Source organism: Canis lupus, chromosome 11 (genome assembly GCF_011100685.1).
Source record: "Canis lupus familiaris isolate Mischka breed German Shepherd chromosome 11, alternate assembly UU_Cfam_GSD_1.0, whole genome shotgun sequence".
Lineage (NCBI taxonomy): Eukaryota > Metazoa > Chordata > Mammalia > Carnivora > Canidae > Canis > Canis lupus.
This window is the reverse complement of record NC_049232.1, coordinates 43,267,508-43,339,596: the sequence shown is the minus strand read 5'-3', so window position 1 is coordinate 43,339,596 and position 72,089 is coordinate 43,267,508. Positions and strand designations below refer to the sequence as shown.

The 72,089-nt window shown below is 36.1% G+C and overlaps 1 long non-coding RNA gene across 2 annotated transcripts; it reads right to left on the bottom strand.

Moving 5' to 3' along the window:
- Window positions 1-25,727: 25,727 nt before the first annotated feature.
- Window positions 25,728-68,399, bottom strand: LOC111097944. Of its 2 annotated transcripts, XR_005366844.1 has the most exons (6): window positions 68,333-68,399; window positions 63,431-63,528; window positions 35,085-35,143; window positions 34,702-34,735; window positions 26,645-26,768; window positions 25,728-26,043 (listed from the first exon to the last, which is right to left on the bottom strand). It is a non-coding gene; the product is annotated as an uncharacterized LOC111097944 (long non-coding RNA). The 2 variants fall into 2 exon arrangements; XR_005366845.1 differs by lacking the exon at window positions 63,431-63,528 and having other exon boundaries at window positions 68,333-68,386.
- Between the last annotated feature and the right edge of the window lie 3,690 nt (window positions 68,400-72,089).

The following is a 72,089-nucleotide window of genomic DNA, read 5'->3' as shown; positions in this document are numbered from 1 at the left end:
TATTTTATTTCTTCAAAATAAAATAATTATTCATGCTTTGGATTTTTATTACCTGTCCCCTTCCTAGTCTCCCCTCTGTTTATCTCTTTTACTCCTTTCCTTATGCAAAGCTCTACTAGAGTTTAACTTCTTTCCCTATGTAACTTGTCTGAATTCCTTTTTTTTTTTTTAAGGTTTTATTTATTTATTTATGAGAGACACAGAGAGAGAGGCAGAGACACAGGCAGAGGGAGAAGCAGGCTCCAGGCAGGAGCCCAACATGGGACTCAATCCTGAGTCTCCAGGATCACGCCCTGGGCTGAAGGCAGCGCCAAACCACTGAGCCACCAGGGCTGCACCTGATTTTCTGATCTTAGTTTATATTGCATTCATTCTCTTATAGTTTTTTCTATTCTATTCTTAGCTCTACCAGCATTTTTTTTTAAATCTGAGTTCCATCAGAGTCCATATTCCTATGAAATATCTAAGAGCACAAAAATTTCTTTAAAAATAGTCATGCCAGGGCAGCCCCGGTGGCTCAAGCGGTTTAGCGCCGCCTTCAGCCCAGGGCCTGATCCTGGGGACCTGGGATCGAGTCCCACCTTGGGCTTCTTGCAATGGAGCCTGCTTCTCCCTCTGCCTGTGTCTCTGCTTCTCTCTCTCCTCCTGTGTATTCTCAGAAATAAATAAGTAAAATCTTTAGAAAAAAAAAAAAAGTCATGCCAGTATTTTTTTCCTCAAAACAATAGTCTTCCTCTACCCCAGGCATTACATTCATCCTCTTTTATTTGGAAGATTCCTTTCAGTGTCTTTTTTTTTTTTTTTATTGTTTACACATAACTGAAGAGAAGGCACATTCTAAACAAGTAACTGCAAAGATGTATTTTACTTTGATTATGTTAGTGGGATTTTGGAAGCTATTTAAAACTCTTTTCAGATCTCAGACTAAAAACTGGCTTTATGTTATATTATCTCCTTTGTGATCTAATTCCTGCCTAATTTAGAACCATAATAGTCATGTTGTCATTGGTGAATCTACTGTGAGAAGAGATAACTTACTTTGGGAGGGGGGTCTATTCTCCATTTTCCACATGGTGTGACTACCCTACTTCCTAAGACTGCCATCTCCTACCCCTACTCCTTCCATGTCTGCAAATGCACTGTAATCATTCCGTTGTTTTTAAATATTTGAGAGAGAGAGAGAGAGAGGGAGAGAGAGAGAGAGAGAATATGAGCAGGAGAGGAGCAAAGAGCCCTGCACCAGGCTCCATCCCAATACCCTGAGGTCATGAACAAGAGTCAGCCACTTAACAGACTGAGCCACTCAGGTGCTCTATGTAATCATTCTGTTTAAAACAAGCATTCTTGTTTTACCTGAGTAACCCGATTGTGAATTTGATTGATCTGTATTGGTAAAGAATTTCTTTTTATTTTATTTTATTTATTTATTTATTCATCAGAGACACACACACACAGAGAGAGAGAGAGGCAGAGACACAGGCAGAGAGAGAAGCTGGTTCCATGCAGGGAGCCCGATGTGGGACTCCATCCTGGGATTCCAGGATCAAGCCCTGGGCTGAAGGCAGGTGCTGAACCACTGAGCCACACGGGTGTCCCTAGTAAAGAATTTCTAACAGATTTCTCTCCTATCCCACAGGAGATTCAACTAAAGTCTTAATATGACAGACTAGATAAATATTAGTTTCTTTCATGATCATCTTTAATTCTTGTAATCCCATCTACATTCTCTGGAAAAGTTTATAAGGAATCCCCCATTACCTTCATTTAACATTGTCCCATTTTTGATGTTCCTAACATATGGATGTCATCTTCCCACATTCTCCATTTAAAAAGCTGCATTTTCCTTCTACTTTTATATTCTTTTGTTCATTTGATGGTGATTTGGAAAAGAGTGAAGATTTATATAGTGATGCTCAAGTTGCTTCTCATCCATGATTCCTGTCTACTCCATATTTTAGATGTCACCACGCAGATGTCTCCTTAAGTCTCCATCTGCTTCTCATAAAAAGTCATTTTCGGGTATTTGCTTTTTCTCTCTCTGTCTTCACGGAAATGTTCTTTTTCTCTTTTGTTGCCGTATGGGTTTTTTTTCCCCCTTTTCTAGGCTCTTTCCCCACCCTTCTGAATGGGCAAAATCTGTATCCGTCTATAGTCTGATGACAATGGTGTCGGTGAAGTGTCATTGGTTCATTTTATCTCCACATGGAAGACATTCTGATGGTCCATCTCACTTCTCATCTGAACATCAAGTTGCCTTGCAGAGCATCTAGTGCAATTGGTGATATCTAACAAACATTCATCAATTTTAATTCCACAGGACTAAAATTGGATATTTTCTTACTCAAAGTGGCAGTTTTCTCTAAGCTATAGAGTAAGATGCAGTTGGCTCCATCTCTCAGCAGCATAAAGCATGAAGACCTCTCCTGCCACACATAATCCTAGCCCTCTTCCATCCCATCCCTGCTAGTTTTTTGATATGTGACTAAACACTTAAGTATGCCATAGGCTTTCACTTATCCCCTTCTCTATTGTTTTTGTTCTGAAGGTTAATCTCTAAATGGGTGTACAGAGTGATGAACTGCTAGTAACGAACTAGAAGCCTTGGCTCCTACCAAGTTAGTTTCCACTGAATTAAAAGTTTGTAAACAAACTTTCTTAGGTTATGGATTCTCTGCATTTTGATCTTTTTCAGACCTCAGAACATAGTAATAAAACAACATGGTTTCTCTGTTTTCTTTTAAATGATCATTGTATTTACTTTAAATAGCTGCTAACATTTTTTGCTTACAAATATACTTTATTGAAAGTCAGAGATAATTTTATCACATCTAGTCTGCTCTTTGCAACCCAGAAGAGCTCAACTTATTGTTATGTCAGTTTGCCCAGTTAGTCATTTTTTCCAGTTTCCTGAAAATTTAATTAAATAACTACCACATATCCTCAGTACACTATGTTCTGTACATATTAGGTTAATTAAGCTATTATTTTTTAAGAGATTTAGTCTAGTGGGAGGAAAGGACCTGTATATAAATAAGCTGCAATGTCTTAATGAATATTATGATATAAATCATTATATGCTACATTTTCAGGAAAAAAAAGTGGTTACTTCTTTTAAGAAGCATTCAGGACAGAGAGTCAACTTCAGCTGAGTCTAAAAAGAGAAGTAGGTGCTTAAAGAAAAAATGACACAGTGGGGCAATTATGGTCAGACTCCAAAAGCATAATTCAGAAGTAAGAATAATGTTTGCATAAAACTGGTATATTAGAGGAACTAAGAGGAACATGGCATTACTGAATTATAAAATGTGAGACATACCCAGCCATTGTTAAGGTTGGAAAGGAAGTGGCCCCTTAAAAATATGAAACTATAAAAGTAGTCTAACATAATGTTATTACAATCTTTACCTAACACTGGAGTTTTTTGTACCTCTTCTCTAGAAATTAGTTTGTTATAATAATCTCTACCTCCAATTCAGGAAATATATAAATCATATTTAAAGAAACATTCTAAATATTACTAGCTTGTCATTTTATGAATGACTAAATTTTTTACATTATTCTTCTCTTACCATCCAAAAATCTAGAAATATTAAAATAATTTTGCATTAGATAAAATAGGTCACAAATATTTAACACAAATATACAGTTTTTCTAGATCTTAAATAGCACAGATCACAGTTTCTCCCTGCACTGACAGACAAATGTTTTGCATTGACCAAAGTGGCAAAGCACAAATGTATGGCATATGGCATACAGTTGAGAAAATTAAAAGTGCTCACACTGAAAGGAGGTCATAACCCAGTGGGCATAACCAGAACTTGGAGGGTTCATTCCATTATTGGAATGTCAACCAAGAGAATGGCAAGAGAGTGTATTATACGTCGAAAATATTTACAATGTCAGGTCGATACAATTTGACAATGAAGAGTAAAATGGTTTTTAAAAATTACCTTAAAAATGCAAGGAATAAAACCTAAAAAGGACAATGGATATCTGCAAAAGAGTATAAAAGGTGAATGACAATGAAAAACTATTAAGTCAACACTTTATATACTCTAAATCGCTCTCGTATTCAAAAGGGATTTCCAACTCCTATATTTTTCTGAGGTGAATATAAATAATAGTGACAAACAAGCAATATCAAGGCATTCCTACATATATAGAAGATAACTTTATTACTCATAAAGTAAAATATCCAGAAAAAAGTGTTATACCTCTTATATAGCAGGAAAATAATATTAAAACTAGTATCCACAGGCTGCTATAACAGAGTGGCTTTAATGAAAGTATCATGGTATGCTTTTCTTGAGTGCCTACTATGAGCCAGGCACCATCCTAAATACTTGGTATATATCAATAACCAAAACAGATGAATGCTACCCAAATAGAACTGAATGTTAAGCTAAGATAGGCAGAAAATAAACAAGTGTAATAACCATGTAAATTATATCTTGAATTAATAGTGATAAGTGCTATATAAAAACAATAGAAATGGAGTAGTTGGGACATCTGGGTGGCTCAGTAGTTGAGCATCTGCCTTTGGCTCAGGGTGTGATCCTGGAATCGAGGATCGAGTCCCACATTGGGCTCCTTGCAGGAAGCCTGCTTCTCCCTTGCCTGTGTCTCTGTGCCTCTCTCTCTCTTTCTTCCCTCTCTCCCTCCCCCTACCCCCCGGGTCTCTGATGAGTAAATAAAATCTTAAAAAAAAAAAAAGAAATGGAGTAGTTTGGTGGGGTTGGTAGAGTGTCAGGGTACGGGAAGAGGCAGTTTATACAATTACGTTTGTCAGTGTATGTTTTACTAGTAACATTGGAGTTGAGTAAATATGTGAAGGCTGTGGAGTCAACCAAGAGTATATGGGGGTCCAGACAAAGATTATCCGTGGCATCAAAGGTCACAAAGATATCATGATTGAGATACAGCACAGAGGCAAATGTTGTTGAAGCACAGAACAGGAAGAGAACATGAGGACAAGAGAATGGTGAGTGAGCCCCAGTGTCTTGTGGGCCACTTTTCAGTTTAAGATGAAAATGGAGAGCAACTAAAGAATTTTGAGAAAGGAAATGAATGATATAGACTTTTAAAGGATCAAGTGGCTCAAGTGGCTGTTATATTTATAATAGGTAGATAAGTTTGAAAGCAAAGAGAATCCTCAGAGGGCTATTATGGTAGCTTTAGGTGAATGGATGATGGCTCAGCCAGAAAGTAGCTATGGAGTTTGTGTTTGGATTCTAGATATATTTTGAAGGTGGAGTTAACACAATTTTCTTGTCTTTGGGGATGTGAAGGACAGAGATTAACATTTTTGGACAGAATGACAGGACGGATGGAGCTGCCATCACATAAAATGAAAAAGGCTGCAGAAACCTGAATTTAGGCCAAAGAAGTTACAAATACAAGGTTGTGATATACTGATTTTAAGAAAATTATTAGCTATTCCAGTAGAAATCTTGCACATTCAGTTAAATACAATAGTCTGGACTTTGAGATATGCTGGGTTGAATATATCATTTGGGCATATCCATAAGTAGGCAGCAATGACACAAGATTAGATCATTGAAAGAGTGTCCATAAAGAAGAAAAGAGGACCAGGGACTGAGCTCTAAGATACTCAAATATTAAGGGAATATAAAGAAGAAACCAGAAAAGGAGACCAAGGGGTAGCAATCAGTAAGACAAGGAAAAAAACAAAAAGTCTGTCATCCCAGAAGTGAAGAAATGTGCCAAGCAGGAAAAAGCTACTGATAGTTCAAGTAACACAGGACTGAAAATTGGCCATTTGATTTAAAAATGTAAGTATCACTTTTTACCTTGACTCAGTTATTTCCATGGAATGATAGAGATGAAAGTTTGGTTAAAGTGAGTTAAGAAAGAATATACAATTTGAAGAAACCAAATATAGACAACTCTTTCAAGGAATTTTGATCCAAAGAAAAGCAATGAAATGTGGTGGGGTTGCTGACAAATGGGATTTTTCTCCACCTTAATATTAGAGCAAAATAGTTATATGTTGCATTAATCAAAATTCGACTAGGGAGCCAAAACCACTAAGAGTATTATACAATAAGTGATTATAGGAATATGATTTTTTTGTGATAATTTTGTCACCTTGACACACACACCAATTTCTATACACACACACACTCACACACCTACATTTACACCCATGCCCACCCCTATACACACTTACATAGCACATGTCAGGATTCTCCAGAGAAATGGAATAATGCAATTGTATATATATTATATGTTGAGTATATGTATATTATATATATTCTATTGGTTCTATTTCTCTGGAGAACTCTGATACAACTGCACACATTTATGGGAGAAGCTTAGAAAGTAAGTGTCCAAAAATCCAAACAGAGGTGGAGTTAAACACTAATCAGCCTTCCCAAAGCACCAAAATAATCAAAGCTTGAGAAGAAATCTGGAAAGCCAAGGACAGCCAGGTGTCAGAGTAAGACCATAATGAAGAGCTAATGGAGAGACTATTAAACCTACCCTCTCCATCCAATATTGGGTCTGGAGGTCAACAGAGCTGACAGGAAGAAGCAAGAAAGGAAGACAAAAAAAAGCTGGAATCTATCAGAACTTATGCATCTATTTCACACCACAAGGGAAAACAAAGAAAATCTAGAACCTACCAGAACCTATATACCTGTCTCACACCACAACTGTTCCCGATAACCTCCAAAGAATGACATCTGCTGATCTATTTCAACTTTCCAAATCTCATACAAAATTCTCTAACCTGGAGCCATAAAAAGAAGAGATTTCTGGGAAACATAGCTACAGCCCAAATTGATCCAGTGCAAAACCACGCATATGCTGATCCAGTAAAAAGGGGAAAAAATGATGACACAGACAACAGACAGGAGACCTACAGCAATTTTCTTGAGTAGGGCAAAGGACATCATAGTTAATATACAAGTGAAGGATTTATCTTTACAACAAAGTAAAGATGTTTGGGTTTATGAAAACTTATTTCTAAAAAATAGCAATCATCTCTGCTGAATACGCTGATAACAAGTATTAAAGTCAAACACTGAAATTATCAGGTTAGAAAAATGTTGGTATATTTAGGGGATAATTACCACTTAGCTGCATACAAATCTTCGTAAGCGATCAGTCACTAATATCAAGAAATGTTATAATTGTTAGTGTAGCTCAATAATTTTACAGTGTATGAAATGAAAATGAAGGTGTAAATTTTTAAAATAACGTTTATTCCTAAAGATTAAAAAAACCTGATTTGGACCTGAATTTAACTGCCATCTATAGTCTCATGAATTCAATTTTGTTTTCATTTCTTTTCCCCTACAGTAGATCACTCTTATAGTCACTATATTCAATTGTCTATTTGACAGCTCTACCCCTAAATCCTCAAAAGCAGCTCTGATTCAACCTGGCCAAAACTTAATCCATAGTTTTCTGGATATCATAACCCCTCCCAATACTAATTCTTCTCTAATTGCAACAACCACTTTTTTTAAGCCAGAAATATAGTGCCATTCCTACTTTTATCTCTCTGCCTTTATTCAACCCTCCAAATAATCACCCAATGTTTCCTTTAACTCTTAACACATCTCTAGAATCTGTCCACTTATCTCAATTTACATAGCATTGTCATCCTAGTCAATGCAACCTAAAACTCCCAGATTATTAAAACAGCCTTATTGTAGATCCCCTTCATCCTATTTTTTCACTCTTATCCAGTCCATTCTCCTCACTGCATCTAATAAATTTGCTTGGTGTTTTGTTTTAATAATTGAATCATGCCCTTGTTGATAAATGACATTCTTTAATGTATGTTTTTATTGCTCTCAAAATAATTACTACACTCTTTAACAAGAACTACCAATCTATGTGTGATCCAACTTGTTTACCTCTCTAAACAGGAACAGTGGTAGAAAAATGAGGTTGCTCTATTTTGAACTCTTTAGTAAAAGATACAATCAAGTTGTGAAAATCTATTTTTATATTAACAGAAAGGAGAAAACATTATGTTTTAAAGTTTATATAAAATCACCAGGGATCCCTGGGTGGCGCAGCAGTTTAGCACCTGCCTTTAGCCCAGGGCTCGATCCTGGAGACCCGGGATTGAATCCCACGTCAGGCTCCCGGTGCATGGGGCCTGCTTCTCCCTCTGCCTATGTCTCTGCCTCTCTCTCTCTCTGTGTGACTATCATAAATAAATAAAAATTTAAAAAAAATCACCAATTTGGTGACTGAGAAAACACTTTTGTTTTAAGATTTTTATTTATTTATTTATTTATTTATTTATTTATTTATTTATTTATTTATTTATGATAGACACACACACAGAGAGAGAGAGAGAGAGAGAGAGAGAGGGCAGAGACATAGGCAGAGGGAGAAGCAGGCTCCATGCAGGGAACCCGACATGGGACTCAATCCCAGGTCTCCAGGAACAGGTCCTGGTCTGAAGGCAGCGCTAAGCCGCTGAGCCACCTGCGCTGCCCTAGAGAAAACATTTCTTCACAGAATTCAAAAGTAGTAGATTCTAGAGTTTCAGAAGATACTATCATATGCCTTGAAAAGAGATCAGAAGATTAGAAAAACATTAAACCAAAGGCTTACAAAGTTAATGGGTTTGTTACAGGATATCTCTAATTTCATAACATACTAATATTTAAGTGTCATAGAGACATATAAAGTATGTAGTGCTTGACAAACCTTCTTAGCTTTGAACCTTTTTGTTACCAGAAGACAACACAGAATAGTTGTTCTATAGAACACTTTTGGGAATACCACCCTAAGCATTTGAGGAGGAAATGGTCTGAAGAAGTTGTTGAAATAGTCAAGAGGGTATCAAATAGAGCCTGAACTGCTCTAGGATATTAAGGGGGGTGGAGTAATCCCATATGAATTATGTAAAGAATGGTAGTTTGTTGAACAGGATAGTGTAGGGCAGCCCGGGTGGCTCAGCTGTTTAATGCCGCTTTCAGCCGAGGACATGATCCCGGAGAGCAGGGATAGAGTCCGACATCAGGCTCCCTCCATGGAGCCTGCTTCTCCCTCTGTGTCTCTGCCTCTCTTTCTCTTTCTCTCTTTCATGAATAAATAAAAGTCTTTTTAAAAAAGGATAGGGTAAAGGGGAGTAGAATCAGGTTACAGGGAGGAGTTGTAAGATGCTCAACATAAATATCCTAGTCGTGAAAGGAGGAAAGAGCTAAAGGATAACACCAAGTAACCCATAGGTACTCAGTACTTATGAAAACAAAGTGGGGACGCCTGGATGGTTCAGCAATTGGGTGTCTGCCTTCGGCTCAGGGTGTGGTCCTGGGATCCCAGGAGGGAGTCCCACACCGGGCTCCTTGCATGGAGCCTGCTTCTCCCTCTGTCTGTCTCTGTCTGTCTTTGTCTCTGTCTCTCTCTCATAAACAAATAAATAAAATCTTAAAAAAAAAAAAAGAAAAAGAAGTGAAAAGTTTTGTTTCTTGGCTATTTAAGTTTGACACTTGGTTTATGGCTTACTCATCTATGTTCTACCCCTTATGTCCATTACTTTATAGCTAGGTTGACCAAACTCAAATTATGACAAATTAACTGAAACACCAACACACATTTTCTAAAGAGGAGTAGCAATGGAATACATTCTTCAAGAGGAGAAAGGACTGCAAATAGTAAGATATAATACAGAATTAAAAATAGAAAAAGGAATGTGGGCTTTTGAGGACCTTGTTTCAATACATTTGAAAGGAAAAAATGAGAGCAAAACCCCTTTATTTAAGCAGTACAATTCCAAAAACATTGCTTAAAAAATAATCTGAGAACTTTAGTCTTAATTCCAGATACTTAAGACAATAAAAATATATGTGGCACCCTAAGAAGTATAGACTATGTAAAATTCTAGTAGTCATCTAGAGAAAGGAGTTGAATAGCCTTCTAGAAGATTCTTTGATCATATTCCTAACTTTTTCAGTAAGAATATAATGCCATATTGTGTAATTATGAAAAAAAAAAGACAATTCAAAGAACATCTTCACAACAAAGCAGTCAATTCTGTGATTCAGGATCTAAACAACATTTAAAAACTTGTGCCCCATGTTTGTTTCCCATGTGACTTACATAGAAAATATGATAGGCACTGTTCTTGGAAGTACTTCACCATAAATTATCCCAATCAGTGTTCAATTCCCATTTTCACTATATATAGAAAGTTTCCACCTCACTGATCATTTACATCAGAATGAGAAGAGATACAGGAAGTCCCTCCCCACCATCAGAACACAGAAATAAAGGTACATGGATTCTTTTTATATTATTTTTGTATACACATAAAAAGTATGCTCCATCAACCAAAATATAGTATATTCATATTAATTGCCATAGGACATTAAGATGAAGTTATAATAGGAACTTACACATGATCAAACAAAGTTCCTTGAAGCAAAAGACAGATCTTCAGATGAAAATTTCAAACAATTCTATTTGGCTCATCATGCCCTCTGAAAAATGAGAGTAATCCTGCCACAAAAACATAGTATTTTTTAACTTATCAAATAGCATGAACTCAGTTGTACCTAATATTAAAGAAGGTACATTTATATGTGTTTACATTATTTTTATGAGAGAAAAATAGAAGATTTTGTCTCCTTGAACAACTTTCTTTGTGAGAAAACTCAAAAATTTCCAAGATAACTGATGATAGATGGAATTATAATTAGCAAAACCCACATATAGAGAGCATAGTCCAGACAATATCACACTAGTTTTCACTAATCACATCTCCCCCGAAATCTTTTATCAGGACTACTAACAAGTACCAAATGGCCAACCTGAGCTTCACCTTCATTGCCTTCTCAAAGTAGTTTTTTTTCTTTCCTCCAGACACTCTAATGAGCAGTGAAATGGTGCAAAGGTAGACATCAAGAAGTACGAAGGGAAGAGGTAATGGCCTGTATAACTTGAAAACTGTAGAATCAGTTCCTGGGTAATTGAGTATTGGTGGGACTTGGCAAAAACAAAGCCAGTAGCTATAATTCATGTAGACTTAAAAGAAACTCTCCTTCCAATATCAAAGTATAATGAAGAACTGAGTGCAAAATTCATTGCCAACTTATGATTATAGCATTCAGTGATCCATCCAAGGACTAATGTTGTCCCATCATGAAAATGAGAGAAGGGCATATAATGGGCACAAATAACTGTCCTAAAGGCAAGTTTACAGGAGACAAGCAATTACAACCTGAATTTATAGATTGGCACCAAAAACACTTTTGTCTTTTTCTTTATGACAATAATCAATTCAATAGCGTCTTTCCTATTAATGAAGGCACTGTGCTTTGAGGGTACAAAGATGTACTTCTGCCCTTGAGATTTTAAAAAAAAGTATAGTGGGGGATGTAACCATGCACTTAAATAACTTCAGTAAAGAGAACATTGTGTAAGTTCAGAAGAGTAAGCAATTATTTCAGAAGAAAACCCTACTATGTACTTGCACAATTGCTTGAAGGTCCAAATATCTAGCATAACATAAGCTTTCATATAAAGCAGGAAAGGACTATATGGAGAAAAGTTATGAATCCATTCTATTTAAAAATATTTTTAGTTATAAACCCACTATGTACCAAGCATTCTGCTTCATATGATACAAAAGTAATAAGAGATCACTACTGATATCAATGCAGTTATTGTGTAATGGAAGATGAGATCGGCAGATATATAGGCCACTATATAAATAAAATGATTACAAATCCTAAATCATATCTTTTCTGCTTTTGAAATTTTTCTACATAGATAGGGATATGCTTCTCTCTTCTGCAGGCTAATAGAAGAGTAAATTTACAGTAATTCTTATGTTGTACAAGTAATTTGTGCTACAAAGTCTTGGAAATTTCTCCTGGCACCCAGACTTAGTTTGTAGTAAGCAGGAAAGAGACTTTATGGTCAGTGGGGCCCAAATGTGATTGCAAATCAGAGCTGTTTAGGGAACTTTTAAAAATTGTAGATTCCTGACACCTGCCACATCACTCTGTGGACCATTTTGTAAACCACTGATATAGACCACGTGGAGCATCTAAATTTTTAACAAAAGCAAAGGGCTGCTACTAGAAGAACTGCTTTGTGGATTAGAGAGGGTCAGGAACCACAAGAAAATAAAGGATATCATCACACATCATCTAAATTTTCTCACTTGACTCTTTCCCCACTACTTCTGGTCCACTTTCTGTACATTCCCTTCTCTTCTCTTCTTGTGGGAGATATGAGATATGCTTCATCTAGAATTAAAGAAGATGGCAGTCAGATTAAAATTCTATCTATACACTAAGAAATATCCCCCAGGGGAAACACCAACTACAGGAATTTATTGAGGGGTAAAAAATGAGCAGAAGAAGTTATTTCATACCTTCCACTAGCTACACTTGGAAAATCATGGACTTACTAAGCATGAACAAGAAAGAAACTGATTGATTGATTACTTAAGGGGGGGGGGGAGGAATCATCAATGTGATCCATGAGTTCCAGATTTTAAAATTCAATAAGTCAACAAAGATTTTGAACATCTCTCTATGCTGAATTAAATAATATTGAACCTTTAAAAAAATGGGAAGATCAACATTTCAATGCTAGCATGATATTAATCACTCCATATTTGATTTAATATTTGATTTAATTTTCATTCTTTCATTAAACAAGTAATGAATAAGCATTGATCTTGTGCCACGTTTTGTACAGGGGATAAAGTATTGAATAACACAGGCCTACTCCTTGCTCTTTTGGATAATACTTTCCAATAAGGGATAAAGACAAGTATGGCAACTACAACACAGTGTGACAAAAGTAGAAAACACTATGGAGGATCACTGCAAGGATACATAAAGCTAACTTCATGCAAGCAAACTAATACTCCAGGAAAAATACCTGCAAAATTTTGAATGCAAGGTAACATACATTCAAGAAACTGCCAAATAATTCAAAATTTAATTATTGAAAAAATTCAAACTAGAAGGGTCAGATTTTAAGTTGTGAGGTCATACTAAGAAATTGGATTTTACCTTAGTAAATAGCACCAGAAAGTCTTATCCATGAAGAGAATCAGTTTGTCTTTCAGTACATTCATTCAGCCTTCCAAGTTGAAACAGGTTAGAGAAAGTCAAGACTATGAGATACACCAGTTAGAAGACTAATCAGATGAGAGATGATGAAGGGGATTGCTTTGAGGAATAAACAGGAAAATGGAACAAAGTGGCTGAAACTGAGCAAGTTAAAGAGAAAAGAAGGTACTTGGTGATATTTTGGATATGTGTGTAATAGTTTAGATACAAGCATAATAGGAAGAAGAGATTTAAAGAAAATATTTTGGACATGCTGTTGTTTCAGTGAGCAAGCAGCCATCTAAATCAGGTACTAAACAAGTAGTGGGATGTGTGGGTCTTAACTAAAGTTCAGGAGGGATAACAAGCTGCAAATATACAGTTGGGAAACCCTGATCCACTAATTGGAGTCATGGGAGCAAACAATATTGCCCAATTTTAGTTTTTTTTTTTAATTTTTATTTATTTATGATGGTCACACAGAGAGAGAGAGAGAGAGAGAGAGGCAGAGACATAGGCAGAGGGAGAAGCAGGCTCCATGCACCGGGAGCCCGACGTGGGATTCGATCCCGGGTCTCCACGATTGCGCCCTGGGCCAAAGGCAGGCGCTAAACTGCTGCGCCACCCAGGGATCCCCAATTTTAGTTTTTAAAGGATGTTAGCTAGAAAAACCACCAACAAAGGAATAGGATCCTCCAAAGGACTTAGGAGGAGTAGCCAGAGATAGATGGTAAGATAGATAAAAAATTCAAAGATATGGTATAAGAGAAGCTTATATTCTTCTATATTGTGCTATATTCTACTGAAAGCCCAAATGAAAAGACTAAAGAGTATCCATTCGATTAGCATAGCACTCATTCCCCTTTTCTGATACCTTGTAATGCATACCTATGCATCCTCAGGTCAGAATTTTTTTTTCTAAACTTCAAGTATGTTTTTTGCACAGTAGTAGAAGCTTTACTTTCTACCATTTTGAAATTGAGCTTTTAGTAATGTATATTCTGCAAGTAACTGAAAAGACATGGTCATGGACATAGGTGCTAAATAATTAATTATTTGTCCTCCAAAAAATTATATTTGTAATCACTTATACATGCCAAATCCTGGTGAAATCCTGATATGAATTTATAACATTACATTACAGATTCTATGAAGGCATGAAATGAATTTAGTTTCTCCACTATTTTATGTCAGCACTAAACATTATGACTGACACAAATTAGATGCTCCAAATATATTTTTGAATGAATGAATGAATGAATGAATGAATGAAGCACCAGAAGCAAGAACTAAAATTATCTGATATTTCCATTATATGGCCTGCAAAGTAGAAATGGATTCTGGAGAAAGAATCAATTAAAATGCTAAAATAAATATTAACTGATCATCTGAGAAAAACCAAAGGCAAGTTTTTATACTAATTAGCAAAAATAAAAACCCTCTGTCCAACCCTTAGATGCATTCATGCATATATTATCCAACAAAAGTATTTAGCTGACTAAACTCTATTAAGGATTTAGAAAATACAAGAGAGCCAAAAATAACTGAACAAGTGACTAAGATGACAACAAACAAAATCAGCACCACCAAGGGTAAGATATTGCAATGTGGAAGCAACAATTTAAATGATTCATCCATAGTATTTTGTAAATTAATGGTAAGTCCTCAGTAAATCATCTTTAGTCACTTTATTTAAAGCACTGGTTACTAACCCCCACAGTGAATGTTACCTACTCACTTTTTCTTTGCTATAAAATATTTGAGATAACTCTATTGCTATGATTGTAATCATTACACTTCCTTAGTTTGTTTCTTTTATAGCATATTCAGTTAGGTGTTTAGAGTATATGCATATTCCAAGTGGACAGAACTACTGCCACAAAATATAACAGGAAGCAAAAATTGGAACTAAAAGTGTGCTTGTGTGCATGCACACACACACACACACACCAACCACCCAGGTCCCTGGAGACACAACAACCCCACAGAAGCACCTACAAGTTTGTTGGAGGGAGCTTTAGGATTAAATGATGCCAAAGGGGAGCTGGTAGCTAGAGATGGAGGAATCTGCTGCAATAAAAAAAAATAGTCAACTAGATGAGTTTAAATGATAATTAAAATTATTTCCTTCAAAGCAAACCCAAAGGCAGGTAGTTCAGATATTGGTTCAGTGGCCTAGGAACATAGACATTTTATTTTTCTGCTCTGCCATCCCATTGAAGTGTTGCCTTTATCCTTTGTCTTGTCTACTTATGTTATAAGACGGCTATCACAATTTCAGAGATCTCATGTAGTTCAAATATAGCCTAAGGGATTTTTCTTTCTTTCTGTCTCTCCCTCCTTTTCTCCTTCTTTCTCTCTTCAGGAGATCAATTATTTCATAAAAGCCCTCCCAAAAAAAGAATTTTCCTCAGTGCATTATCCAGGAGTAGGTCACATATCCATGACCTAGGTGCATCCTCAACTCAAGTTCTGCTAACGAGGACAGAGGGAGATGAGAAGTAGTAGCAAACAACATCACCAGTCTCTTATTTTGGATAGACTACTCACAAGCTAACATACTTGCTATTTTCTTTCCCTATCCAATTTCTCCCAAACAACTTTTCTAAGCTGGCTTCATTGCTTTTTGTGTAAGTCAAAATAAAGGTAATGCTTTGTCTCATATCAAGTTCATATATACATGGTATTGCAATTTTCCCTTTGTAAAGTACCTTGCCCCTTGAATTTTAGAGTTTATAACCGATTACATTTACAAATAACATGAAAGTAAGAAGGTTCAACTGAACAAGCATAAATTAGAGTTGGATAAAAGCTATTATTGTACTTATAAACCTGATTTCTTTAACTGTTTGTTAAATGGACCATGAAAAATCGGTGATTTTAATAATATTTATAAAGTATTTAATTTCTGGTAGCATAAAGTAAAGTTTAATATGTTTGGAGTGTAGAAGATGAAAAATCTTACCTAGAGTACTGCTATTTTAAATTAATGACAAGAATTAGTCTATAGTTCTGGTACGTTAGCATTGCTCTATCTACTAAAAACTGAAAACTTCCTCTCATCTATTCTTTAAAAAGATACAGTCTATATAAAGCAGAGAGATTTTATAACATAAAGAATAGGATGTTGAAAGTGCTCTAAAGTCATGATTTTGTAATCTGGAAGTGACTACTAGTCTAACCCCCTTGTTTAATAGATATGAAGGGACTTGCCCAGAATTCCTGAATAATAAAACAGGAGTGCCAAGGTGATGGCAGAGCAGGAGGACCCTAAGCTCACCTCATCCCAAAAATTCAATTAGTTAACTATCAAATCATCCTAAATACCCCAGGAATTGTCCTGAAGACTTGCAGAACAAACTCTGCAAATAAAGGTAGAGAAGAGGCCATAGGGAAGATGGTAGGAAGTGCAGACTTGGTTTGGGAGAGAAAGAGATATAGCTGCTGAGCTACAGTCATAGAGAAGGGCAAAAGACCAACTAATGAGTAGGAAAAAATGAATTCCCATAGCAACTGGCTTTGAAAGGAGAGGGGCTGAATTTCCTGGGTTCTTCTGACCAGTGGGGCTTAAAACCTAGAGTTTTAAAGGTCAGTCAGCTTGGCTCTGAGAGAGCTCAGAGGACATTGGGGATGCTCTTGGAGAAAAACAAATAAACAAAAAAAACAGGGCAAACAGCCTGCAGACATACAGTGTATAAATAGCAATCTGAAGAGTGCCTATGGCACATAGTGGGAAGCTTATTTCCTTATCTGTGAACATATTCCAGAAAGACAAGATTCGTGGACTCTTCAGGAAGAAAGGAACTGGTGGGTGCCATTTCCCTCTCCTACCCTTCACCATTAACACAGAGCCACCTATGGGAACCAGTGGAGCCCCAACACTCACTACCTAACTTTCTCTCACCAAGCCCCCAAACTCCCCACTAGCTGCACTCTGGTAGAACCATTCCCAGGCATGCTTTCCTCAGTTCCAACATGGTAGGCTGCCTCTCCCAGAAGACCAACCGAAAACCCTGACAAAACCATGTTTCCCCACCCAGGGAGTTCTTCAGAGGTTTGGTTCTAGTGGCAAGATGTATCATTTCACAGACAAGAGCACACCTAGTTAAAACATGGCATGTCAGACCAGGGACCGAACATTGCCTACAACCTGCAAAGAGATCCTCTACAGATGACTGACCTGAAGGATAAAGTGGCCAGCACACAACAGCAGACATACACAGCATATGTTAGAAACACTTTCAGAAGAGCCAGGCCCTGAGGAACAGGGACACTACACTGCAGGGCACTATAGACTGTCTTCTTCATAAAGCATTACCCTCAAAAACAGGAGAGGTAGCAAACTTTCCTAACACACAGAAACAGGCAAAATGAGACTTAGGCAAAACAAGAAGACAGAATAATTTATCCCAAATGAAAGATAAAACAAGGCAATGGCTGGAGAGCTAAGCAAAATAGATGTTAAGTAACATGCCTTGTAGAGAATTTAAAGTAATGGCCATAAGGATACTCACTGGTCTTGAGAAAAGAATGGAAGACTTGAGACCCTTAACACAGAGATAAGAAATAACATAGCAAAGATAAAAGGCTCAGTACATGAAATGAACACACTTCTTGACAGGACAAACAGCAGGCTGGAAGAAATAGAGGCATGAATTCATGACCTCCAAGGCAGAGTAATAGAAAGTAATCAAGATGAACCAAAGAGAAATAAAAGAATTATGCAAAATGAGAATAGTCTTAGAGAACTCAGTGACTTACTTCATCAAGCATATTAACATTCATATTAGAAGAGTCCCAGAAAAAGAACAGACAAAAAGCAGGCAAAAAAATCTGTTTTAAGAAATCGCTGAAAATTTTCCTAATTTAGGGAAAGAAATAGATTTCCTGCTCCAGGAGGCATAGAAAACTCCCGTGAAAATTAACAAAAGAAGACCCATGAAGGTATATTATAATTTAATTGGAAAAATATAATGATTATAGAAAAAATTTTTAAGTAATGAGAAAAAAGACTTACAGGGGAAAGTAATTTACAAGGGAAAACCCATAGGCTCTGAGGAGATTTTTCAGCAGAAACTTTCCAGGCCCAAAGGGAATGTCACAATATATTCAATGTGCTGAATGGGAAAAATCTACAGCCAAGGATACTCTATCCAGCAGGGCTAGCATTCAGAATAGAAGAAGAGACAAAAAGTTTCTCAGATAAAAACTAATGGAGTTCATGACTAATAAACTAGCCTGCAAGATATATTAAAGGGAACTTTGAGAGGAAAGAAGAGACCAAAAGTGATAGTATGAAGATAAAAAACAAGTAAGGGGATGGAGAAACATGTATTATGCAAATAGATGTCAAAACAAAGCCAGAGTAGCAAAACTTCTATCAGACAAACTAGACTTTAAACCAAAGACTGTAAGAAGAGATGACACAAAACAGTTAATAACAAACATGAAGGAACTAATGGATAATAATACAATTATTATTATGGAACTTTAACATTCCACTTACATCAAAAGACAAATTATCTAAGCAGGAAATCAACAAGGACACAATAGTTTCGAATGACACACTTGAACAGATGTATTTAACAGATATATTCAGAACACTCCATCCCAAAACAGAATATATATTCTTCTCAAGAACACATGGAATAATCTCCAAAATAGGTCACATCTTAGCCCACAAAACAAGCCTCAACAAATTCAAGAAGATCAAAATCATGTCATGCATAATTTCTGACCACAATAATAGTGGAAATCAACCATAAGAACAGAATCTGGAAAGAACACAAATACATGGAGGTTAAACAAAATGCTACTGAATGATGAATTAGCCAAGAAGGAAATCAAAGAAGAAAAATTTTTTTAAAGGAACAGAAACAAGTGAAAATGAGAATAACAGTCTAAAATCTATGTAATACAGCAAAAGTGGTTCTAAGAGGAAAGTTTATAGCAATACAGTCCTAACTTAAGAAGAAAAATTCCAAATATGCTAAAATCAGGAACAAGAAAAGGATGTCCACTCTTGCCATCTTTATTGAAAAGAGTACTGGAAGTCCTTGCCACACAAATCAGACAACAAGATTTATAAAATAAATCTTAAAAAAAAGAAGAAGAAATGGAATGATAGTCCACGCTCATGAATTAGAAGAATATTATTAAAATATTTACACCAACTAAAGCAAACTACAGATTTAATATAAGCACAATCAAAATACCAACAGCATTTTTCACAGAGCTAGAACAATTCTAAAATTTATATGGAACCACAAAAGACTCCAAATAGCCAAAGCAGTCTTGAAAAAGAAAAAGCCAGAGGCATCACAAATCCAGACTTCAAGTTATATTACAAAGCTTTAGTGATCAAGATGGTATGGTACTGTCATAAACACACACACACACACACACACACACACAAAAAAAAAAAAAAAAAAAAAAAAAAAAAAAAAAAAAAAAAAAAAAAAAAAAAAACCACACACAGATCAACAGTACAGAGTAGAAAATCACGAAATAATCCCACAACTATATGGTCAAATGATCTTCAATGAAGTAGAAAAGAAAATCTAACAGGGAAAAGTCTCTTTGACAAATGATGATGGGAAAACTGGACAGCCACATGCAAAACAAACTGGACAATTTTTTAATATCATACACAAAAACAAATTCAAAATGGAATAAAGATCTAAACATGAGACCTGAAACTGTAAAAATCCTAGAAGAGTACATAGGCAGTAACCTCTGACATCAGCCATAGTAACTTTTTTCTAGATAGGTCTCCTGAAACAAGGGACACAAAAGCAAAAATAAACTATTAGACTACATCAAAATAAAAATCTACACAGCAAAAGAAACAATCAATAAAACTAAAAGGTGACCTATGAAAGATATTTGCAAATGATATATCTGATAAAACATACAAAACAGTGCAGCCCAGGTGGCTCAGCAGTTTAGAGCTGCCTTCAGCCCAAGGCCTGATCCTGGAGACCTGGGATCGACTCCTGTCTGGCTCCCTGCATAGAACCTGCTTCTCCCTCTGCCTGTGTCTCTGCCGTGCTCTCTCTCTCTCTCTCTCTCATATTAATAAATAAAATCTTAAACATACAGAACATATAAATAACTTCTACAATACTAAAAAACAAATACAACAATTTAAAAAATGAACAGAAGACATGAACACACATTTCTCCAAAGACATACAGATGGCCAACAAATGTATGAAAAGATATTCATCATCACTTACCATGAGGGAAATGCAAATAAAAACTACAATGAGATATCACTTCACACCTGTCATAGATGCTAAAATCAACAATACAATAAACAACAGGTGTTGGTGAGGATGTGGAGAAAGGGGAATTCCGTGCACTATTGGTAAGAATGCAAACTGGTGCTGCCCCTTTGCAAAACAGTATGGAGGTTGCTCAAAAAGTTAAAAACAGAACTACCCTATGTTCCAGCAATTGTACTACTGTGTATTTACCCAAAGAATACAAAAATTCAAAGTCAAAGGGATACATGCACCCCTATGCTTATAGCAGCATTATTTACAATAGTCAAGATACAGAAGCAGCCCAAGCATCCATCAACTGATGAATAGATAAAGTAGTGATACACACACACACACACACACACACACACACCATGGGATATTATTCAACTATATAAAAAGTTGTAAACTTGTCATTTGCAAAGACATGGACAGAGCTAGAAAGTATAATGCTGGGATCCCTGGGTGGCGCAGCGGTTTAGCGCCTGCCTTTGGCCCAGGGCACGATCCTGGAGACCCGGGATCGAATCCCATGTCGGGCTCCTGGTGCATGGAGCCTGCTTCTCCCTCTGCCTGTGTCTCTGCCTCTCTCTCTCTCTCTCTCTCTCTCTCTCTCTGTGACTATCATTAAAAAAAAAAGTATAATGCTAAGTCAAATAAACGAGGCAGAGAAAGACAAATATCCTATTATTTCATTCAAATGTGGAATTTAAGAAACAAACAAGCAAAGAGAAAGAGTGAGAAAGAGAGAGGTAGAAGAAATCAACAGACTCTTAATTATAAAGAATAAACTGATGGTCACCAGAGGTGGGGATGGGTTAACTAGGTGATGGGGATTAAGGAATGCACTGGTCTTGATGGGCACAAGAAGATATATGGAATTACTGAATCACTATCTAAAGAAATATATTTAAAACAAGGTTGACATTTAAGTGGCTATAGGAAATTCCTACTTTTCCTACTATAGAACTGCCCTTTACTCTCGTACTTTCAATCTAAAAACTGAAATGCTCATGGATTAAAGCAATCTCGTTGACTGAAAATTAACCTATTTGTTTTAATTTTGACTACCAAATCTTTCCAAAATATATTTGTTTCCTTCCTTGACTTATTGCAAGGTTTAGACTGAATATTACTCCCTGCATTCTGGATTATTTCTGATCTGGAAGCATCTTGGTATTATCCTAATGAACACCAATTTTTATGGTTCTGTCACCAGATTTGAATTTATAAGAAAAAAAAAAGGTGAATTTTTGCATTACTGGCCCTAGGTCATTTCTTGGGTAATATTGATTTGATCAGTTTTATGTTCATGTAGTTATTTGGTTTCTAAAAGAAAGATATGAGCTTTTCTTTAGATCTTCATCTTTATGTTAAACAAGATTTCAAGCACCAAAAAAATTCTGACTGGGGTTTTTTATATATTTTTATTTTGGTTTTTCCATAGTTCTAATATTGCCCAGGGTTTGTTTGTTTGTTTAAGAGGAAATGGCAGATTAATGATAAATGATTTGAGGCTACAAAAGATTTAGTCAATGTTCTAATCCTCTGATCTGATGATCCAAGACCAGCATTAAATAGGGATGTTGGGATGTCTTCTAAAGGTTTGTTGAGAGTAGGAAGAGAAGTTTTCTCTTCTTTTGCACAGGGAAACCAAGAGCATATTGAGTCCTTCAGCTCTGACTCCCTTAAAATTATGCCTGTTAGGTGAACTTTTGAGCATCCTTCTAAAAGTGAGTTATTCCTTGCACTCAATCTCCATCACTTTCTGTGCTTTTTGCTGAACCAGTCATGGAAACATCTAGGCTAGTAGCTTCAAGGGTTGCAGATTCAGAATTAATTTCTCTTTGCTACATCAATTCAGGGTGGTGTAGAGTCAGGATGGTTGGGACAGAACAAGACAGGGTAAGAGAGAATATAGGAAGACTTTCTAAATTGGGAAGTATTCCAATATTATGTTCTCAAAGCGTATAATTTACTCAAATAGTAAAAGCGTGATTGCGCTTATTTTAAATACCAATTCCTTGTTAAAATTTTGCTATGCATGTTTTTGCTGTGGGATTTACATACGGATAAGATTGACTTAAAATGAGGTCCTCTTGTTATTTGGGTTACAAAATATAAATAAAGTATGAGGTACATGTGTTTTTGATTAATTACAGCAGAAGATGAATACTGTTTTAGTAATAATTCAGCATATCCCAGCAAAGTGAGAAGGAGGATAATGGTATCATCATTTCCATACTATAGGTGATGTGACTAAACACCAATTGGCTGAATCATCATCATCAACTTAGATGACTGAATACCTACTGAGCCCTTGATATTATTCAAAATATCATAAGTTCTACAAACTATGTCTTTTCTACTAAGATACTGCCTTAAATGAACCGAGTTGCATTCATTGATGTAGAACTTCCATTAGCTTTAACTGTTTTGGAAGTTTTGTTCTACTTCATAAAAGTTCAAATTTCCCATTTCTAAAAGCAGGTGTTAACTCAGTAGTTTGTTCTGTACATACTAGTGCATTAAATATATTTTATATCTTTATAGCTATATCTTTATTTCTGTATGTTTGTATTTATGTCCCATATTTGAACATTTCCTAAGATACCATTTTTAAGAGATGTACATCAATAACAGCACAGGTAAAATACATACATACATGAATAAATGAATATTAGACCCAGTTTTAAAATATGTTCCTTTTAGCATCCTTTAAAATGCACTTTTTAAATGTACATCTTAGGAAAATGGTATATGATACAACATTATACTTCCCCATCCCATCTCCGGAACAATTGATTTCTGAAACAGTGGTAGAAGCAACTAGAAATCTATTAAAAAAAAAAAAAAAAAAAGAGAGTCTGAGGTCAAGTGACTTGATCTTTACAAAGGAACAATTTCTTCTCTCATCAGTTATTGATAACTCAAGACTGACAATAACCTTTTATCAACAATTTGAGGAAATGATATTAACAAGATGGTGGAACAAGAGGTTTCAGCCCTCATCACCACAAAGAAACACCGATTTTCGCAACCTCCTACAGACAAGAATACCTTCTCCAATAAACAGAATTGTAAAAACTGGATATCCATGGGCAAAACAATAAAATTGGACCTTTATATATAAAACCAACTCAAATTTGGGGCACCTGGGTGATTCAAGTCATTTTAAGCATATGCCTCCAGCTCAGGTCATGATCCCTGGGTCCTGGGACTGAGCTCTCTGCTCAGCAGAGATTCTGCTTCTCCATCTCCCTCCACTCCTCCCTGCACTTGTGCTTCTGCTCTTTATCAAATGAGGATAAAATATTTAAAAAAAACTCAACCTAAAGTCTTAAGTATAGGAACCAAAATTATAAAACCCGTAGAATAAAAGAGAGGGGAAAAGCTCCTTGGCATTGGTCTTGGTGATATTTTGGATAAGAGACTAAAAATATAGGCAACAAAAGCATAGATTACAAACAAGTGGGATTACATCAAACTAAAAAGCTTCTGCACAAAGGAATTCATGAACAAAATGGAAAAGCAACCTACACATGGTAGAAAATGTTTATACGTTCAACCAATTTACTTATATGGCAAACCATTTATTAAATAAGGGATTAATATATAAATAATATAAAGAACTCAAATCAAGAGCAAAACAAACAAAAAACCCTCACACACACGAATAACCTGACTGAAAAAAAGCAAAGAACTTGGACATTTTTCCAAAGAGCCAACATGTATATGAAAAGGTTTTCAACATCAGTAACCATGAAAAATGCAAATCAAAACCACAATGAGATCTTTCACTCACATTAGGATGTCTATTATTAAAATTTTTTAAAAATCTCAAAGAGAAGAAGAAAACCCTGACATACATTAACAGGAATATCAATTGCTACAGCCATTACAGAAAACTATATGAAAGTTCCAAAAGCATTAAAAATAAAACCACCCTATGGTCTAGCAATTCCACTTCTGAGTACTCATCCAAAAGAACTAAGTACCTCAAAGAGATATCTACACTCTCATGTTCATCACAGCATTATTCACAATAGCCTGTATATGCAAACAATCTAAATGTCCATCATTGGATGAATGGATAAAGAAAATGTGGTATACACCTGCAATGGAATATTATTCGGCCTTTAAAAACAAGAAAATCTTGCCATTTGTAGCAACATGGAAGGGCCTGGAGATCATTATGCTAAGTGAAATAAACTAGACACAGGTAGACAAATACTCCATAATCTCACTTACGTATGGAATCTAAATAGTTAAACTCACAAAAGCAGAAAGTAGAATAGTGGTTGCCATGGTCCAGGGAGAGGAAAAGAGTACCTAGATTCAGTCATCTAAAATAAAGAAGTTCTGGTGATAGATTATATAGCATCATGTCTATAGTTAACAATACCGCATCACATATTTAAAATTTGCTAAGAGGGTAGATGTTAAGTGTTCTTACATACAAAAATAATAGTAATAAAAGAGGCAGGAGGAAACTTTGGGAGGTGATAGACAGACTTGCAGCCTTGATAATGATGATGGTTTCACAGGTTTATACTTACCCCAAACTCATCGAATTTATACATTAAATATGTAACACTTTTTATATGGTCATCTACCTCAATAAAATCGTTTAAAACAAAAAATGAAAACAGGTTAGCATGGCTATATCTATCTATCTATCTATCTATCTATCTATCTATCTATCTATCTATACACACACACACACACACACACTTCAATTTGATAGAATTATAAGGTTTGGAGACCAATATTATGTGCAGCTCAGGGTTGATTTCCTGACTTTGCTTTTGCACAGAATTGACAACTAATGAGTAGTTGTCCTCACTACTATTTTACAGATTAAGTTAGAGGCTGGAGGGAAAAAAAAATAATCTCAGGAGCAAAGTTTTACTTGATGCTACCAATAATATTTTCTGATGCTTCTTTTCAGGGGAAAAGGGAGAAGTTATACATATTCTCCATTTATCTGATGTGGCTGTGCTTTCACTATGTTTCAAGCTATTTCCTCCAACATATTTCCTTGGTGCTGTCTTGATCTAACAAGATAACACAGAGGGTATTTTAACCATTGATATGGACCTAGTAGGGTGCCTCCTTTATATAATTACTTTTAGGTTGCTCAGAGGGCTTCCATCTTTGACACTTTATTTTATCCCGGCAACGTTTTTGTGGTATTCCAGCTAGAATGAAATTCCAAAACCAAGAAGCCCAAACATTTCCATTTTTAGAAGAAGCATCTACGACCAGCTCAGTGACTTTCACAGGGCTAAATCCAACAAATTCCTGGGACCAGAGTGCTCTCACCAACTCAAGGTCTATTTTTGTGACACCATATCATTAGAGAATTTAACTGCAGGCAACAAAAACCAATTCTGGCTACCTTCAACAAACAAAAGGAATTTATTGGAGGAATATGGCATAGCTGAGAAAAACAAAGGAAAAGCCAAAGAACAAGGTCAATAAAGGGAAGGAACAAAAGTAGTGCCAGTGATTGGGAAACAGGAACTAGTAACAGTATCTCTCAGCTACTTTCCTGGTGATGGAAGCACCAGTATCAGTTCTGGTCATTGTGTCTATCTAAAGTATGTATTTCCAGGGATTTATTTCTTGAAATTGCTTAAAAGAGGGAAAAAAAGGTGGGGCACATTTTTCTGACAACTGGCATCAAAACTGCATCTCACAGTAAAGATGTTAGACCTAAAAGGGAAAACAAAACAAAAATTAAAAAAATAAACCAGGTGCTGATACAAGAAGGAAAAAATGTATGCTGATTAAGTTAAAATAACACTTGCCCAAAGCAAAATTAACAGGTAATCCTACACTATCCCCATAGAGTATTCAAAGTTAACAAGGTTAAGAGGGAAAAGAGTTAGGAAATTAGAAAAATCACTGGGAATAAAACAGTAATGACAATTGTCATTATGATGCACTTTCCAGCATACGATCAGTTTCAATATATACTAATAATGCTTGGCACAAGCTGTGAGTACAATTCAGATTCTTAGCATCAGAACTAGAATAATGGGGGGGGAATATCATTAATCCAGGGAAGTCTACATTAGTGAATTGTCTATTTTAGAATATTTATGTTATTGTTAAATACACACATTTGATTCAGATCATAATTAATAAAAGTCTAAATTTTTCCTGTGATATTTAAACAAGGCCCAGAAATGTTTTATAGTATTAACAAGTAATACACTGCTAAAAAAAAACAATCTTTCAAAACCAGTTAAAACATTGAAACATCCCAAGTACGACTTAAACACTTTATGTGTCTTAACCCACTACTACTTACAATTCTATGACGTAGGCTTCATTAGTATCACCATTTAATGGATGGAGTTACAACATCCAGAAGTAGGTATCATCATCATCATCATCATTGTTTCAGACAAGAAAATTAAGATCACAACCAATAACTGGAAAAGTACAAATAATGATCTGGTAATGATTTTCAATTTAACAAATGTTTAAAATGCCTGTGTTTTTTCCGTCTCAAAATACTTTAGAAATCTTATTAACACTGTTATTCAGCTTAGCAATCTATTTCTTTGGGTGACAAGAGTAAGTAAACATCAGACAATCTCTTTGGAAATTGTCCCAAATCAAGAATCAGCAAGGTCAGAGGTAATGTATTGCTGCATTTGCAACCACCACCTAAACCACAGCACCAGAACAGATATAAAAAACAGTTCACATTTATTATAAAAAAATAAAATACAATAAAATAAAATGGGCAAAAACAGTTCACAGAGAGAAATACTGTCATCTAATGTCATAAAACAGTGCAAAGAAGGAATATTCTAGTCAAAGTTTTGTGGGGGGTTTTCCAGTTAATATAACAGTATATCTTTAAATACCACTGAGTCATCTCTTTAGAAGGGGGTTTCATCTGAGTCATCATAGCTAACAAATCACAAATCCTTAAAATTTAGAACCAAGTCTAAGGGCAATTGTGTGCCCTCCTGAAAACTTGGGTGCAAGCGAGGCTAAGAAAGCAGCTGTGAACTGTCATTTATTGGAGCTGATAGTGTTTGAATTAGGAGAAAAATCATATTCTTTGGCAAAAGTTCAGGAAATAAATTGTACAGAATGCCTTTGCATAATATCTAGTTTTTGAAGTGACAGTGAAAGTTGTAGAACTTAATGACCCTCAAGTTAGGTTTCTTAGAATAGTGCCCTCTTTGTAGGATCTTCATGGCTAATAGTTGTGGGCTTCAATCTGTTAGCCAGTGAATAAAGCACTGAATACCAATTATTTACCACGATACTGGTGCTACTAGCAATGCAAAGGACATGATTGTTTTCTACAGATGGATCATGTCTCCCATCAAAAGTTTTCAAGTATATAATTGGGTATGCTGGATTTCATTTAATGTAACTCTTAAATGTCCAGCCTTTCCTTGAGAAATACCCATACCCGATCTCACACACAGTATTAAGGGACAGATAGAGGACACTAATAAATAATACAGAATATTTGTTTGGAAAGTTATTTTTTACCTCCAACAATCAGTCCCTGCTTTATCATTAAAGCAATGAGGATCATTAATTCAATAACATTGTAACATAGGATGTTCTTCTGGCAATTTTAGCCAACTTGAAAATAAAGAATGATTTTACTGCCAATGGGTACTTTTCCTTTTAATTGTAAATATTTCAAAATAAGTCATGTAGTTTGTCTGAGTGCCAAAAGCCTACAGACCTTGTGTTTTCTTTTCTTCTGTTATTTCATTTTTGCCTTTAAACCCTCACTGTGCTCCTGACATATAGTGCATTTCAAAAAGTGTTGATAAATGAAGATAGGAATATGAGGACACAAGAATGCATAGGTAAACACTCCAAACTTGTTATGCTCACACAAGGATCCAGTTCAGAGACAGGATGGTTGTTTTTCAACTCTCACTCCCATTTCAGGTAAATCTATTCCTCAGTAAGAGACTATTGAATAGTTAGAAGCTGCCCAATTTACTGGAATGCTCTATTATAGTGGCTGAATATTCTTATCTTATCCTTTTACCATCAAAATGTATAATAGGAAATATCACATTAACTTAGACATAAGTAAGCTCATGTAATAATCAGTGGAGACCACATCAATCTTTCCTTTTTTGCCTATACTTAACAATTAGAGAATTCAGATATATAAATTAGTGGTTCCCAAAAGGTGTTCCCTGGGCCCCAAGGAGACTGCCTCAGCAAGTCAGGAAAAAACTGAATATATGGTATCTGAGCTTCTCACAATTACCATCCCTCTCCACCAAATTTCAGCCAAAAAAAAGTAACTGTCTTTCATATCTTATATATAACAATCTAAATAATGTTTGGAACAAAAAAAGGGATACTAAAAATTGGCAATAACTTATCTAAAGGAGTTCTATTTCCTTAGTAGCAAAGTTGAACAGTCATTTATTACAGTGTTGTGGCCACTTAAAAAATTTTGGACACCTTTCTGGAAAATGCCTTTAGATAAGATGGTCCAAACTTTTTAGTCTCCTCTGATGGAAAATATTCAACTCTTGAAAGTGGACAGTCTTATAAAACAATTTATTCAGACTCATTATGATGTTCAAGGCAGGAGGTTAAGCTGAATAATTAATATGTTTTATCAAATGTGACAATAAAACAATGTGATGTTCTATTTTTATATGGATGATGCCAAGGAAATGTTGGAAGATGGAAAGGATATATCATTTGATGTTGCTTGTATATTTATGCAGATACAAATCTTGAACAGGAGTGTTTAATTATGTTTATATACCAAAATATTCTAAGTCTTTGTTTTTTAACATAGGTGAGAGAGAGAGAGAGTTGGGAGGTGGGAAGAGGGGGAAGAGGGACATTCCTATTTCCTTCTCAAGAACTAGAAAGAATTTAGCATATGTTCATTAGTGAAATACACAGTGAGGAAAACTAATTCTATTTTTCCTTGAATGGTCCTAAAAACCCACTGTATCTTGCCAGCGGAATCTTAATTTCACTGTACATGGTCAAGACCATAACTAATGACCCTCAGATATAAAAACAAAGTGAATAAGAAGATTTGCTATGTGCATTTGCTGCCAATCCCACAGGAATTTAACAAATGAAAAGCAATTTTTAATAACAGAAAAGTTAGATATGCTAAGGCAGTATTTTAATTATTAATCTGGGCTTTTTAATAATGTGTATTATTGGTAGCTCCCATTTTTTGAACCCCTACTCAATGCCATGCAGTGAGCTTCACATACATTGTCCCACTCAATCCCTACCACAAACCTTCCCTACAATTACATGGATTCTAACTAATAGAGACTCTTTAAGTGAACCTACTTTGATTCTTCCTTCATTCAGGTCTTTGTTCTAATCTCACCTTCCTAGCCTGACATTCTCTTTCCTGTAAATGTTTTCATTCACAGTACTCATCCTTCCCGAAAAGATTATACATAGGTTTCTTGGTTTCTCCATTCACAGACGATAAGCATTGCATTTTTTTCTCTATTTTGTTTACTACTGAATTTCTAGTGTAGTTAATATAACAGTTTAACAGTTTGGAGCCCATAATAACTCTTTGACAAATATTTGTTAAGTTGATAAGTGGAGGGGCATCCCTGGGTGGCTCAGCGGTTTGGCGCCTGCCTTTGGCCCACGGCGCAATCCTGGAGTCCCAGGATCGAGTCCCACGTCGGGCTCCTGGCATGGAGCCTGCTTCTCTCTCCTCCTGTGTCTCTGCCTCTCTCTCTCTCTCTCTCTTTCTATGTCTATCATAAGTAAATAAATATTTTAAAAATTGTTTTAAAAAAAATTGGTAAGTGGACATAGATTCCTTTCCCCTTCAAAATCTTAGATGTTTTTACTGTATCATACTTCTTCACAATTTCACAGATATTATTTCTAAAAACGGCAAATTCATTTCTGCATATTACCCTGAAATTCTTATTCCCCAATCATTGCCCACCCTGTTAATACTACAAGGTAGGAAAGCTAGCTCTCCACCTGGAGGGCAAGATCACCACCAGGCAGCAGAAATGCCCTGCTGGTGTAGAGAACCAGAACAAGGATTGCAGAAGCCAGCTGCTCCCTGAGTTCTCCTCAGGGTTCATAGGACTGAGAAACTACCAAGGGAAGTTGCCACATGATAAGAGCAGCACCTGACTACAAAGTTTGGAAAGCACACTCCTAATAGGTGAAAAAGGGGAATGGTAAGCACCAGTCTCAAGCTCACCAGTATCATAATTCTAACCCACCCAACAGATGGCAGACCAGGCCATCTGTTGTTTCCTTTCTAAGAAATAATTTTTCTCTGTAAGCAAATCTTTGAGAGACATTAAAGACATGAAAACTACTTTAGAAGACTACAGAGAAAAACTTTTAAAGGAGGAAAATGAATTCAAAGGAAGAGACAGTACAGAAATTTAAAACAAATTGAAAAAATAAGTAAAATATACTTAAAACAGAAAAGGGAACATATTTGCAACATGTAGCAAGATAATTAGACATTTCCAAAATGGAAATGTTGGAAAAGCAAGATATGATTTTTGAAATAAATAATCCAATGGAGTAGCAAAATGAATATATTCAAAATTACATTACTTAACTGGAATATTGGGTCAGGGAACTCTCCCCGAAGACATGAGAAAAAGGGGGGGCAGGCAAGAATGTTGGAGAACAGAAATAGCTGTGTCAAAATCCATTTAGTTGGAAAGCCAAAAGAGAAAATAAATAGTGCAGGCAGGGGATAAAATATCTGATAAAATTATAACCAAAACTTATTCCAAAACTAAAAAAGTCTTTATATTAGGCTTCAATTTGATAGTGTCCTGTGGCAGAGAGGATTTTGTTTGTACCAAACTGTTTTGCTGACCTCCTGGGCACAAAGAAGAGTATACTTTCTTAAACTTCCCCTTGTATAATTTATTGATAAATTTTCAGTATAAAAATTCTCAGAGTTGTACCATTCAAGTATCATCTTTGAAAGATATCTTAAAAGACAGATTCCTGCAAGAAGAAAAATGAATGGAAAATATTATATTGAAAATAAGAACTTACAGTGTAACTAAATAAGGAATGACATTACAACCCTTATCATATCAACACAGGACCAAAGAGTTCCTTTGGATCAGACAATACTGATCGAGAAAAATATGTAGTATGGGTCTTAAATATAATACATAACTTTTGGGCCAAGAGAAATTTGTATAGGTAATGGTAGGAAACTCTAAAAACAAGAAACACGATAAATCAAAATCATCAAAAAATCATAGAAATAAGTCCTAACATAAGTGAGATTACAGTAAATAAAACAGGCTAAATACATTTAACAGAAGATGGGGATTCTCAGTGGGAGTTTTTAAAAATATACATAAATCAAGCCATGAAAAGACATAGAGGAAAGTTAAATGAATATTACTAAGCAAAGGAAGTCAATCGGAAAAGGCTACATACCGTATGAGTCCAACTATTGGCATTCTAGAAAAGGCAAAACTATGGGGAGACTAAGAGGCCAGTAATTCACAGGGGCTATATTAGCAAGGGGAATGAACAGGCAAAGCAGAGGATTTTCAGGGCAGCAAAAATACTCTGTATGATACTATAATAGTGGATATAGGTCATTATACATATATCCAAACCTGTAGAATACACAAAACCAAGATCAAACCCTAAAGTAAACAATGAGGGATCATGATGTGTACCCTTATGTTGAGTATACGGATGATGGGGAAGGCTATGAATGTGGAGGGGCAATGAGGTGTACAGGAAACCTCTGTATCTTCTCTCAATTTTACTGTGAAACTAAAACTACTCTTAAAATACATACGCATACATGATGCTGTCCAAAAGTGGCACATTTCTAAAAGGGCAGGGGCTTGGAACTATTGGGGGGGGGAAGGCTTAAAAGAATGTATACATATATTGTAGTGTGCATTAGAATTTATATATGAAAGAGAGGGATATACATTCTTTTAAGCCAAATATGAACTAAAAGTTGAATATTCATTTTAACTTAGCCAAAATATAAATTTTAGCTGAAAGCAAAATCTTCCCTTTATTCCACTAGTATTTATTTAATGCTAGTATTATTTTTAATTTTAATTCCAGTATAGTTAACATACAAGGTTGTATTAGTTTCAAATATACAATATAGCAATTCAACAATCCTATACAGTATCCAGGGCTCTTCATAAGGCCAGATGTTGGTTGGTTGGTTATTTTGAGAGAGAGAAAGAAGGAGGAGGGACAAAAAGAAAGAGGGAGAGAGAGACTCATAAGTAGGCTCAGGCCCAGTGCAGAGCCTGATGTGGCCTTGATCTCACAACCCTGACATCATGACCTGAGCCCAAATCAAGGGTCAGATGCCAGGAATGCCTGGGTGGCTCAGTGGTTGAGCATCTTCATTCGGCTCAGGTCATGATCCCGGGGTACTGGGATCGAGTTCTGCATCAGGCTCCCTGCAGGAAAGCCTGCTTCTCCCTCCACCCCTCTGCCTCCACACCTCATGAATAAATAAAATCTTTACAAAAGAGTCAGATGCCTAACAGACTGAGCCACCCAGGCACTCCAGACACTGTTTAAACAATGGGCATATAGCAATGATCAAAACTGACCTACGCCCTCCTACAGTTATATTCTAAAAGGATACAAAGAAAAGCATGCCCTATAAAAGAAAACATGTAAGATATCATATGGTAAGGAGTACTTTTACAAAAAGTAAACCAGAATTCCAGGAATTAAAAAGCAAAGTGGCAGGACCCAGAAGAAGAGAGGTAAATAAACATGAAGCTATCCAAGACAACATGATTCCAGACAGGAAATAGTAATTACAAAGATCCTGAGATGGAAAAATGACTAGCATTTAATAACATAAAAAGGCCAGTGTGTCTGTAATGCAACTGGCAAGTACAGATGGGTAGATAAGATTAAAACAATCATACTTTATTGCAAGGATTTTTGTTTTAACTGTGAATGAGATGAAAAAACACACAAATTTTAAGCCAGATATTTTGAAAGGTTACTCTGTCAAAGAAGATGGCGAATTAAGAAGCTATTGCAATGACAAGCAAAGACGGTGGCAGATTGGAACAGAGGGATAGTGGTTGAATGTAAGGAAGGTATCTGGATTCTGGATATATGCTGATTATAAAGGAAAAAAAAATGATGGATAGGTGGTAAGGTATGAGAGAATGCTGTAGGTCAGTAAAATTTTCAAGATTTTTTGCATGTTTAGTGATATGTGGAAAAACTGGTAGAGGAATAGGTCTTTTTGGAGGGAGAGCATAGTGATCCAAAGTTCACTCTTGGACAATCAAGATACTCATTGGAACCCTGCCTGTATACTTGGAAGGCATCAGAACATAGTGTCTCATCCAAATTGAGGATTTTAAAAATCAAGAGAGCGATTGTAGACTAAAAAGAGAAGATATTCAAATATTGAGCCTTTTGACACACCAATCTTTACAATTGAGGGAGATGCTAAGGAGGTAGTTAAGAAAACAGAAGAACTGGCTGGTGAAGAAGTGATTTATGGCTAACAACAATTATATAAAGCAATATTCAATCTCACTAAAAAGACATGTAAATTAAGGTAATGTGGTATTTTACAACCTTAAATAAGTAAAATAAGAGTATATCAAATAGTATGTTAGTGAATACTTGTGAAATCTTATCAGTGGGATTCAAATATGTGCAGTTATTTTGGAGTATAACCTATTCATACTCAGTAAAAATAGAGTATTACTATGCTATCAAAGTATATATACTTTGATATAATATTTAATATATATATATATATATATATGTCTACCTGCCACCCTCCAGGCTGAGGGCATCTTGTGCCCCACAGGAAGGGGGCCACCTGGCAGCCCAGCCACAACCTCGCCCCACCCTTGGCCTCCTGGACCCCACTTGGAGGATTTGCGAGACTGGGTGTTCCTTGAGCCTCCACCCCAACTCCAGGGAGTGGTTGTGGGGAGGCAGGGAGGGACTAGCAGCATAGGCTCTGCGAACTCTGCCCCGAAGTGAGGCAGTCTGGTCCCTGCCAAGGTCTGGAGAGCAGCACAGGGAGCCGGCTCTTTTGCTTTGCCTTTAGTATTTCCTTGTTGGAAGAGTCAGATTGGCAATAAAACGCACTTGGACTGTTAAAAAAAAGGGGGGGGGGGGACGCCTGCGTGGCCCAGCAGTTTAGCACCTGCCTTCTGCCCAGGACGTGATCCTGGAGTCCCGGGATCAAGCCCCACATCCGGCTCCCTGCCTGGAGCCTGCTTCTCCCCCTGCCTGTGTCTCTACCTGTCTCTGTGTCTCTCGTGATTAAATATATACAATCTTTTAAAAATATATATAATATAATATAATATAATATAATATAATATAATATACCTGTTATATAGCAATCCAGGATTTGGGTTACATACTGGAGAAACAGAGATGCACAAGGAGGAAGGAAATAACATAAGGATATTAATAAATAATATATGCTATATTCATAAAAGAGGAAAAAGAATGAACTAGATCTACATAATGGTAACTAAAGTTTTAGGAACATCTTTTTTCAGAGAATTAGGTTCAGAGGACATCATTATTATGAAGATTAAATACAACAGTTTCATCCATATTTTCCAGATATACATATATGGAATAGAAAAGAAAAGAACACACATTAGATAAATGAGGGATAAGATATATAGAAGGAAGGCAAGGGAAATGGCTTGGTGAAAAATTCTGAGAGGAAATAATGATAAAATTGTATAAAGTGTTCTTACCTAAACTCATTATGATTTTGTCCCTTGAAATAATCATCCTAAATTTCTTGATCCATTTCCTGAGTAAAAGAAATAAAATTTTTAGTAGTATGCAACATTTACTGTGGTTTAAATATAAAGTTTTTCGTTGAAGGAATTTTTTTTTAAAGATTTTATTTATTTATTCATGAGAGACACAGAGAGGCAGAGACACAGGCAGAGAGAGAAGCAGGCTCCATGCAGGGAGCCCGATGTAGGACTTGATCCTGGGACTCCGGAATCACGCCAAGTCAAAGGCAGACACTCAACCACTGAGCCACCCAGACGTCCCTGAAAGAATTTTTTTAAATAGAAAGTGAAATTCTCTCTCAGTATCCTAATCATTTCATAATTAAATGGTAATAAATAGAAAATACACAATATCTTGAAGTGTGATACTTAAAATTTCCCAATCTTTTCTATGTCAAAAACCTTAAATAATTGGGATATCCAAAGAGCAAAATCACTGAAATCACTGAAAAGAGTGTTTTTTTGTGATACACATTTCCAGATATCTGAAAGATAACTTTTTATATAAAAGTTTTCTATTTTAACAATAACAGTCATTGAAAAATGCCTAATACCTACTATATTATTCTCTGCTTTCTTAAACAGAGGTCAGTGTATGGAACTTAAAATCCATTATCAATTCGTGTACTGATAACCAGTAAGTTAGTTAATAGGTCTATTTGCTACTACTCAGTAGGATTATTCCTCTGTTACAGATTTGATTATTATCTTCTATGATGATCACTATGGCCATGATCATTCTTATTATCATTTTTATTAGTGACCAGACACTTATCTTCTACTTTTCTTCTTTCTTCAGTTCTCTTTGAACTCTAGGCCCTGTCTTTTGTTTCAAGTAAATCTGATTTCCATTTGGCCAGTAAACCAAACGATCAGATTCTCCTCGGAGTGGCCACCAGGTTTGAGTCTTCTCAGGAGAAGTGACTATTCAGAGCACCAGAATCGGAAATGGAAAAGAAATGGATGTTGCCATTCTGCAACTTAATAGCTGGGTAAGTTCAATCAAAATTATCTTCTTTAAATCTCCAGTTCTATTTCATCTTTAAAAAAGAAAAAGGCTAATAACAACACTAATCTCATAAGGCTATTTTGAAGATTAAATGAGACAAATACATCTAAAGCACTTACCTCAGTACCTAGTTCCTAAAACAGTTTATGTCCCCAATAATTTTGATACTTATTTTCAAATGTAAGTTATCAACTATGCTATTTTTTTCTGGATTCTATAACATCCTAAGTTTCTAAAACAGCCAGAAATCTGTCCAACCAATAAACGGAGATGTTCTAGGTAATTGAAATGTTGGTATTTTAGCCCTAAACTTCGAAATTTTTATGTTTTTTGACAAAATTTAAAAATGTACAGTTATCGTAAGCTACCTTTCAAGTCCTCTAAAATGTATTCACCAACATGAATAGGATATTGTAATTATGAGTAAATAAAATGTTATACTACCCAGATTTCACAAGGATGATACTATATCTTCATGAAACTATATAATTTTGAAATACTTTAGCCTAGGATCCTAAAAAGCTTTATTGCAGTGAACTCTATGTACATTTCTTCTAGTTATATACTCAAAATTATTTTTAATTTTAAAATGATACCTTCTACATAACACTTGAGAAAAACTGAAATCACAAGACAAAGATCTAATCTCAACACATAAAGGTTGGGTCTGAGAAGGAATTAGTGATGATTTGCAAAGCTGGCAACTGGGCCATCTCCAGTTGAAACTCCATCTCAATTAAGGTTTATTTCCTCTCCACATAATCCTTAGGATTTCACAGAGGAGAAAACATGGTATGATTTTTATCAGACTTGATGCCATTCTATTGTTTGGGATGAAACTAAATTAAAATTTTTATGAAAATTTCCAGACATCTGAAATTCAAAATATCTTCCTCCAGCATTTAACTTCATAAGCAGTGTTTGTCCAAAAGTTCTTGTCGAAGTGCCAACAGAACAAAGGTCAGAGATATACAAACAGAAAACCGAAACAAGATAAAAACGGATGATACAGCGTGCTGAACAGTCTATCTTGGGATATTTCTGGTTTCAATTTTGAGGAAACATGCCCTAATTAAATTCCAATACATTACTGATAATTTAAAAGAAGAAACAAGTTTGAAAGGGCCCATTTTAGTTCTGGTTTCCCCCAAAAAAAGCAGATCTAAGGCACAAAAGTTTATGTGTGAACAATTTCTTTGGGAATATAATCACAGATAATAGGAGTAAAACAAGGAAGTAAAGAGTGCTAATATCAGGATATAGTCATTTGCTACTAGGGGGAAACTAGTTACTCCATCCCTCAGTAATCTAAGAAGCATAAGAAATGTGTCTAGGAGCCCTCTACCCACAGGAAGAGAGAGGAAGGCATTTACCCATCTGCTTTGCTCCCTTGCACTCTAGGTTGTACGTGCACAGGTACAAAGGAATTACCATAGGTGTCCCACGATATCCCAGAGAGAAGGTCAGGACGGAAGCCAAAGGCACTTGATTCAGGCCTGAGGCTCTGAGGTGAAGTGACAATCTGCCATCAGGTTTATCCGTACAATGATGCTGGAGGCAGGTAAAGAACTGGTTGCTATAGCAGTGGTTGGAATGGACAGCATCGCCAGATGATTTAAATGGATATGCAAAAGGTGTCCACAGTATTTCCCATAGAGGAAATCTATGACTTTCCCATAAGAGATCATTACTTTTCCAATCTGTCAAGTCACCAACAGAATAGTTGCCAGGAACAATGTTCTGGGGATTTTTCTACCTGAGGAGGTTGGTAAGGGGGCAGTTAGGACCTAACCCTTTCTCTTGGAATTTTTGTTTTGTTATCATGGGAGATTATCAGTAGAATGAGTTTAGGTCCCTAGTCTTTGCTCAACAAAACAAAACTATGAGCACCTTTGTTAAACCAACCTTTAGCATTAGTTTGTCCCACATGTTAATTTATTAAATGACATTGCATTTTCACTGAAACTCTTTTGTGCTGTTAATTTAAATCAACATATTTGATATTGAATAGTTTATGTCATTTCTGAGTCACTCAGCAGCTTGGAGCAAAGTAATAACCAACCCCTACCAAGAAGAAAAATTAAATAAATAAAAAAGAAAAACAAAACCAAATAGTAATCCCAAGTGCCTCAGTTTCATAATTAATATAAACATGTTTAATCTGTTCTCAAGTGTAAATAACATCAACAGCATAGTCACAGCTCACAAATGCAATTTATGAAACAATTTAATAAAGGAGGAAAACAAGTTTATCACAGCATGCTTCATATTTCAAAAATAATAAGTTGCTATAACTTTAAGAAAGGCAATTCAGAAAAGTTACAATAGGAGAAATGAAATCAGCCTAGCTTTCCAGGAAAAATTGTAACAGTGATCCTATTTATTATGTTTTATGATACCTTTTTAAAATCTAAAGAAATTATAATTAAATATTTCTCCTCTTACTGCTTTTCTGTTAAAGACAAAAACTGTTTCAATGGAAAGAATGTATATATTCATATTAATTTGAAAGAATGACAAATTGAATTCATTAATGAAATAGTTACTATCACTATTACTGGTGATTGATAACATTTATTGGCATACTTTCAGTAAGAATTCAGCAAATATTACCTACTCCCAATCCATAAGTAGCTTATAGACTCAAATTCTTTTCCATCCTATTCCAGTAGACCACTCTAATTAGAAAACAGTTTCAAATAAAACTCTGCTTAGGGTAAGATTATCTTTAATGAATCTCCCTCTTTTTGTATGTTCTTAATCATTTTATACTTCTTTCTCTAATAAAGGACAAGCCAGACGTCCCTTTTCCTAGCTATACCCTACCTAATCAGTTTCATGCAGCTTTCAGACATCAGAATTGCCCTTCTCAAATACCCTCTCTTTAGGATTTAAAGAGATAGTTTACAATAAATTAAGAGATCTTTGTGTCAGATTAAAGATGGACACAAACTCTTTAACTCTTCTCTCATTGGGAGATGCAGTTTAATTTCCCTCCCTCAAATCTGGGCTGGCTTGTGACTGCTTTAACTAAAAGATAACAGAAGAAGTGATATTTGCCAGATTCAGGATAGTGCCAGACTGCCAGTTTCTGCCTCACAAGAGAGCTCAAGCACCACATGATGTTGAGCCACCACATATGACATTCAACTGCCTTGCTGGAAAGACTACACGAGGTCCTGAAACTATATGGAGAAAAAAAAAAAAAGTTTCAGCTGTCCCTGTGGAGATGCCGGCATATGAGTGAAGCCATCCTATATACTCCTGATGAAACTAGCTTCTAGGTAATTATCACCAACTGGCCCTAATTAATTCGAGATGGTGTCGAATTGCCCAGTAGAAACCACTTGAATTCCTGACCCACAAAGTCATGAGATATAATAAAAACAGAGAGACACTAAGTGCTGGCAGTTTATTTTTCAACAACAGATAGCCCATATAATATGGTCCCTTTTTGCCATATCTGACTGATCTATAGCCCAACGACTTCAGTATAACATGCAGGAGGGAGTCATACATGTTATTGCTATTTATAGTGTTTATAACAACTCCATTTTTAGAATATTTAATGGGTCTACAGCAGAGCCCGGAAATATATGCACATCTTATATTCTAACATAAAAGCTTTCATGGAAATCTCTACAACAAACTTGACAGGTACCCATTCTCTGAACATTCAAACAATAGAGATATATCCATCTTACAAAGTAAACCCAGCCTTAATTATGGAAATGCTTTTGCTGAGGGTAGAAGAGAATGATTCATAGGTCAAATGTCTCTGAAAAACTCCATGGCAGGAATTCATGAGCCACTAATGCTGTGCTATTAATCGATTCAACTGCATCACATGCTTCTTTTGGTCCAGCTTTGAACTGAGACTCTTGGTTCAAAATCATAAAAGAATGAATCCATTTGGCTAAGTTCATCTATCTTTGGGCAGAGTACTTTATGCCAAACCTTGTCATAGGCAAATTGATCAGCCTAAAATTGGCTAAGTGCCCACCCTGGGTTTATCAGCTATGACCACAGAACTAGGTTATGTGCTCTATCTAGAACAGGATTGTTTACAGTGCTAGAGTATAGGGGCAGATAATCTCCCAGAAGGAAATGTAAAGAAACCAACTATGTGAGGTACATTTCATATATTTTCTTTCACATGCAAGCCTTTAATATTTGAAAAGATTAATTACCCATACTCCATAATCTACTCAAACCTGGCTATAATCATCAGGGCATAGTCAAAAGATAAAAACTACACAAGTTTGGGCACTGGGGTGGCTCAGTGGTTGAGCATCTGCCTTCAACTCAGGATGTGATCCTGGAGTTCCGGGATCGAGTCCCACATCGGGCTCCCCCGGGGAGCCTGCTTCTCCCTCTGCCTAGGTCTCTGCCTCTCTGTCTCTCTGTCTCTCATGAATAATAAAATCTTTTAAAAAAAACTACACAAGTTATTTTCACAGAATTTAATTAAAAGAAATGTCACCCAGGTATTAGAAAATTTCAAAGGCAAAAGGGAACACTAAGGTATCACAGAGTAACTGTAGCTTCTACCCTATGACTGGGAGAATAAAAGGACAGAATTATTAGATGCTGTGGGAGGGTTCTACAAAGCTAGGACTCAGATCTCTGAAGAAAAGAGGACAGCTTTGCTGGTATTAATGTCCCAGGAGCTTGAAAATGGGAACTTCTGGGACTTGGGCACACACCTCTAACAAGGAGGTGCTCTGAGCATTGCTACATTAGTGCAGCAAAAACTAAAATACAAATCTCAATAAAACTAAGACAATGGAACTACTACTCCATTTGTTCAGGCTACTGTATTCCTATCATAGACCAGGAAATAACCATACCACACTGTAAATTTTTATTAACCTTTCAGTGAACTAAGGAATCTGTTTTTTAATATGAATTCATACTATATTAGGTTTTATCCAGACTTCGTTTAGGTAGTTGACCCTAACTCTGGTGATAGATTATAATTTATGCACACAAATATTCATGTTTCATTCAGGGCATTCTACTTCCATTTGTTTTTCTTTTTTCATTCATCTCTGTCATCAAAAATACATACTATCTCCCTCATTTTATTTAGAACTTTGTGCTCGTTTACAGGGTCCTCACCTACCCTACATCTTGACTTCTGTTTGATGATGACCAACAAAGTAGAAAGCCAGATGTTAGAGAATTCAAAAAGTTTTCAGAAACTTTTTCCATGATGTGGGCCTATCTTTTTCTTGTTCTCCCTCACTTCTCGGCAAAGCTTTAAAATATATTTGCGAGATCCTTACCATCTATCTCCAAGTCTACACCCCTTCTTGTTTATGGAATTCAGTGGTTTGTGCTCCTCTTTAGCCCTCATCTTTGACTAGACATCCTTAAATTCACATATCATAGTTATTAAAATCTGAATTTTTTTTCTTAATATCATCTAGAAAGTGAACAGGGAGAATTATAACCATGAAGGTAAGAACACACTAAACTCAGTAAAGCTAGCAGTAAGTCACGGTCAAGTGTTTGAATTCATGCAAGACTCATTTAAGCAGAGGTATTTAACATAAATGGCATAAAGGATTTCTATAACTATTTGTGTACTATACAGATACCTGAGACCACCACCAAAGATCCTAGTTTAACTGGTTTGTGCTAAGGTCCTGCAATATGTGTTTGGGGGTTAAAAAACTTGTAGAGTCTGCTACGCACCCACCCCCAATTAAAAAACAGAATTTGAGTATCTCAAATCACCATTTTCAGAAAATCACGTTTTTCATATCTAATCTCAAAAACTCCCTATCCTAATAACCTAAGAAAAACACAAATTCTACCTTGTCAGCTAGTTTTTTTTTTTTAAGCTAGTCAACTGATTTTAAGTAAGCCTTTCTATCTTGGATAATCAATGAAATTTGTCCCAAAGTGGTTCCCTATTTGACAAAGTATTAAATGGAATCATTTTTATTATTAAAGTGACTGTGTATTCTTGCTTGGTTGTTTCGTTTAATAGTTCATAAATTAATGAGTATCTGTACTAGACACTAGATATGCAAGTGATTGGAATCTGTTATTCTGTTAAAAAAAGAATAAAAACTTCTGTAGGTTAGGTACTAAACGAGAATTATGAGAAAGATACTTAACAAATAGTAACTCCTTGCCTTCTAAATACATATGGTGGGATGCCTGGGTGGCTCAGCAGTTGAGAGCCTGCCTTCGGCCCAGGGTGTGATCCCAGAGTCTCAGGATCGAGTCCTGCATCGGGCTCCCTGCATGGAGTCTGCTTCTCCCGCTGTCCCCCTCTCTCTCCCTCTTTCTCTGTCTCATGAATAAATAAATTTTTAAAAAATCCTTAAAAAATAAAAATAAAATAAATACATATGGCTAAACAGAGTTGAAATAGAAGTCTCTAACAGATGCGATATTTCCTATTTTAATACTAATGACCATATATTAAGTAAGAAGTACTCCAGAAGCACTGCAGAAATAGAAATGGCTATGATGGGATTTTTGTCCCCAAAGAACACAGTCTCATATGGAATGAAGAGCAATGAAAGACTAATCCCTTCTCAGTTATGTTTTCATGAACTCCTTGGAATTCCTTAATTTTGGAATTGTAGTTAATGTTATCTGTAAAAAAAAAAAAAAAAAAATGTTATCTGTAAAATATTACTAATCACACTTTATCACTGGAACAACCATAATTTATTTTCCCAGTCATTTTGGGGGTCAGAATGACCACAATTGCTGTCTGACCCACACCTCTATGAAATCATTTTCATGTTCCTGAGAGAGCCTGTCCACAGTTAGGATGGTAGTTCAGGTTACAACATAATAATTAGATAACTGCATATATTTCAAAATGATCACCACAATACACACTGCCAACTGCATGCCCAGGAAGGAGGAGGACCTGTACCTGAAGACAATCCAGAGAACAATCCTTAAGACAGGCTCTCATGTGGAGCCTATAGAGGACTTGCCTGGTAGAAACATCACACAGAGGTGACACTGCACAAAAAGAATAAGGAAGGCATGCACTTCCCCATCCGTGATGTGCACAGGACACCATCCAGGTCATCCCCACAGCCCAGCACTGCCTGTCCACCCATATGCTGATACCCCAGTCCTGGCCATGGAACCTGGCTACCTTATGGCGATCCAGTGTTGAGTACAAGTGGTTGATGGCACATACTGTGTTCCTCATAGGAACATATCCTGCATGGGGCCATGTATTGGAGGAGTCCCAAGTGGCCAGCACCCCCATCTTTGTTGTGAGGGCCTACCTACCAATCAACAATTCTTTTAGCTCGCTACCAACCTTGAGGTCCGACATGAACAGCAATGCCTTTTGCTAGTACATGTTGGACCACTGGCACATCCTGCCTGGAGACCCCTTCCACAGCACCAGCCAGGCAGTAGAAGAGGTCCAGAAGTGCAAAGGCCTTGAAAAGGCATTGCAGCCCCTAGCAACTTCAAGAACAAATTAGAAGTAGGCTTCCCAGCAGCTTCCACCACCTCAATGGGAGGTGTGCCCACCAACCCAAACATCCAGCACAGCAACAAGCCCTCACATTCTCTTCACAACACCTGGAGACTGTCCAGACACAAGGTGCTCTACCTGATAGGCCCATGGCCCAGTCCATGCCATTATTCAACATTAACACTTGATACTGTTTATTTTGCTATTTACTGCAAGATTTCAGGGGCAACATAAATGCCTTCACAGCAGGGACTTAGTGGGCTGGGGGGTGGTGTAGAGAATGGGACACCCAATACTTTTTTCCTTATTTCTTCAGAGGTAAGTTCAAATGTCCACCCCAAAATTTGAAATAAACACAATAAGAGGTTTAAAAATGGAGTTTCAGGGGTACCTGGGTGGCTCAGTCAGTTAAGTGTCTGCCTTTGGCTCAGGTCATGATCTCATGGTCCTGGGATCCAGCAGAGAGGCTCTGTGCTTAATGGGGAGTCTGCTGCTTCTGCTCCCTCTTCCCTTCCACCACCACCCCACTCTTACCCCCACCTGTGTGCTCTATCAAATCTTTAAAAAGTTTCATAAAAAATGATGTCCATTTACAATGAAACTAAACCTATAAAAAATAAACTTTTCTGCATTCTATTTTGTTTTAATGTATTCTTTAGCAGGTTTATGACTTTTACTTTTCAGGTCTTAAAGTCTTCTTTTGCTCACTTCAACAATTTAAGAGATTAATAAGGTGTCATCTTCCTAAAAGCTATTTTGGTATCTACTTTAAAAAAAAAAAAAAAAAAGCTCTCAACTTTGTGGTTTCTAATGATTCAAATAAATTGTGAGCTCTGCCACTCACCATTCATCTTCTAAAAACTTTAATAAAATGTAATAATAATGGGAAAAGCAACAAAATAGCTAATTAAATAGTTGACTTAAATATACCAGACCCACTTCCATTCTTGGCCTCACTGGAGCCTTACTAGCAAAATGTGCGCTCAAAGTCAAACATTAAGTCAAGGAAATGTCTAAAGAAACCCACAGGGTGATCTGGAGATTTTTTTTTAAATGCATGCTAAATATTTCTTTACTGTGTACTCTCTGGGAGGAGTTAGACACAACAGGATAATAAAAGAGTCCATGGGTAGTACTTTAGCATTTACTTATTCCTCTATCCCTCTGACTCAATCTTTTAGTCATCATCAAAACCTTGTTGGTGGCAATTTAAAATAGTACAGCCACTTTGGAAAACAGTCTGGCAGTTTCTCAAAATGCTAAGCAGAGTTACCATATGAATGCAAAATTTCCATAAGAAACAATTCTACTCCTAGGATTCTACTCAAGAGAAATGAAAACATATGTCCATATAAAAACTTGTACACAAATGTTCATAGCAGAATTATTCATAATAGTCAAAAAGTGGAAACAATCCAGATGTCCATCAACTGAAAAATGGATAAACAAAACACAGTGTGGCCATACAATGGAATACTGGCCTATAAAAATGAAGTATTGATACTATGTTACAACATGGATGAAACCTGAGAACCTTAGACTAAGTAAAAAAAAAATGATATGAAGTTTATACAATAGGCAAATATATATTGAAATATAGCAGATTAGTTTTTACTTCCGTTGGAGAAAGGGAAGAAGAGAGTAAGGGGTAGTGACTGCTAATGCCTATGGTGATTCTTTAGGGTAAAGAAAATATTCCTGAATTAAATTATGGTGATTCTTGCTAAACACTATAAATATATTAAAAACTACTGAATTGTCTACTCTAAATCCATAAACTTTATAGTATGTCAACTATAGATCACGGAAATTGTTTTAAAAAATTTATTGTTAAGGTACCATTTTTGTGTACAAATATTCAGAAGTAGGTTTTGGTGTTTTTTTTTTTTTTTCCCCAAATTTCAAATTCTAGAACTTGCTGCAACAGAACCTATCCTCTGTCTTCAAGTCTAATGCAGTTTCCACCTTATGAGCACTTTCTTCATAAACTGGAAGGAAAACTTATTCACAGAGATTACTTGGACATTGAAAGGATTTGCAAAACATTACCTATGTTTTAAATTTAAAGTACTTAAAGAATTACAGCAATATTAAATTACTTGTAGTGGTGTTCTTATGTAAGAAAAAGTAGAATTATTTTGTTTTACTGCAAAAAAACAACAACTAGAGTCATATAGCTTAAAGCATGGAACTGGACAGGGGAGCTAACACTATAGGGTTAGAAATGGATTTTGTAATAATCAAAAGTGAACTTGAAACACATACCCACCTAACACCAGGAAATTATATACTTAACATCTTTACTCTTCAATGGATTTGTCAAAAAATTTTTAACCTAATTCTGAGTAGAAATGTTCCTGAGTGGTCCTTTAGCAAGCTATAAAGAATGCTAAGTTCCAAGTACAAGACATGCCCTCCCAGGATTTTAAATAAAGAATCTGTATTGAAGATACTGCTGATCCCAAATATTGAAGGTCATTTTTGTCACTAATATGTTCCCACAGCACACAGGTGACCTTGGCCAAAATAATGGCACAGTGGTTGGCCCTTACAGAGATCTATGCTGCCCCTCAATAAAATGAAGAGATGGAAGAGGCATAGCATCAAAACAGTGGAAACTATCTTACTGTGAACCCTTCAATTGATAAAGCTTCATTAGAAAAGAAGCACACACAAGTCTAGGAAATACCAGGAAACCCACAGGACCTGGAGACTCTTTAAAATACATACTATTTCTTTTACTACTTGGTTTCTAGGATGAGTTAGATTAAATAAAGTAATTGTAAGGGGGAAAAAAGAGAGAGTAAACTTTGGCTACTCATGAAGATGATCTCACCTTCTACTTTACAAATAGAAACCATCAGATATGATCCCTCCAAACTCCTACCCCAGATTCAAATAAACACTTCCCAAGCACTTCATTCTTGCCCCCCATATATATGAACAGGATTCCTTCCTCTGATTGAAAATAATCTTTTCATGTTCTGATTCCAAAGCCATTTTTATCTCAAAGGAATTATTTCCTCTGTTTCTTTTCTCTCTCTGGTGACTCTTTCCTCATAGCATACATAAATTCTCAAGTCAATTTCCTGAAAGGGGAAAACATGCATTTCTATGTGCCTTCCCAGCAAAACTATTTGACAATAATCTTGTCTTCACTTACTCCCCTTCATTTCATTACATTCCTCATACCCTTAGAATATATTCACTACTATCACCAATAGCTTCCTAATTTTGTTAACAAATCTTTTCTTAACATTTATTTCTTTCTGCCCTTCAAACCTATTCCTTATCTCTATTGATAGCAAATGTCAACCATCCAATTACCCAAAAAAATTAAGCATCATTCTAGATTCCTTTCTTCCTCTATTTCTCCCTTCCAGGCAAATGATCCTGTAGCATTGTCAATACAGTATCTTAAATACATCTTGAATAGGTCTCCTTTTTTCCATTTCCACAGCCATAGCCTTAAGGACCTAATCAGCTCTCTTATGACCAATTACAGAAGGCTTTTAGCTTCAGATCTTAGCTTCCTCCAACAAGCATTCTAATCTATCCCCTTCAGTGATGCAAAAGGAGCATTTCTAAAATATAAATCTGATCACATTAGCTCCCTTTTGAAAACCCTCTCATGGGCTTCCAATGCCAATGATTAAGTCCTAAATTCTTAATATATCATGCAGGGCTCTTTGTGACCCTACTCTTTACCCTAACTCTACTCCCCATTACATACATGGCCCCATCCACAGTTTGCTGAGTGGGGCATACTTTCTCAAGACTTCCTGCTTTTTTAAATGCTATTTCTGCTGCCTAGGGTATGATGATTTTCCTTATATGTCTAGTGAAATATTATAACTTCAAGATTTTCAAGTCTTATCTCTCCTAGGAAAGCTTCCTTGGCAGCTCATGAAGGAATTTGGTACTCTTCTCTTGAACACATTTCTGCTTTATATTTATTGTAGAGTATTATAATATCTAGTTGTTTGTGGCTCATGTGATAATAGTAATGTCATTAATAATACTCAAAAATTTTTGAGGTGTAGGTTCCTGGCACCACTCTAAATGCCTTATGTGTACTAACTTATTTAATTCTTACATAAGCATTGAAATAACATTTATCATTATCCCTACTTTACAGATGAGATCATTGAGACATAGTAAAATAATTTGTCTGACATCTAACAGGTGGTAAGAACATATAAACTAGGCAGACTGATGACAAAATGCACACTATTAACCACCATTTCAAGCCTTAAGCTTGTGAGCTCTAGAAAAGCAGGGTCCATGTCTTACTCATTTTTGTAACCTGTGCCTAGCATAATGCCTGCCACATAGCTAGTGCCCTATTATTGACATTGAGTTAAAGGCCAAGCCCAAAAGAAGTTATATTAAATTTCAAATAGATTTTTCTACTGAATTTGATTTATGTATATCACCTATGAAACGAAGGAAAATGTTTTATATAAATAAATTTAAGCACCTATAGAAATATTTTTAAAATAATTTATAGTTTCAGGAGACAAAAATATATACATGTACGTATTAGTCATTGCACATCAACATAGTAAAAATGTATCACAAGATAAATGGCAACTCCAAAAAGTCATAGAATTATTGATCAGATAGGCACTGAAACAGAAACTCTGTTACTCCATTGGCCTTCAAGGACATGAAATAGGAGGATTGTGCCATGAAGCATTTCTGCAAATACACTATGAAATATGGTGTTCCTCTAAGTAGCAAGATGCTTCAATCCAGAATCATCATCTTAAATCACCACAGGGTCTTTCCTCCCCTCTTTTTTCCATCTTATAAGGCATTAAAATTTCAGAAATGAGAAACTGCTTCAATGGATACAATAGGAAAGGGGTGTTGTTCCTTATAGCAAAGAGCAAATAATGTTAAAGAAAATAGTGTTAGTGCCATCAAAGACCACCCAGTGAGAACTAAAACAATTGCTAGCCCTGGAAATCCTTTAATGAATAATATAAAGTTTTATTTCATTTCCAAAAAACTGTATCAGAAGAATGCATCAGTTGTGTAAATTTCAACTTGTAAAATTTCAAGTCACTGGAGGGTGGGAGTACATGTTTGGAGCAAAAGATCCTGCAACAATGGTTTGCAAGCACTGCAAAAAGAATCTGGAGATAGATAGATAGATAGATAGATAGATAGATAGGGATGTTCTGTCTCCTATTCTCTCTCTCTCTCTCACACACACACGCTCACACACACACATACTTATAAACATATTTAGTGTACAATGACAGCATATGATAATAGAGAGGGCACGGGCAATTCAGACATATTATTGTTACACAAAAAACACCACTGAGCTCATTCTAACCTGCAAAACTATCATATACAACTCTAGGAACATAAAAACTTTACCAGATATTCCTAAGGAAATAATGCCCTAAGCATCAAGACCCACCGGAGACATTACATACAGTGATTTGAATTTTAGACACAGCCTGAACACATTTTTGGAAGAAAATAATATAGTTATTAAACTACTCAGGTAAAGAACAGATAAATTCACCTGCCCAGATTATGTGGGGGGAAAAGAAAAACAAAAAGCCAAGGTTGTCAAGGTAGGTCAAAGAAAAAAGGAATTACAAAAAATAAAAGCAAAGTATGGTAAGCTTAAATCTTATACTGCAAATAAATTAATAATTGTGCATAATCAAAAATGCCCTTCATAATGCTGTAGAAATACTATTTTGGAAAGAAACATGACATGTCTCCATAAGCCTACCAAAGTCAGGGTTTTTTTTTCTCCAGCATTGGGACAAATCAACATTTAGTTAAATTAGCCTTAATGTGGGGCCATACAGCATTTTTTTTTAAAAAATGTGTTTTTAAACAATAGGAGCAAATGTAGTATGGGGAGATTCATCTGATCCCCAGATGAATCAGGATAGAAGAACTCCTTGAGTGGAAAGGTATATGTAATCAACTATGCTATTTAAACTCCTTAAACTCATTCATTCTTTCTCTCTTCCCATCATATACTTGTAGTTGAATTTATGTAAATTAAAAACTCCCATGATGGAACCATTATATCAAAGACAAAAATTGAAAAGGGAAGAAAAATCAGACAGTCTACAATTTACATATCCTTCATGAAATCCCAGAACATTTTGCTGTACCTACATTAATAGGACATTTATTGTAGCCTTTATTAAACTTTTTACTCATTTGCATATATACTGGATTATAGATCCTAGGAAAGCCACTGAGCATGATCACTTGTTGAGGGAGCCCTAGGTGTTGACTCTGGTAACTCAACAACATGGTAAGACAAGTATTCTCCTTTTACATATAAGGAAGCTCTCAGAATGAGGAGTGCTCCAGATTAGAGCTTGCCAGTGTCAAAGCAAGAATCAGAATCCATATCTGCATACACATTCTTCCCATTCCCTGAGTAAAGCAAGAAGCGCCCAAGCCATGCTCATAGCAGACACACATAATGGAGATCATTCTTTCCCCTCATCACAAATGTGGCCTTAAGAAATCTCCAAGCCTCCTTTAATGGTACATCTAAAGAAAAGCAGAAAAAAAATGAAACCTGTGGGTCATGCTATCATGCTGGAATGGTATTCATTTTAGTGCCTCGTCATGCCTAGGGATGCTACAAATATTTGTTGAAAGAATGAACTACTAATACTGAAAGAGATAGAAACAAGTTTGGGAATAAAAATGGAATAGAAAACTAACAATGCATACAAATAGAAAGGAAGTCTTTTGTTCATTTCATGCACATTGGGATTTGCATGAAATGAATAAGCTGAATAGACCAGCAAACTGAATTTTAGCACTGGTTTGGCTATTCAGAACAGAAACATGATGAATATTTCAAACTAAGGCTCACCACATTTACTTGGAAGATGGCTCCTCTTAGATCACCTCACTTTCATGCTAAAAAATGGAAAGGTCAGAGTATTTCTGGAAACATTTTCCTCTAGGGAGACAACATTTCTTAAAATGACAGCCCAGCTAGGCTGCATAGAATCCCAGAAGTTTGGCGGCACCTGTTAAGTCCCCTTTCAGCTGGGTTATTATGATTTGCTTCCAAAGATCTCTATAAATTTGCTCATTGAGTCAGGATAAATACCTCTGAAAACTATACAGTTCTTTTATTCTTTCTAACCATTTGGATTGATGCTAGATATCCCAAGGGCTTGGGGAAAAAATGGAGATATAGGATTGAAATAGGTTGGCTAGTTTTTGTGCACAACTAAAATGAAAGAGCAATAGTTACCAGTGCAACCAGTAATTACCTACCGTATAGCTGCTATGGAATACACTAACATCAATGGGTTTGGGGCTTAATGTGAGAATAAGTGTACATTTCCAAAAATGGAGTGTAGACTTCATTTTACTGTAGAGTAAAATTTCTTCTTCCTTTCATAAATAGATCTCTATTAAACAATTCCAGGGGAAAAGATGTGCACTTCAGTCTTTGCCTTAGATAGGTTGTCATCAAACACAATCATTAGCTGTTATAATGATCAAGGAAGCTTAATACAAAATAAAGGGTTTACTTTTCTCCAGGTCATGGACAGGTATGGAATACAAAACGCATACATGACACATGAAATTGTAGTGTTTTTGAAGCTATAGTAAATATATTGCTAACTGTAATGAAATAAAATACCCTTCTCTGTGCTTAATATCCTAGAGAATAGAGTGGAGGAAAAAGAAACCGTAAGTTACAGTTTGCTGGCTCCTTCCCACTGATGGTAGTCCTCTTATTCCCTACCCACTCATTCTGTGCAATAAGCCACAGTATCACCTGTATCACCATTGTGCTTACTTGCTAATGTGTCTTTCTTCCTCTATTGTAAACATTACCAAGGTGAGACCCTGTCTTAGTCATCATTTTATTCGCAGTCACAAGTTCATAATTTATTCTCAGAAAATGTCAGTGGAACATTGTTTGTGGAATGGCTGCCACACTGAGGTCCCTAAAGCCAGCTGTGAATGTAAAGTACTGAATAAAGAATCTCAGTATTCTCTGTCCTTGAGTGTGACTATTGCACCAAGATCCCTAGGTCCTACCTTATTCCAATCTACAATAATTTCCCCAAAACTTCTGCTTTAGATCCTCATAAGAGGAAGAGTGTAACAGTAAAGAAAGCATATTCCTCTGGTGTGCTGGTTGGAGAAGGAAAGGATGGGTACGGGGACAATCTTAGGGCTGCCCTAGAAGGTGCCTCTTTTCCAAGACTCACTCTATCAGAAATCATCTCTGCTAAATCATCTGTCAGCTATGACAGAGACTACACACAAATCACTGAAGTCCACTATAACTATCCACATGTTGAACAGTGCCTTCTACTTTCTTTCTAAATGCCCATCCCATAAACACAGCACAAATTCCAAAAATCTCATAAATTACTGTCCTATCACTGCAGAGTATTTTTAACAAGAAATAAAAATCTGACTTATTCTATTTACTTTAAAAAAGGAATATTCTTTTATTAAATTTCCTTAAATCCAAAGCATACTATTTCCAGAGATCTTTCCCCATTCATCAATATTCTATATATTCACTATCTTACCAATATTATATTTATATTTCAATATACAGGGAAATATCTCTTCTTAGGGTAGAAGGGAAATATTTTTATCTTTATGGTTTTATTGTTTTTTTACTAGATGATCAGAAAACCAAAGTATGAGCTTTATAGATGTCGGAGGCAATCCTGTTCTGTCATTTTTTTATGCACATGCTGACTCAATGTCATAGAATAACTGTGTTGCTTTCTGCCTTCCCTGACAGTCCAAAGAAAGAGTAATGCATACAAATCATTTTACTGTTTAAAAGTTTTGAATAAAACATGCTAACCTTGTCATACTAAGTGACAGACAGAAATGTCACCATTGTTTGCCAGGGACAAATAATCCATATACTTCATGTATAATTCATCTGATCTTTAAGAATGTTTAACAATATTGAATTTAGATAAATTTCAATGTTATGATGCATCAAACTTCCTTTATCAATTTACACATGTGCCTCATCAATTTAAGTCTTCATTTGTATTACTCTGTTTTTATATTAACTATGACAGATCTAGAGATTACACTTATTTCCAGGAAAAATTTATAGATGTATTGTCTATATTACTGCTGCCTCTCTATGTCCCTCTCTCCATAAGGTCTTAACTTGGAAACCTCAAATAACCCAAGGGTTGTAAATCTGCCTTAGAAGACCCAATTGCAAGTACAGGTATCTACAAGTCGTTTGACATAGAGCCTTTGGTCTCCAAATAGATTGAAGAACTCAGAGAAATAAGATTTCAATCCTTCCTAAAATAAGATTGCAATGGCTTCCAAAGCCTTTCTGCCAATCAAAGCTAACCAAGGGCAGGTCTGAAAATCAGATGGACAAGAATATTTTTAAGAGGCTTCAAAGTAAGCTGGAATTCCCTATGCGTGAATCAAGAGAAATGATGTAGCAGTCTACTGCTAAGTATGATTTCCCCAGCAGCTGTCTGTGCAATCTTGTGGTTCTTCTAAGTCTGAAAGGACTACTCTCCAACCTCTCCATGTAAAACCACTACCTTAGAAACCATTTGGTCGACAGTGCCCTCAATATGGTTAGAAAATAAAATATTACAGAATCATTTAAGAAATGATTCACAAAGCTTAGGAATAAATTGAGCAACTAAATGTAAACCAGATTGTTCCCAGAAGCATCTACTGAAAGCCTATTTCCTGTTTTAGAAAGAATAATCATTTCTATACAACCTAATTTTGCCAAGGACCACATTGTCCTCTTTTCCCTCACCTCATGATACTTCCTCCTTTGTGAGGCTTGGCAAATTGTTTCTGCCCTTGGAGATCATGTTACTTCAATTAAGAATGTTTGACAAGATAGAAAATTTCATGAAACAGAAGAGGTTTTTTTTTCCCCCAGAAGGATGTGGGGGCAAGGAGCTAGCATACACATACATATTACATTTAATAAATTAAAAAATTCATATATTCTCTTCAGTTTCTTACCTATACTTATGTGTGTGCCAATCCACCTTCTCTAAATTATACATCGGTGTGCACATGGGCACATACAAACATTTAATTATATTTTTTTCTTTTCCTGGTACATTGGAAAAGGCAAGCCATTTTTCACTAAACTGCCTCCTTGGTAGTTCATTCATAAAGTAGTAGAAAATTATGAGAAATTCATTTAAATCTTCAAAGGGGAAGAAGCCAGTAAAATAAATAGAGTTGGTAGATAAACCTATGGGAAATTATTTAAATTTGTATGTTGGACTCTAGAAAGATCTTCCTTTTCAGAAATGCTAAATTCATTAAAGGACTCTGTAGAATCCCTCTTTCAAAAAACCATTTGGAATCATTTTTGTTTCTGTTTTGATTTGTTTTAAACTGCACAAGTTGCTTCTAATGTTTTGCATAGCATCTCTTTTCTGGGTTGAATGTGTATAGCTTTCATTTGATGTTCTAAAGGGTCATGATACTCACCAAAAATATTTAAGAACCACTTTTTGTCAGCATGGGGGCTCTTATTTCTTTAAAAGCATTTTAATTACTTCTACCTGGAGATAGGAAATTATATCAGCTATAATAGAAACTCAGGTTTTACTGGTCTAGAAGTTAACATTGGTCTTTAAATAAGTAATTTACACCAGTTATCACTGACAAATTTTCCCATTTCAGTCACAGTATACATATGCCCATAGATTTCCATTATTTTCCAACAGTTCTAATTTCATTGTGGAACATTTACCAGATGGAAAGGGTCCATTTTATGGGCTTTTGGCAGGTAAAGTTCACTCTGCTAAATGAAAATCCCATGTATGAGGAGTCCATGAAATTGGCAATAATTGACTTTTGAACACAGAATTTTAAACCTGGTTTTATTTGCAACAAGAGAATCCTTTGAAGAGATTTTTGTTAACCCTTTAAGCTTTTTGTTATTGTTATATCTGGGTCTTAAACTGGCACCAATGTGGACAGAGGATTTCATAAATGAGTTCCAGTACCAATTCTCATCATTAATGCCACCACTGCAATCATTACTTTGCTTATATTATTAAACAAATACTTAAAGGATGAAAACTACAATTCGTTGAATGATACTTTGGAAAATCCCTATTTAGAATACTTTAGAGAAGTGGCAGGATGGAGTGCACTTATTTTATATTGTATGTCATATACATGTAATGAATACTTACTAAAGTTATTTAATCCTACTTAACACGTAGAGACATTGCTTCTTACTAACCACAATTTACTTTCCTTTCTCCAGGTTTTGAGGTTTTTTAAAAAAAATCCTGTAATTTTAAACGTACCTCTTCTCCTACAGTCATTTTATTTTGAGGGTTCAGTAAAATATTTATCATTTAAGACAGTTGGATTTAGGATTTAGATTGGTATATTGGCCTAATGGAAACTTCCATTATTTTCTACTTAACACACTTTTGCTTAGCCTAATTTTTTCCACTTAGAACTAGCTGGTAGAAAAAAAAAAAGTGAGTGGGGGGAAAAATTAACACCTAAGTTGGGGAGGGGTGGGAGGGCAGATTTACTAGGCAGGCCAATGCCAATGATCCAGCAGAAAGCTGGATGGCCTGGACTGTAGGTTTTTGGCATGTAGTGTGTGTAGTCAACAAGGCAGTGGGGAGAAAAATATATTGTAGTTATGATTCTAATAAGTATAAACAAGCTTAATACTTTTTAGGACATCAAAGAGTCAGGTGGATAAAAGGTGGTAGCAGATGCTTCATAGCATTCTGTTTGTCATTTTAATGGAAAAATAAAGAAATGAAAAGTTAAACCTCTCCTTTCATTTGAAGGAATATTTCCTATTGACCAAATTCTAAGATAAATGTCCACAGGAGTGGTTATATCAAGAGTATGCTTTTCATCTACTATGGTTAAAATAAAGTTTTTTGAAACCTCATGCACCTCAAAATTTCATTATTAATAATTCATTATTTAAAGCTGGTCAAGAAACACTGAGAATGCAGTAGGCAGCCTTGCCTGACTTCCTCAGCGCCATCTAGGAAACCCAATGTCAAAGTTACATTTCCTGTGCTCACATTCTTTTGGTTTGGTTTAACAAATGTTTGTTACTAATTCTACCCTAATGAGGACTTCTGATTTTTCAGATGAGAATACTTGAACAGGGTGGGGAAGTGTAAAAAGTGAATCATCAAAAGAAGAATAAGAGGAGAAGAGAGAAGGAGGGCTGACAACTAATATAACAGTAAGTGGGCTACAGGAGCCTGCCATGTCCAAAGTAAGTATACAGTGCAGTGTTGCATGATCCTGCAGTTGAGGGGTAAAACTTATTCAGAGAAAACAGCCACACAATGAATTGAATGTTGAGAATTTGTTTTTGATACATGATACATACTGATGGGTAATTTCAGCCCAAGGAAAGGATGGAAGGTAAGGAAGAAAAGAGGGAAATCCGAGTGACTTTAGATCTAGAAATGAGCTGGACTTGGAAGTTGAAGCTTCGGGAAAGTTTTAGGAATCCTTAGCCAAACGTCAGGAAGATTTCTCCTTGCCAATGCCCTATAAAATTAGTTGATTCCTTTTATAAGGGATTGAGGAAGAGATTTAGAACTCTAAGACTCAGATACCAGGCAAAACATTTTTTCAATAAAAGTCTTTTTCGATAAACATTCTACTCAAATGAATATTAAAGAATAATTAGATACTGCCTATACAGCTGTCCTAGAAATATGCTGGGAGATTTCCTCATTCTCTCCTCAGTTGGAATTTATGTAAATTTATTTTTTTGGAAGTGAAACCATCTTTGTTCTAAGAACGTTAATAATAGTAGATCAAATCTGTGCATAGATGAAGGAGGGGTCATCATGCCTTAAACCTTAACAGCCTGCTTTTCCAAGAATTCACAAATAGGTGATGAAAAACCAAGAGGAGAGAATGAGGGATGGGGTGACTGGGTGATGGGCACTAAGAAGGGCATTTGTTGGGATGAGCACTGGGTATTAAACTATATGTTGGTGAATTGAATTTAAATCAAAAACATATTTTTAGGAGATCCCTGGGTGACTCAGCAGTTTAGCACCTGCCTTCAAACCAGGGCATGATCCTGGAGTCCCAGGATCAAGTCCCACATCAGGCTCCCTGCATGAGCCTGCTTCTCCCTCTGCCTGTATATCTGCCTCTGTGTGTGTGTGTGTGTGTGTGTGTGTGTGTGTCTCATAAATGAATAAAATCTTTAAAAAAAATTTTTAAAGACCCCCCCCCCAAAAAAAAGAGGAGAAAATGATAATTGGGGTCATGTGACACAATCTAAAAAGAAAGGAAGCTACCCTTCCAGGGAGAAAGGTGAAGCTCCTGAGAAGAAAGATAATTGCTGAGAAATACCTGTGATGGTAATGCATGGGGACTTCAAAAACAAGGATGTCTAAAATGTAGTTCATTTGCAGTGCTGGGAGACAACCAACTTCTGATGTCCTTAAACCCTCAATAAAATCTTGATGCACAAAAATGCTTTTGCTAATGTTACTTCAGCAAAAGCGCCAGGATAAACCTGATACAGATAAAAAGAAAAGTTTCAGAAAATGAGATAGGAGAGTTTTAAAAATTTAGAGGGAAATAAGAAATCAACACAAGGGTGTGGAAAGAGATTCCTGTTGTCCAGGAATTCTCAGGTGTGTGAGTGAAGAATGTGATTTCCATCAAAATGGGCATATCGCCAGTTGGTAATGTCAGTGGCAGGATTTTGTTTATTGATTTGCTTTACTTGCCTGCTTGTTTATAACACTAAACAGCATAGGGTTTCTAGTCAGTCAGTGCTATAGTAATGCACATAGAACAGGTCTCTTATTCTGATCATAGCAAGCCCACACTGACATAAGACAGATGACCAAACTGAGATATTAAATAGGAATATATTACATGCTATCAAGGAATGAATAAAGATGATCTCTTCTGATACATTGTTTTGGGTGGCTATCATACAAGGTGTTTAGTTGGTTTTGTTCGTTTGTTTGACCTTCTTATATTTTTGCCTGAGGTGATAAGTAGAAAAATCGCATATAGAAAGAGGAAATCAAACAAGAAAGCCTGGGGATCCCTCTGTGGCTCGGCGGTTTGGCACCGGCCTTTGGCCCGGGGCATGATCTTGGAGTCCCGGGATCGAGTCCCACGTCAGGCTCCCTGCATGGAGACTGCTTCTCCCTCTGCCTGTGTCTCTGCTTCTCTCTCTCTGCTTCTCTCTCCCTCTCTCTCTCTGCTTCTCTCTCATGAATAAATAAATAAATAAATAAATAAAATCTTTGAAAAACAAAACCAAAAAAACAAGAAAGCCAAATGTCTAAAAGGAGATTTAGATAGAGACTAAGAATGAGGACTACAAGAAAACAAATCAAGCTGCTAATAAATTTAAAGCACTGACATGAGACACTTGGGTGGATCAGTCAGTTAAGTGTCTGCCTTCAGCTCAGTTCATGATCCTAGGGTCCTGGGATAGAGCCCCACATCAAGTTCCCTGCTTAGCAGGGAGCCTGCTTCTCTCTCTCCTTGCCACCCTGGCCCTACTTGTGCTCTCTCTTGCTCTCTCTCAAATAAGTAAAACCTTAAAAATAAAAAATAAATAAAGCATTGACATCATAAGTATGGTTCTTGAAATTCTAAAACCACTATTGTGTTTGGTCATTCATTTGCTTTAAGAAAGGAACATCCCTGAGACACACATTAAGGTGTCATGTGATCAATGTTCAAAATTCCATTATTCCTCAGAAAGCAGTTCTGTCTTTCATTCATCTCTGTGCAAATTTTTTTAAAGATTTATTCATGAGAGACACAGCATCTCTGCAAATTCTAAAGCCTTCACCCAAGTGCATTATTTAAGAAAGTAGTTGAAAGCAGGGACCCAAGAAAAGTACATCTCTAAGAGGTATCTAAACTCAGCCATTATTTAGTTCTGTGATGCTGATCAAGTTACCTACCTAACCTGTCTGGGCCTCAGTTGCTTCAGCTATGAATTGGGAACTTAGTCTCAAATTTGCAGTTTTTGCAGGGACTCATTGAGTTAATACATATGAACTGCTTAGGAATAGTGCCTGGCACATTAGAAAACACCATAAAAGTGTTAGCTACTATGATATTTTTTATTAATAGTAAAATAATTATCACACAGTAGTTACTTAGTAAAAAAGACCATCCCTTCTTTCCTACCACCTCTTTCCCTCACCCTCACCCAGTTTTGAACAAATATGGGGATCCCTTGATCTTCTCTTCCATTTGCAGTACCTGGCACATTCCCCATCTATGTTAACTCCATTAATATAGTTATGCCAGAACTCAAACATACATTATAGATTTATGGAGACCAGTGAGAAATGAATTGTAGAGTTAGTGAGCTCAGTACTACTTAGAGCCTTAGAGTTTAAAGGTCACTGATTCCAAATCTGTTACCTTCTTTCTCTGGTCTTTAGAGATCTTTATTTAGTTTAGCCCAATCATCTATACTAGTGTATACTTTGCCCCTACATCTAATTTCCCAACTGCTATAACATAGTAGTTCTCATTCCTGAACAGTAGAATCATGAAATTTTTAAAATACCAAACTCATGATTATAATAGTTTTAAAATACAGCTGATCATGGGGATCCCTGGGTGGCTCAGCAGTTTAGCACCTGCCTTTGGGCCAGGGTGCAATCCTGGAGTCCCGAGATCGAGTCCTGCATTGGCTCCTGGTATGGAGCCTGCTTCTCCTCTGCCTGTGTCTCTGCCTCTCTCTCTCTCGCTATCATGAATAAATAAATCTTTAAAATACAGCTGATCATTAAAATCACCAGGTAAGCTCTTCAACACCATAATTCAATTCTGGCCAACAGAATCCATGTATTTGTGGGGACTTAGAACTTTTTCCTAGAAACACTGAAAATAATTCTAATGTTCATCTTAGTTCAGACACCACTGTTCTATCAAGACACAGCATGGTGCCCTTCATGTAACATCAAGTCCTATCTAACACTTGAACCTGGACTTAGGGAAATAAGGAGCAAAAAAAAACATTATACTGACAGGAAAAAGACATTTTTCAGGTCTTCTTGATGTCTTAATATTCTTTTTGAGGTCTTAGATATAAAGAGGACATTTTAATACAGGTACTATCTGCTTGGGGAAGATCCCTTCTGGGGTAGTTTTCAGAGTAATTCTGACTTGTCTAAATTTCTATTTCTGGAATATCATCAAATATTCAGTCCATTGTCAAATCCTAGAAACCTATTAAACAAGTAGAATTCTCTCACTCTGACAAGAACACCTATAGACAGAAAAAATGTATGTAAAACTATGAAAATTGCAAATCAATAAGCCTAGAGCCATGATAAGTATGCAATGCAAACTTATGGTATGAAAAGGGAAAGCCAGTCTGACAAGCACTGAGGGATGTATCTATACCAAACAGGATGTTTTTTTCTTCAGACTCTCCCATTCCTTATCTCCTTCAAAGTTTGTGTTCATATCACATTCTGAAAGGAAATCAACTATCCTGCCAAATAGATACTTGGTAGCTTGCTGGTTGCCAGAAAATACTTCATAATTTTTGCTTTCATTTAGACTGAATAAGTGCTATTTGTGTGTATTCACTTCTTGTTCTTTTGGGGTAGTTGGTAGGGAAAGAGCAGTGGAAAAAAATCTTAATATGAACCATTAAAGATGTTAAATTCTGTCACACAGAGTCTCATAGATATATACTTGTTTCTCTCACCATGGCTGAGAATATTCAATTTAAAATACAATGAGTCAAATTTGCCCACCTACATTTTGTTTCAGGCTTAGGGAAGCTTCATCACTAGGGTCTGAATAGGAAAGTATTAGAACTCTCCTCTCTCAGGTTTCATTTGATCTACAGATCATAGTCCATGAGATAGCCCATCTGATTTGAACAATTCAAAGAACTAAGTAACAGAAAAAAAAATGTAAATGTGAGACTTTGGAAATCATAGGCTATTTAGGGCCTAGTGCCCTAACCTATATCATGACTTCTCTAAATTATTTAATTTTTATGGCATCAAAAAACAGAAGATATTCCCCTTAGAAAGAATACTCTTAAAAGCCTGAGTGTATAGGAAATACATTTCTTCTCCTACAGCACACTCTGACTACTGCTATCTGAGGATTTGTCACGCTGTTCACCTGCTGCCCACCTTCCCCATGATACTGAAGAGCTACTTCAGGACAGAGACATCTTGTCTTGCACACTGACCTCTAATACAAGCATTTGCTGAATCTATGACTATAATAATCCCCTTTCAGTTTAGAAAGAAATAATCCTCAATTTATAGAAAGGGAAAATAAAATTTATGATTCTAAAAAGGTCATAATAGCATTTACCCCATAGGGCATTTTTAAGAATTAAGTGCAAAATATATATGTAGCATTGCGAACAGGGCCTGACACCTATCACATACTAGAAGATTAACTATCACTATATGCTACTTGTATATGCTACCACAATCTTCCCCACAATCTTCTGAGATAAACACTATCAGCCTGCTTTACAGACAGGAAAGCTGAGGTCTAACTAGCTCTTAATTGGCAGTTATCTAAATTGATTATACCTATTTCCAAAGTCTTTGCTGTACTCCAGAGTGTCTCTCTTTTGAACGTCTATTTAACTCAGATCAATTTATCAAGATTCTAGTAGATACTATATGCAGTGCCACTTAGAACATAAAATGATGAACAAGGCATAATGTCTGTCTTCAAGGTGGAGGGGTAGAGTTAACATTGGAAGAAGATGTGGAAACTAATTTAGTACGAATTCAACCTCATATCCTTATTATTACAGGCTTTTTTCTAACATTCCAGGCTTCACCTCATAGGAAAATAAGATCACCTGAGTCCTCAAATGAGCCCCAAATCAACAATTAGAAGATAGTTTCATTCTAAATCTTAGGCTGACCATTATTTATCAAATATACTCTTTATAAATTGCATACCATTTCATATGTAAAAATTATAATTCATATACTGTATTCGAAAATTAGGATTGACTTATAGATCTTGCCAGTGGAAATTTCATGAAGCATAGAGCATTTGGGAGAACTCTTTTATGGGAAATACCTATTCATCAGATATTGCCTTGTTTTTCAACCCCATTAGCTATGTGAGATTTAGAAATACTTGACAAGATTTTTACCTTTTTATACTAAGATGCCATCACACTGTTAAAGCTGGTATTCATTGTGTATGTCAGGTCTTAGAAAGGGAACACCTGTCCTTTAATGGCTAGAATGACATCTGGAATTTTCTGTTTTGCAGACGTGCAATATTCACTCAGATTAAATTTTAATTTTCTAATTTCTTAAAGGGCAAATCTTAAAACTGGATTTTGTTCCTCACAATACTGAAAATGTAAAAATGTCAAGATCATTGATCAAGTAGCCATAATTACAGAAGGGTACGACTTTTGCTTTAAATCTAAATCATTTCGGGCTGAGTAATTGATGTTTGGATAATAGAACACCAGCAAACCACTCAGACACCAGAAGGTAAGGGCAACCATAGTTTTAGGTAAGTCTGATGAAAAGGCATAATTTTTCTGTGTCAGCTTATTTGGCCGTACTCTCCTCCCAACATTCAATCAATCAATCAAAGGTAGATTGTTGGAGCCTACCGTCTACTCAACGGTAAACAGTTATAAGATGACAAACTAGCCAAGGCACAACCAGCCACATAGTTCCTGGATGTTGAATACTACCATGCTGTGCTCTCTTTCTCCATATGAGCACTAGAAATGAGGAAGATGTACATACAAATCCATAGAGGAAAATGGTTATCACTCGTCAGACACCAAACAAAAACAGGAGCAAAGAAATCTCCACTCCCACAAACATGTCATTCGATTGATAAATCTGCCATCACTGGAAAACAAACAACAAAAAGTAATGGAAAAAACAACGAAAGTGGGTTCATCAGAAATAATTAAAGCATTCCTTCACAAAGAGGTCATATGACTGATCTTCCATCAGAAGCACTATTCACATATGAATTCCATGCAAATCCAGTCCCACTTTCTAGACTTGTTCCTACTGTAATACACCACACATATGTATAGAATGACTGGCCTGGGTCAAGACAGGAGTATCCAATTCCAGAAAAGCAAGCAAATTGCCATAACCAACATCAGTAAATGCCTAAGCAGATATTAAGGAAGGGAAGGAATAACTTCTATTAGAAGGGGGAGAGAGAGAGCAAGGCCGAGGAACTGCAGTCAAAAATAGCAATACGGGGGGTGGGGGGGGAAGCTACCAAAGAAACGTTCTCAGAACTCAAGCTAAGATAGAAAATATTTTTGAAAAAAAGTTCCCATATTTATATTTAAATCTGAACAATTCTACTCCAATACCATATTTTGGTAACTAAACACATCTTCCTCTCCAAAAAAGGAAGAAAAACAAAAAAAGAAAATTCATTTTCATTCTGAATCCATTTGTCTGAAACCAAAGATTTCTATACAGAACAAAAATGAAAAAGCTGAGGTGAGCACTGTCTTTATTTTTATTTTTTTTTAAGATTTTATTTATTTATTCATGATAGTCAGGGGGGGAGGGGCAGAGACACAGGCAGAGAGAGAGAAGCAGGCTCCATGCACCGGAAGCCTGACATGGGATTCGATCCCGGGTCTCCAGGATCGCGCCCTGGGCCAAAGGCAGGCACCAAACCACTGCACAACCCAGGGATCCCGAGCACTGTCTTTTAAAAAAAAAAAAAAAAAAAAACTACTAGGTTTCAGGGTGGCTTAAAATAACATGAAAGAAAGCTTTTTGTTTTACTTAAGTAGTGTATACTCACTGCTTTCTGCTTCTCACATCATTTCAACTGCATGGTATTCTCTTCTGCTTCAGGACCAGGGATGCTGTCAGTAACACAAATGGCCAATCTGGAGGAAACTAGACACAGACGTTAGGCTGTCCCACTGGAGCCAGACTGGACAGATGGAGAGGCTGTTAGGAAAAGCCTCGAAGCTAACTAAAGGAAGACTGGCCAGATCCAGAAGGAAGTTCAGGCAGGCAGGTGTTAAGCATTAAATAGGTCTAAAAGTAGACAACAGGTGGAGAGCCCCACAGATGAACAGAGTTTATCATCCTGTAACTGATGGCCAGCAATAAGGAGAGTTTCAATCAATCAGACAGACGGCATCTAGGGATCTAGCTACTCATAGTGGGAACACAACCACAGCAACAAAAGATCAGTAGCAAAGCCTAGCTAGGACATCCAGGTCCAAACTCAGAAGCAAAACTGACTCAAGGCTGACTTCATGCGCTCTGGATCCAAGACGTCTAATGTTTCCACCACTAGATTAAATATTTCCCAGAACTGAGGGTGGGGGATTAATATGGGACAGGATTAAGAGTCTCCATGAAGCACATGAAGCATCGGCTACAGTTTCTAAAAGACAATCCCTAAGCAGAAAATAATATCAGGAAATTTAAATGTGTGCACCTATTTGACCGACTAAGAAATAAGAAAAAAGATAAAAGAAAAAAACTATGCTAGGCTATCATAGGATTTAATTAGAAGAAAGGTCCATATTTTTTTTAGGCTCACCAATTGCTGACCCCCAATCCTCAACAGTAAAAAAGACTAACAAGGGTCTATTGATTACACCTGCTGTTCTGGAATCTGGTAATCAATAGCCAAAGAAATGAGTATAGGACTCATGAGCTGTCTTTTATTCAAACCAAGTAGCAGTGGCATACAGTGTTAAGACTTTAGCATCCCTGGGAACTCTTAATATTGAAGGCTCCACCCCACATAGTTTTAAACATAATAAAGCACAACTACAAATCACCATAAATAAAAGTTATAATACTTTAAGAGTTGTGTAAAATTGCATTTGGCTATATAGCATTGTTACCTTTTATATACCTATTTAAATATTTACCAACTTTGATTCTATAGGTTTTTAGTTATTTTCAACTGTCTTTCTTTTTTCCAATTACAAATACTTGTGTAGTCTCTAGGCTTGATGATGTTTTGTTTGCTTTTTTTTTTCAAGTGGCAGAATTTTGCAATCCTCCAATGAGGCATTTTAATGTTATATGAGAGAGATTTCGTGGGTAAAAAAGGACTCCTAGTAACTTACAAGTAAGCCTAGTCAAGGCTCAGTAAATAGCTCAGATGCTATAAGTAGTAAATTTCTTTAAAAGAATTGGTTAGCATTTGAAGATGGGTACTTATTCATTCAACACAGTGAATGTCCACCCTGAATACTATTGCTTGAAATTAGAAAGGTAACTGTGGACACAGGCATAAATTTTTGGTCATGAAGTTTTCAATCTAGCCACTCAGATACCCAAAATACATGATCCATTACTTAATTGTATCCAGTATTTCTCCTTAAGTGAAAGTGGTATTTAAAATGTGCAGAGCATGAAGCTTTGGTTCTTCTTAGGAACACTGTGAAAAACTATACATAATTTCAGAGAATCCATATAATTAGGCTGTAAAGTGCATCACAAGAGTAGGGCTTGAATCTCAGTTCTATCATTTTCTTGATGTGGCTTTAGGCAAGTTATTACCCAAACATCTTGAACTTCCTTTCTTATTCTGCAAAGTAGGTGCAATACAATACTGTCTACTTTGTGGGATTGTTGTAAGGATCAACTAACAAGTAAATGAAGGGCTTGGCAAATTGGCATAGATATTCAGTATGGACTTACAGCTACTGTCATTGATATTTTTACAGATGAAATTTATTTACCTAGTTCCAAGAAAGGGAAAATAAGAAACACAATGGAAAGGTATTTGAAACTATCCAATTGAAGAAAGCTCTTATAGAATAATCATGTAAGCTCACAGTTTTCTCCTTCCAAGACTCCATGGCAATTCAGAAAGAAGAATAATGTTACTAATCTCAAACCTTCAAAAGTCAAGCAGAGATAATGCCACTTTACAAATCTCTTTTAAGAATATAAATCAAAATATCTATGCACAAAACTATTCATTACAATGTTATTTAAAATGTTGAAGAGCTGCAAGCAGCCCAAATGTCCAACAATAGGACATGTTTAGGCAAATTATGCCATAGCTGTTACCTAGATAATATAATACGGATACTTTAAGACCTCTAAGTTATAATATAGGAGTATTTCTGAAATGGTACCAAAGAAAAATCAGTGTACAAATTTGTGAATAGAGCTATTTAAAAATACATGTAAAAATAATTTAGAAGAGTCCACATCAAAATGATACCAGATGTGTTACAGCAGTGGTATGAGTAATTTTATTTTTCTTCTTTTTCTCCCATTCCATAATGTCTCTCTGGTACTTCTACACTTAAGACAACAAAACTGATATTTAAAAAGTAGCACCTACACACCATGGTCCATTACATTAAAATTTGGCAACCTATTAGAAGGTTAAGGAATCTTTTGAATGTTTGAGAGGCTAAGGAGAATGGTAATTACCTCCAACATCACCGCATCCATAGTTACTATAGATTCCTTTTGTAGTTGATGGAAGGTAAGACCAACATATTACCCAGACTTAGCTCTGTGGGTTATACTGATGCCACTGGGTAGATTGGGCTGGAAACAATCAGATTAACTACACAGTGAACGGATGTATTCAGTCTCCAATAAGATTCTCATGCACATTGAATCCTAATTAGTGGAAGTGCTACTGATTTGTCAGTACTTTGAAAGTTAATTTTATTCCAGTCCACGTTTTATGAAGTATTAACTGACTGATAGCACTCATGCCAAATTTGTCAAATGAAATTCTTCCCCCGCAAAAGAGAAAAGGAGAGATCTCTGAGCAGCTTTTTTAATAGTCTACTGAGGACTTATTCCTCCTCTGAGTTAACTGGGGTGGCAAGCGGAGAATGAGGGAAGCAAGCTCTGAGTGCTTTGGAGCTGAAGGTGCAGAGCTGAGCAGATTTGGAAAACAAATGCACTTGTTAATTCCCAAAGTGATTTTAAGAGCAGAAACCTGGAAGAACTGCCAAATAAAATTAATCCTTTAAAATGATAATGCAAATTTTTAAATCACAAAGGAGAGCTGGAAGTTTAAAGAGAATATTTCAATATTGTGTCTATCTTAACTTCAAGCTAACCAGGCCATTTATGGGTAGATGCTTCCATTATTTCCTACAGTTGTAAGTTCAGATCAGGGAGTGAGTATACAAGGGTGGGACAGAGAAGAATGGGAAAAGGAGAGAAGCAGAGGAAGGAAAGGAGGATAGAGAAGAGAAAGAAAATTTGAAGAATCCATAGTTAATATTCTAAAAACTAAAGGAACTATTTATCTCTGTGTATGTGTGCCCTTGTGAAACTATATGTAACTTTATAATGTTTTATCAAAAGATTAATTCTAAATACCAGTAGTTTGCAATAAACAATGCAGACAACAGAAAGCAGTAATAACTAATTCCCATGCTTGGTTAATGGAGGCAACAGAAAAATCCAAACATGAAAACTGTTCTTCAGCTATAACATAATTAAGAATTCATTACTACATATTTGCTGTCCTTTGCAGATTTAAAAATCTGAAAAGAAAAAATAAATGTTAAAAGGCGGTAGAGTGCTACAGACAATACAAATTCTCAGTGTTTATGAAAATTACCTATTCAGTCAGCCAACAAATATTAATTGATACCACACGCCAAACACTCTGTTAGTTCCACAAATTTCTGTCCTTACAGATATGGTGTCTACCCACGTAGGGCTTTTGGTCTGGTGGGAGACAGTTACCATATGCACATTAAAAGGATCATTACAAACTGTAATGGGTACTGAGTAGAGGAATACATAAAAATATAAAATATGTGGCTAACAGGTGGATTTATCCTCACCTGGTGCATCAGAGAAAACTGTGAGAAAGTTTGATCTGAGATATGAAGAACCAGTAAAAATTCAGCAGGCAAAAAAAGAGAGGAAGAGCATAAGAATAGCTCAGGCATAGGCTCTATGCCTGGGCGGATTTTGGCCTTAAAGAATGTGCAATCAAGATAGGTGACATAATAACTGAGTTGGGGATAATGAGAGGTTATTAAGGAAAAAATAAAACTTAGCTTATCTGACATAAAGAAAGGCCATGATTATTTATCCAAAGGGCTAAGTACTCATTTTATCTCTACCTTCTTGTCCTTTTCCCCGTCTCCAACTCCATAATCAGGTCCATTATATGGTATCACACTGAGAGAAGAGATGAACTTAGGCATAGAGGTTTGGGGTTTGCATTATAGCAGAATCCCAGGTCTCAATTTTGCAATGTAGGATCCCTATCAAGATGAACAATATAAATCATGACCAGAAAAGCCGGAGTAAGAGTTCCTGTAGATGTAGGAACAAGCATTGAGGAGTTCCTGTAGCCAAGCACTGAGGCTATGGAGGTTGGAGACAGGCAGAGAGGACGGCCCATGGCAGCCTTGAAGATGATCTTCACTACCTCATGTACAACACTGTGCTAATATCTTTACTGAGATTATCTCATTGGATAATGACAACCATCTGTAAATTAAAGACTACTGTTGTCTCTATTTTACATATGAGGAAAGAGCAAGAGGCTTTAAGAGACAAGTAATTTGCTCAACACCACATGGCTTGTCAATTTAGCACTTGAGCGAAAAGAGTCTGACTCTGGCCTCCCTAATCTAAATCTACTACTATCTGAGACTGAATTTTCCAGGGCCCAAGGTGACTAGGTCTATGAGAAGATTCAATTTGTTTATAGAAATAAAAGTGTCCTTACCCTCTAGTGTTGTGGAGAAGGATCTATAGCAGCTTCATTTAAAAAGCTCATCTGGACAACGAATAGCAGAGGGGCAAGATTAAGTGTAGGAAAATCAATTATGACATCATTAAAAGTCCAGGGAGAGATTGGTAGCTTGGTTTAAGGTTAAGCCTAACATATCTAACAATGGACCTAGAGTGACATGGTCAGATTTTAGAGATGTTCAGGAAATAAAAATCATGGAGCAAGGTGATGTTATAGCAGGGTCAAGAATTAGCAAGTATCAGTACTGACATCCACCATTCTTGCTTATTCCTCTTCACATCTTCTTCTGTATCAGTATATATGCTCTAGAACTCAAAGGATCTGTCTGGCTGAAGATACAGATTGGGAGCCAATCACACAGTGATGAATTCCAATTCATATTTTAAAATGGTCCTTCCCAACTATAAAAATGTATTAGAGCAATTTTATAAAAATTTCATTGCAAAAACCTTCTGGTAAAAGAAACAAAATAGCAGGTCACATAATTCCAAATCTAATTTTAAGGTAAGAATATGGTAATATCTTTTTTCACACTAGAGTTATCTATGTATTTTTCAATGCCAAGATTGAAAGTGGAACTGAATGACTCATCAGCAAAGTGGGCCAATTGTCTGCAAACTGATGGGAAAATATCAGTACAGTTACACACCTAGGGATAGTCAGCTTCAAAAATAATTTTAACTGCATGAGTCTTATATCATTTTCTTAAAAGCCAAAAGACATGTCTACTGATGTGTCTTTTAAGATAGGATACTTTCTGTGGTTGATAGGCCTAAATTATTTACCATAATATTAATGCCCTCCTAAAATAACTTACTTCAGCAATCAATGCTATCCTTATAATACTGAGCACAGAGTATCACCTACCTGATATAATGTCAGGAAACTAAGAAAATTCCCTACCATATTACTTCATTTCAAATCATCTCCCCTTCTTTCTCTTTCATTTTACCAACTAATATTTAGAAAGAAGTTTGCTACCTAGTGCTTTTATATTCTCATCTATATGCATCAGTTTTTCAAAATAGATTTCACTTAACCCTAACTCTGTAAAGAGTTTCTAAAGGATTAAAGGATGTTTTGTGATAATAAATAAACAGACTGAGAGAAAGTTCAAGAAAATGATACCTGTATCATAATCGTCTGCCACATTTCAATATCAGAAATCTAGCTAAAGGAGTAGTTTAATTAAATTCTTCCATAAAAAGCAGATGTGTTTCCACACTATGGCTGACTAACGGGCCCAGTCCACATCCCTGGTACAAATTGCTCAGCAATACCCATTTTACTTGAGAATTACAGAGACAAATTCATTACTCAAAAGACACTTAAAAATAACTCACTGTCTTAGTCAATTTGGGCTGCTATAACAAAATGCCATAAACAGGTGACTTATAAACAACAGAATTTATTTCACAGTCTGAAGGCTGAAAGTCCAAGATCAGGGTGCCAGTATGGCCAGGTTCTGGTGAATGACCCCTTCCCCTTTACAGAGGGCCACATTCTTGTGTTGTCTTCACATGGTAGAAAGAGTAAGCTCCTGCTCTGGCCTCTTCTTCTAAGGGTACTAATCCCATTCATGAGGGTTCTACTCTTTTGACCTAATTACCTCCCAAAGGCCCCACCTCCAAATACTATTACATTAAGAATTAGATTTCTGCGTGCCTGAGTGGCTCTGTGGGTTAAGCATCTGACTCTTGATTTTGGCTCAGTTCTATCCCAGGATCATGAGATCAAGTCCCCTGTCCGTGCTCTGTGCTTAGCCTGGAGTGCACTTGAAATTCTCTCTCCCTCTCCCTCTCCCTCTGCTCCTCCCACCACTCCCACATATGTTCACTCATTCTCTCTCTAAAATCAACAATTAAATCTTAAAAAAAAAAAAAAGAATTAGATTTCAACAAACTTTCAGTCCATAGCACCCACATTATAGTACATTTCTGAGATGGCAGATATGCATCACTCATGACCCAGCTCTCTACTCACATACAGAACAGACATCACTAGTCAATTACTGCACTCTTTCCCTCTGATACCAGATCCGGAGCACAGCACTGTAGACAACCACTAGTTATTAATCAGATATGGAATGTCTGACGAAATTCACTTACCATCCCAGAAAATCTGGAAAAGTACTAAGATGTTTGCTCTAAATTACATACTGCCACTTAACAGCGGGGTAGTTTTTGACAAGTTACATAACCTTTCAGAGCACACAGGTTCTCCCCACCTCACAAGATTGTTGTGAAAAACAAAGTAAATAATGTCTGTGAAAATGTTTTGTAAACACTTTAAAGTGTTGCATAAAATTATTTCTCGTTATCACTTTTATCTAGAGCTGCACAAGAAATGGAAATATAATGAAGTCAAATTTAAATTATTCTAAAAAATACTTTATTCAATGCTCTCGCGATGCAATGGCCTTACTTGAAAATCCATATTCCAAAATTATGTTCCACCTGAGATGGCAGAGGTTCTGTGAGCCATCTGGGGGCTTGATGTGATATAAACATCCCTTTTATACTGTTCCTTTTTCCTATTTGCGTGTATGTGATTGACCATGTGTGCACTAAGTAAACAAATCTTTTTGCAAGTTGTTCCTTGATTGGTGTATGCATGCTCAAAACGAAATGGTACTGAGTAAATAGGCATCTTAGCTTCTGCAACGAAGATATAGGAAGGAATCAAGGAGAAAAATCTCTGCTTTGAAGAGATAAAGAAAGCCTATAATCAGAGTTATCCAGGCAAAGGCATTACCTGTGGGAGGCTGCTCTACTTTGTACTCACGTAGCACCTTTCATCCAGAAAGCTTGAATCACATACTATTTATTAAGCTCCTTCATGTACACGGACCTCATTGATCCTCTCAGCAGGGTTATAAAAGCATATTATGGACCCCACTATGTGAATATGAAAACTAAAGCACTGGGAAGTGAAGTGCCTCATCAAAATGCACAAACATAAACAAATGAAAAAAATTAAGAACCTAAAGATAATTATGGGTGTGATTCAATTTCTTTAGAGTGAGCTCTGATTCTTAGCTATTTATTTCCATTAAAACGCAAATATTTCCAGCAGCAACCATGCACACAACAGAGAATCTCTGTGGGTAAGGGACACTTTTTATTAAAACAATCTGTTACCTAAAACACCCCTTCCTCTCATTTTCATCCAACTGAGAGAAGTACATAAAATGCTTACCATTTTCAATCAAGGGAAAATGTATAACAAACCCTTTACAAAAATCTCAAAATTGCATTCATTTATTTATTTATTTATTTATTTATTTATTTATTTAAAGATGGAGGTAAAATGAGGACAAATGTCCACAAAACAGACTCTAGCCAGCTTTGCAAACAAGCAATTCACTCTTTTAGCATAATACACTTAAAAACCCAGTGGGTGTATTAAATCAAAACACAAACAAAGCAGGCACTGCCGTTGCTATATGTCAAACCTTTCCCACCTCAGAACTCTGCTTCTGCTGTTTCCTAAAACATTTCTGACACCTTCAATCAAATTGATAGAGTTATTCTTCTTTCACAGCAAACAAGATCTATAACACTATGCCAGCCTTTTCTCAAGCAAGAAAAGAGACAAAAACACGTCTTCCTTCCTTAAGGAAACTGATAAAAGGGGATAAATATAGCCCCCTTCAGAAATTCTTATCTCTCTCGGTCAAAGGCTAAAGGTCTCCATGCTGCAAGCTGAGTGATAATAAACTTTTGAGAAA